The sequence below is a fragment of the Salvelinus alpinus genome, chromosome 24, assembly GCF_045679555.1.
Source record: "Salvelinus alpinus chromosome 24, SLU_Salpinus.1, whole genome shotgun sequence".
NCBI classification, from domain to species: Eukaryota; Metazoa; Chordata; class Actinopteri; order Salmoniformes; family Salmonidae; genus Salvelinus; species Salvelinus alpinus.
In genome coordinates this window covers 28,847,102-28,918,170 of record NC_092109.1, presented here as the reverse complement: position 1 = coordinate 28,918,170, position 71,069 = coordinate 28,847,102, and the positions used below count along the sequence as shown (strand labels likewise).

The 71,069-nt window shown below is 42.3% G+C and overlaps 4 protein-coding genes across 10 annotated transcripts; 1 reads left to right on the top strand and 3 right to left on the bottom strand.

The window, feature by feature from the left end:
- Window positions 1-2,454: 2,454 nt before the first annotated feature.
- On the bottom strand, window positions 2,455-9,270 carry LOC139552494 (U4/U6.U5 tri-snRNP-associated protein 1-like). The gene is made up of 20 exons (XM_071364288.1): window positions 8,658-9,270; window positions 8,166-8,220; window positions 8,027-8,082; window positions 7,772-7,898; window positions 7,563-7,665; window positions 7,353-7,430; window positions 7,017-7,116; window positions 6,742-6,887; window positions 6,366-6,572; window positions 6,051-6,160; window positions 5,827-5,963; window positions 5,590-5,714; window positions 5,228-5,395; window positions 4,905-5,015; window positions 4,640-4,727; window positions 4,416-4,506; window positions 4,073-4,208; window positions 3,845-3,934; window positions 3,465-3,586; window positions 2,455-2,674 (listed from the first exon to the last, which is right to left on the bottom strand). Exons 1-20 carry the CDS (start codon window positions 8,929-8,931, stop codon window positions 2,656-2,658), a joined length of 2,343 nt encoding a protein of 780 aa, XP_071220389.1. The 5' UTR covers window positions 8,932-9,270; the 3' UTR covers window positions 2,455-2,655.
- Window positions 9,271-9,658: 388 nt separating this feature from the next.
- LOC139552493 (N-acetyllactosaminide beta-1,3-N-acetylglucosaminyltransferase 2) lies at window positions 9,659-12,764 on the bottom strand. The gene is made up of 2 exons (XM_071364287.1): window positions 12,630-12,764; window positions 9,659-11,936 (listed from the first exon to the last, which is right to left on the bottom strand). The coding sequence occupies exon 2, from the start codon at window positions 11,928-11,930 to the stop codon at window positions 10,593-10,595; it is 1,338 nt and encodes a 445-aa protein (XP_071220388.1). The 5' UTR covers window positions 11,931-11,936; window positions 12,630-12,764; the 3' UTR covers window positions 9,659-10,592.
- A 2,937-nt stretch (window positions 12,765-15,701) lies between these two features.
- LOC139552492 (uncharacterized) lies at window positions 15,702-37,681 on the bottom strand. Its single transcript, XM_071364286.1, has 5 exons — window positions 37,399-37,681; window positions 36,453-36,504; window positions 24,015-26,209; window positions 21,538-21,843; window positions 15,702-21,216 (listed from the first exon to the last, which is right to left on the bottom strand). The coding sequence occupies exons 3-5, from the start codon at window positions 26,191-26,193 to the stop codon at window positions 20,951-20,953; spliced, it is 2,751 nt and encodes a 916-aa protein (XP_071220387.1). The 5' UTR covers window positions 26,194-26,209; window positions 36,453-36,504; window positions 37,399-37,681; the 3' UTR covers window positions 15,702-20,950.
- Window positions 37,682-42,018: 4,337 nt separating this feature from the next.
- On the top strand, window positions 42,019-69,865 carry LOC139552488 (serine/threonine-protein kinase MARK2-like). 7 transcript variants are annotated; one of them, XM_071364278.1, is made up of 19 exons: window positions 42,019-43,132; window positions 55,672-55,845; window positions 56,220-56,273; window positions 56,669-56,717; window positions 57,192-57,257; window positions 57,477-57,547; window positions 57,667-57,723; window positions 57,895-58,131; window positions 58,237-58,356; window positions 58,504-58,603; window positions 59,806-59,918; window positions 60,012-60,147; window positions 60,282-60,433; window positions 60,525-60,613; window positions 63,299-63,433; window positions 64,687-64,950; window positions 65,682-65,708; window positions 67,970-68,005; window positions 68,397-69,865. In XM_071364278.1, exons 1-19 carry the CDS (start codon window positions 43,073-43,075, stop codon window positions 68,830-68,832), a joined length of 2,376 nt encoding a protein of 791 aa, XP_071220379.1. In that variant the 5' UTR covers window positions 42,019-43,072; the 3' UTR covers window positions 68,833-69,865. The 7 variants fall into 7 exon arrangements, with proteins under 7 accessions (XP_071220379.1, XP_071220377.1, XP_071220383.1 ...); XM_071364276.1 differs by having other exon boundaries at window positions 58,504-58,639; XM_071364280.1 differs by lacking the exon at window positions 42,019-43,132 and adding an exon at window positions 53,966-54,008 and having other exon boundaries at window positions 58,504-58,639.
- Window positions 69,866-71,069: the final 1,204 nt, after the last annotated feature.

Here is a 71,069-nt window from a genome sequence, read left to right as displayed (position 1 = left end):
TATTTGTTTTATACATTTGCAAAATTTTCTAAAAACCTTTTCTCTATGGGGTATTGTGTGTAGATTGGGGATTTTATTTGGTTGGTTCATTTTAGAATAAAGCTGTAAGGTAACTAAATGTGGAAAAAGTGAAGGGGTCTGAATACATTCCGAATGCACTGTACATACAGAGAATACATAAGTGACAGCTACAATACTAAGCATTCTTAGCACCATGAGAGCAAATCTACAGCCAAGCCGCAAAATGAATGGTGACAGCTACTAGATTTAGTTATACACAGTTGAAGTCGGAAGTTTACATACACTTAGGTTGGAGTCATTAAAACTCGTTTTTCAACCACTCCACAAATTTCTTGTTAACAAACTATAGTTTTGGCAAGTCGGTTAGGACATCTACTTTGTGCATGACACAAGTAATTTTTCCAACAATTGTTTACAGATTATTTCACTTATAATTCACTGTATCACAATTCCAGTGGGTCAGAAGTTTACATACACTAAATTGACTGTGACTTTAAACAGCTTGGAAAATATCAGAAAATTATGTCATAGCTTTAGAAGCTTCTGATAGGCTAATTGACATAATTTGAGTCAATTGGAGGTGTACCTGTGGATGCATTTCAAGGCCTACCTTCAAACTCAGTGCCTCTTTGCTTGACATCATGGGAAAATCAAAAGAAATCAGCCAAGACCTCAGGAAAATAATTGTAGATCTCCACAAGTCTGGTTCATCCTTGGGAGCAATTTCCAAACAACTGAAGGTACTACGTTCATCTGTACAAACAATAGTACGCACGTATAGACACCATGGGACCACGCAGCTGTCATACCGCTCAGGAAGGAGAAGCGTTCTGTCTCAGAGATGAACGTACTTTGGTGCGAAAAGTGCAAATCAATCCCAGAACAACTGGGAAATGCATGTCAGATCTACATGGGCAAATAGTAAAATGCATTGTGTTAATATTTTTCATTATTGTAAAGTATTCATGCTTGCAGAATGTCAAGGGAATTTAATAGCATACCTAACATTGCAATACATTGCAGACCCATACGCATGCGTAGATTGAAATACAAGGCAAATATCACGATTTTCACAGCATTAAATATGTATTAGCTAATACATGAATGATACTGACATGTTGAATAAAACTGTTCCCTACACTGGAATCGAAAATAATGCTAACGTTACTGTACTGTAGCCTGCATCACGTGCACACGATTTCACAACTTCACGTCTTATCCCATACCAGAAAGCTCTAATCTAAGCAAAAGTATGCATTAAAATAGCTACGATTGTAAAAATATTGAAAATGCATTTAGTGCCTTCCGCTACTTGCCCCCAGTCTCTCATTGCTAGTTGAGACTGGCTAGACATCGGTTTGGCTGACAGTGTTTTCAGCGGTTTCACTTAGGTGAGACAATTGAGACAGGAGAATGCGCTCTGCTACTGCCTGACACCACCTGAGCAAAATTTGAGTTGACTTTAAGGAATTAATCATTATAAAGGGATGCGTTCGTAAATCCGCTCTGGCTATCTACGACTCCAGAGCGCAGAAATGTTGAATATGTTGAACACGTTGAATATGGCCGGTGTCAGTAAACGTCGGCAAAAATGTATAATTAAATTGTTGCCAGCAGCAGTTAGACACCAATGTTCTGGATAACATGGAAACAGCCTAACCATCTCTGCTAGGGCGAGTAAAATGGCGCCGCTTGGTTTGCTTAATATAAGGAATTTTAAGTGATTTATACTATTACTTTTGATACTCAGGTATATTTTTGCAATTACATGTACTCGTGATACTTAAGTATATTTAAAACAATACTTTCACTTCATGTAGTATTTTACTGGGTGACTTTCACTTGAGTAATTTTCTATTCAGGTATCTTTACTTTTACTCAAGTATGATAATTGGGTAATTTTTCCACCACTGGGTTTTCTCATGTGTCTGGAAGTAGCTAGCATGCTAGCCAATTAACTTGGGCGCTTGACTGCCGTTGTGAGGTCAGAACGCTATCAACCCTACTCGCCGGGCAGAGCGTCCAGTGTACGCTCCGAGAGCGCAACGCTCTGAATTTACGTAAACCCAGAGCACACTCCAGATTGAATGTACAAACACAACCAATGTCATTAAATAAAACTAAGTAATATACACAACTGAAATATTTTATTTCATAGTAATTTCCTATATGGACCTAACAGACAATGCAATACATTGGCAATTGAATGTTCACTATTTTGGGATTTTGAAGCTCAAAACATGTAATTTCATAATGCATGTGTACAAAAATAATCAACTGAAAACCGTGATTAAAAAAAAAAAGAATCTAACCAAATGCGAACTCAAAAAGCACTAATCGCTCAGCACTACTAATCAGGTATGTACCTTCTACATCAACTGCAAGCATTCACATGCTGCAAACAAATTAAGAAAATAAAGGAACCAGACGAAGTCATGTCAAATCTTTAATGTATGTAAATAACAAATTATAATCACTGTAGACAAATCCAGAGTCAAAAGCAACAACGACTTTCTTTACACACAGTAATAGGCAGCTACTTGATTTTATTCAATAAGGAAAATAAACTTAACATCAGTGTGTCTGTAATGGTGCACGGCCCGCATCCTCACTGGTCAGATCCCTCAACCACATCTATTTGGTGATGTTGTTTCTGGGGAAAGAGGAGGATTACAGACAAAGCATATTAAGAGGGAAACAGACAGTAGTGTGAAGAATAACTAGGTACATACTCAGTTCACATTCTCCTTAAAATTAAAAACATTGAAATGAAATACTCTGAGCTGTCACTTGCAACCCTGCTCTGTGTAATCCACGGATGGGAAACTGATGGGGTTGGGCCACAAAAAAAAGGGGGTAAAGGGGGATACATTTAACCCAATCAGAACTCACGAGGGACCGCAGTGGCTCGCGGGTCTACGTTCCCACACACGCAGTCAGCCAGCCTTTTGGGGAGCCCCAAGTGACATTTTGTTGTAAAAAGTTGTTTTAGAGTTCCTTTCCTGCACATTTACACATTTTGCCATGGGCGGAGAGAAAGGTTTGCAGTTGAATGTAACTGAGTGGGGGTGACTAACTGAATCAACAGGAGCCCGCCGGTTGGTCATTTTACCATGAGTACTACAATTCAGATAACTGGCCGCTAGACTAATTTACCTTTTTTTTTTTTTTTTGCAGACACGGGCAAATTGAGTATCAGTCAGTGACTGACATGAGAGAAACTGCTGATGCACAACCAAATTTCAAAATCGCACCTTGTGTATTCTACTATTCATATTCTCAACAGTAAGTTGAGACCCCGACTGAGTTCCTACAAAAAGGGGGGTGCCAGTTGCCCATCCCAGGTTTAATCAATCACAAAAAGTGTCACTGTAATTAGACTAGAAATACATACAAGACAGTGTGAAAGAAAGGAAAAATAAAGAGGTTGGTAAAATACTCACGCATTCATGCTCTTCCCACTCCCACTCAGAACAATGTAGGGGGTTTTCTGTGACTTCTGTTTCTCCTGAAGCAAAGCGACAGTTCCTAGAGGGGTATCACTACTGCTCATCTTCTTCAGCAGCTGATAAGAGACACGTGGGGGGAGAGGTATTTAAATACATACTCGGTCAAACCACTGACTAGACTGGAAGCTTGCTAGGTCATATCCTCAAGGACTCAAATTGGGCAAGCCCTGCAACATGAATTTTCTAGTAAGGCCTGAAAATAAAGTGTTATTCAATTGAAAGCCATATGCGATAAAGTATCAGAGAAAGAAAAAAAAAGTTCAGATTTCAGTTCAAATAAATAATAATCTTTGAGTGAGCTTAGTTAGACATACCGCTTCCTCTTCCAGCTTTTTCATCCTCCTCTCAGTCTTCATCTTGCCAGACCCCTTCCCATGGAACCGATGTGAGAGCTGCCGGAAAGCCTAGAGAAAGAATAGGGCTAGCGTGAAATATTCTCAATGAGCACCATTTACCTACATTAAAAACAGCAATTGACACATTTGACAAAATCATCATTCTGCATGTCAATGATTTTAAGGGAATTTTAAATAACAATGTACCTCTTTGGGAGTGAGCTTCCGTCCAGATTCATCCACATACTCAATCTTGACGTCTGGCTTGTAGGCGTCCTTCTCCTTGAAGTCCTGGGTGAAGCCTCTATATTCCTCCCTTCGACTGTACTTGTCATCTATAGTCCTAGAGTTGGAGAAACAAGGATAGAGTATTCCATGGAGGCTAACGTGTTTTCATACATTACACAAGAGCAAACCAGGCTTTGAGCCCCCCAAAAAAAGGTAAATTACTAAATACATGCCATTTTATTTATGTTGTAACTTTTGCAATGCCTGAGAAAGTGGTGATTATTTAACTAGCATATAAGCACAAAAAGTAGAGGTAGCTCACATCTTGTCCTCAATGCTGTAGTTATCATTGGGCAGGGCACCGGTAGGTGCACGGACACGGGATATCTTCTGCATTTGAGTGTCCAAGAGACCTAAGGGAGAGAAGAAGAGTATGAGAGCATGAACGAAACTATGGAGATAGGAGACAAGAGGAATAGATAAACAGGACAATCCTTTTCTAAACAAATACTGTCAAAGTGGGGCTGTCTACCCCCAATCTCTTACCCTTATTCTTGCAGAGTGCCAAGGCAGCAGCCAGCCCAGAGTTGACAATGGGTTCTTCATCCAGGATGGTGGTCGAGGCTGTGGCGAACTACGAGATAGCAGAGGCAAGTCAAGCACATCCAGCTGACACATTTTCACTTCAGTAGTTCAGGGGGAAAAAGCTTTGCGTATTCTTATGGGTCATGGTATGTTATTCTCTATATTACCTACTAGAGGACAAAATGAGCACTACTGGTAAATGCATGAGACTACAAGGATGACTCACATCAGGCTGCTTCTGCTCCTCATCCACATTGACGATGCTCCAGCCAACATTCTCATCCCCATCGGAGTCTGAACCGCCAGCGCCATCTCTCTCCGCCTCCTGCTCGAAATCCTACAACAGAAGAATACAAGAGACAAACCAGTGTTCAAGCGCAAACACACAGAGCTCATGGTTATTTCAATTCTCCCTACTGAGCACATTAGAATACAATTGGAATCGCTTCCTTGTTCATGAGGTGGTCATGTGGCAATTCTAATGATGTACATCTTTTTAAAATGTTTTTAAAACAGTTAGCTATAGCCTGTCTCTTGCACTGTACCCACCATGATGTCCTCCTGGTCCTCTCGGTTTCCCGACAGGCCGTAGGTGGGGATGTCACCCAGAGTTCTGCAGAACTCAGAGGTGGCGTTGAACACAATGTTCAGGTTGTTCTTGTCTTCTTCATCGTCACTGTCGTCCCCTCTTGCAAGCCCTCGGACCTGCTCTGCCACCTGAGGGCCAAGAGAGTGAGAACAATGTTTAAACATTTATTGGTGATTAAATATCACAACAGATTTGTTAGTAATCCACTCAATATTGCTGTTTTCCATTGTCAAAGGAGAGATCCTATCCAGTATACTGATCTTTGGACACAGTGATATTCTAGGATCGTAAAGAGGAACAGCTCTGAACAGAATGCTCACACCTTTTCCCCAGAGTTTTTGAGCAGCTGTTTCTGTTTCAGTTTTCGCTGTTTCTCCAGCTGCTTTTGCAGCTCCTGCTCTGCCTCGTCCTCCTCCAGCACAGCCGGATCAGGGGGGGTGAAGTTCTCTGAAGGAAAAATAAAGAGTAAGTGTTGTCATAATATTGAAGTAAACCAGGCATGAGTGAACCAGACATGCATTTAGCTCATCACTAAACCACTAACAGATGTCTCCCCCACCATCGTCACTGATGTCCATGTCCGCCATCCTGATGTCATCTGACTGTTGGGGTACATCTAGTCCCGGTATGATAACACGCTCCTTCACCCCTTCCTGGCCCTCCTCATCCAACTGCTTGCGACCCCGACCCCGAGCCCTGAAGAAGAGAGAAAGAGTCAGAAAAAATTATAAAATAAAGGCTACTCTGTCATTCAGATTGAAGCGAAGCTGATGGGAGCAGAACCTGGAGCCAAAGTCGGTGTTGCGTGTGTCGTCTAATTGGAGCTCATCAGGCAATGCCTTCTCCTTCTTCCTGATCTTCCTGACGCGCTGCTTGGTCTTCTTAAAGCCCACCTATAATAACAAAATAAGTAAGAACCTGCCTGTGAATAATGACAACAATTAATGATAACTCATAGTGTGTGAACAATTCTCAAACACACAGACTTAATATTCAAAAGAAAATGCATTCAAGCATTACATCTGAGACAAGAGCAAACATATCCAAAGGACAGCTTCCAAGGCCCTCTCCAGAGCACCCCCTCCCCACAGCCCTCACCATCTCCTGGGGTGTGTAGTACTCTGAGGCAATAGCGAGAGCAGGCATCTCCAGGGACTGGGCCTGGTTCCTCAGGGTCTCCCTGATGGCCAGGAGCTCCCGTTCCCGTTCCCCCTCAGCACAGCCCCCTTTGCTCAGCCGGAAACTCTTCTTCTTCTCTCCATCAATCTCCTCATCATACTTGCCCAGCACAGTGCGCGGCTTGAACTGCAGAGGTGGACATTGGACAGTGAGATTGAATTAAGCGGTGAGAGTGACATGCCAGTATTTCAGAAATAATGAAAAACTAAGTTGACACTGCATTTCTTACCCTAACCATGTCATCCACACACTCTCGTCCTTACCGTAACCATGTCATCCACACTCTCGTCCTTACCGTAACCATGTCATCCACACTCTCGTCCTCTTCATAGGCTTTGTAATCAGGCTTTTTCTTCTTCAACTCCACATTCTTCTCAGCATTTTCTTTGTCCACCAGACCCACATTTACAAGAACATCGCCCCCCTCTTCATCAAGCACACCTGAAAGACACACAAAAGGGCAATGAGTGGGTGGGCATGCACCCCTATTTTTATGATGTGGATCTGGCTTAAGCATGGTCTTCATTAATATATTTGTGTGTTATTGGTAACATTTCAACCTGCTCTCACCTTTGTCTTGCAGTGTAAGAATGACAGTCTCCCCTTCATTAAATGACTCCATCTTGTGCTGCACAGTGAGACCCTTTAGGTCCCGAGAGCTGTAAGCGGCCTATAACAAAGACAAGCATAAGAACATAAGACCTAGAGGCATTCTCTCACATCAGATCACTTGACTCAGTCTGCACAGAATCAAGACATAAAGTGCCCCCCTTAGGGGTAGTGACTTTACAGGGGGGGGGGGGGGAGACTGGCATATTGCCGGAATGCTGTTTATATCTAGCTTGCAATCACACACACAAACCAGTAAGTTAAGCAGTTGAGATATTCAACACGAGAAGATTTGACCTTGTTGGTCTGTCCAAACTCCTCCTCCACCAGATTGCTCACACCAAACTCCTCATCCATCTCCTGCAGAAGCTTGGCCTATAGGGAAAGAAAGGAAATAAAGGAACCAATTAAAAACTGAATACAAAATAACATCATGACTAATACACACAAACAGCTCCCTTCATCTCACAGCCCTCCTCCTTCCCCCATGGTTCCCACCCTACTCACTCTCTTCTCTGCCAGTTCTTTCTCTTTGGCCATCTTCCGGCTCCTCTCAACCCAGGCAACAGTGTCATCCAGCCAGTCTTCTTCTGCTAAGGTCTTCACTTTCCTGAAAACCACAGCAGGAGAGGAAGAGAAAAAATAAATGAATTGAATCACTAACTACTATAGTCCAAGTTGGTTTATGTACAGCCTTCCTGCCATTTAGACCTTACCCCAGTTTCTTATTGAGAAGCCTCTTTTCCTTCAGAGCTGCCAGTTTCTCCCGCATCTCTTTCTGCTGTTTAATGTACACTGGGTTGATCGTCTCTGCAACAATTGGCTGCTCCTTCGTGCCGAGCTCTGGGGCAGCAGACAGGGAGGGGTGAGTCAGTAAAATTACAAATCAGCAAGTCTCACATGACCTTACTACTACAAACATGGTCATCTAGTTCTAGTCAGAGAAGTAACATGGCTTAAGTTTGCCTCACCTTTAGTGGTGTCAGTCATTTCCAGAGGCTTCAGACCAAGCTTGGCCCTCAGCTTGCTGTTAGAAAGAAAACCAGGGAAGAGTTATTCAGAATTGACCACCATCAGTGCACCATCATTCAATGTCTGTCTTTCACTTACTTTGTCTCTTCAATGGTAAGCGAGGCATCTCCACTTGCAGACTGTGGTGCAATTTCTAGAGGAAAATAACAATTTAAGTCAACAACACAGGAGAAAACCTGGCATCTTCGATGTCATATATGCAATAGGTCAGACTATTTAAGCACTAAGGCCCCATATACTGTGGTATATGGCCAATATACCACAGTTAAAGGCTGTTCTTAAGCACAACATAATGTGGAGTGCCTGGATACAGCCCTTAGTCGTGGTATACTGGCCATATACCACAAACCCCCGAGGTGCCTTATTGCCATTATAAACTGGTTACCAACATAATTAGCAAAAATAAATATTTTGTCATACCCATGGTATACATTCTGATATACCACGGCTGTCAGCCAATCATCATTCAGGACTCGAACCACCTAGTTTATAATTTAGTGTATTGCGCACTGATAAGATGTAGTTATGAATGTTTGTGTATGTGGAAATCTGCATGACTGATGTATTTACCTGTGCCCTCACATCCGGGCTCCACTTTTTCTTTCTTTACGCGAGGCTCCCCAGTACTCCTCTCCCCTTTACTGCGACCGTCTCTCTCGGAACCCCGTCCACTCCTTTCCTTCGATCTGGACCGTTTCCTTTTCTCCCGCTCTCGGTTGCTATCTCGTTCCTTGTCCCTCTCCCGGTCCTTATGACGGTGTTTTTTGTGTTCGCGGTGACCACGTTCTTCGGCATCCTTATCTTTATCACGGCCCTTTTCCTTGTGTTTTTTCGACGAACCCATCTTCCTTGTTATGTTATGTAAAAGTGCTTGCTAGCTAGTTAAAAAAAAAAAAAATACTACTAACTTTACCTGACCGTATGCAACAGTTAACGTTTATATTCGCTAGCTAAGGTAACGTGCCAGCGATTGTTGACAGTCAGTAGACGATTAAGATATTTTATTAAGTTATATGGCTAGAGAAAAAACGTAAAACTATAGTCAAAAACATTGCTCGTAAAACCCCATCTCAGGGCAAGCTGCAACAAATTGTTTAAGCAAGTCTTTACTTACGTGTGAACAAAAACACAAATCGCACTGGAAACGAGTGGACGACTTGAGAATGACCTTTTTAAATTTATTTCCGGGGTCAAATGAAACGTCACTTCAGAACAAATACTTTTTGTTGTTGAATGAACTATGTGAGAAAACCGACTCCTGATACTTCCATCTGAAGTACACGAAGTGATTTCGTTTTCCCTGGATTGTGTTGAATAAGTCTATTTGCAGGTAATATTTTTGAGTTATATTTGTGGTTTTGATGATAGCCTACTGTTGTGAAAATACCAACTTCACACTGTGACATTTTGTTTGACACAGTGAAGTAGAGTGAACTAGGCCAATGTTTTGTTGAAAATAAAAATAGAAGAGATAAGGTGAAAAATAATATTTTTAAATAAATAAAAAATGTATTTGCAAGTCTCATGATATATGATATTGTGTCATACAAAATCTATGACTATGTTATTAAAAGTTTGTATTTTCATATACATAACATGCCACTTGAGAATAGCCAGCACAAATACCGTATGGTTAAATTGTAAAAAGCCTATAACAACTATTTCTCAATTTCACATAAATAAATGTGTTTCTATCTACATGTGAAATACAATTATTTATTTATTTGAACATCAAGCAAAAAATTCAACTGACAGTTGAATTGATTTTATTGGAATTGGAATGAAACAGACTTAAAATCTCTTGATGACATGTTCTGAGACAAGTAAATTAAGTAACTTAAGCACAGAGGATTGAAGCTATGGTCACCATTGCCCTAATGGCAGTGGTGGAAAAAGAGCCCTATTGTCATACTTGAGTAAAAATAAAGATACCTTAATAGAAAATTACTCAAATAAAAGTGCAAGTCACCCAGTAAAATACTACTTGAATAAGTCTAAAAGTATTTGGTTTTAAATATACTTAAGTATCAAAAGTACATGTAATTGCTCAAATATACTTAATTATCAAAAGTATAAATCTTCTCAAATTCCTTATATTAGGCAAACCAGGCGGCATGATTTTTGCTTTTTTAATTTTACGGATAGCCAGGGGCTTACTCCAACACTCAGACAATATTTACAAACGAAGCATTTGTATTTAGTGAGTCCGCCAGATCAGAAACAGTAGGGATGATCAGGGATGTTCTTTTGATAAGTGCATGAATTGAACCATTTTCCTGTCCTGCTAAGAATTCAAAATGTAACGAGTACTTTTGGGTGTCAGGGAAAACGTATGGAATAAAAAGTACATTATTTTCTTTCGGTATGTAGTGGAGTAAAAGTTGTCAAAACATAAATAGTAAAGTACAGATACCCCAAAAAACGACTTAAGTAGTACTTTAAAGTATTTGTACTTAAGTACTTTACACCACAGCCTAATGACTGTGGTCTGGTGGTCTAGTTTCTTCAGCATGGTAAGGGTGGACTCTGCAGCCGCCTCCATAGTGTGAGCATCTCTTTAGGGTTTCGCTTATGAACCAGTAGCACAGAGCTGTAAGAACAAGGCTTCTCCCTCTCTGTTTCTGGGAGATCAAAGGTATAAAATCCAGGGTGATGGATGGGGGCCACCCCAAGTCTGTGGAGGCACATGCCCAGATACACATCATCGATGGGGAACAGATGCACCCTCTCTGACACTTGTCTCAGACGCATAGCAAGTGCACCAGAGTACACCACCCCTCCTCCACCAGCATATGGTGGGTATGCACCTTTGTAAAAACTCTCTGAGATATAGTATTTGGTGGTTGGCTGTCGGTTTGGCATTGCATTCTGAATTACATCCCCCACAAATAAATCCTTTATCTTCTCAGTTTTGTTCCTATCTGCGCTCCACATGCCGTTCTCCTCCCTCTGTTTATGCAGGTAGTCCAGGAGAGAACTTGTCCTAACAAAAACATCATCATCACCCTTGAAGACAAACTGTGCCCCTGGACAGTGGTTCTGAAGCCAATGCCAGAAAAGCAGATCTTTCAGGGTCAGGTTAAAGAAAGTGTCCCTGAAGTCCCACTGCAGGATGTCCCCATACTGCTGGCTCTCCAGCATCAGGAGGCCCCCAAGGTCTGGGTGAGGGCCCGTTGTCGAGTCCTGTCTACCCAGCAGAAAGACTGTGCGCACCAGCCCACCTCTCCCCCCGAGCTCCCCCTTCACCCAGCCACTTCTCCCCCATGTTTCCCGGATAGCCTGCCTGTTCTCAAAGTTACCCACCTGGGATTTGATGGTCATTAGCAGCATAGGTAGCTCCGGCCCAGTGCTTTCATTGCCAGCACACACTCTGGGCTGGTTCATGAGGAAGGGGTACACCCTGCAATGCATGGACTGGACGAATGCCCTCATCTGCTCTGGCAGGGTATTGAAGTCAGGTAGGTGAGGCAGCCAGCACTTGTCTGGGCCACAGTCTGAGGAGACCTCCATCTCTGGTGGCTGAGTGCTAATCCTTGTGATCATACCTGCAGTTGAGTTGCCCCTCAAAATGGGGTTATGGCGCCGGTCCCAGAGATGCTGAAGCTGGTTCCACAAAGCACTGTCCTCCAGGCGAAGGTTCCAGAAGGGGCCCAGGGGATGGGAGGCCAGTGCCCCAGAGTTGGCAGAGACCCCTGGGGCAACAAAGTGGACAGGTAGGTGGGGAGGGGAGTAGGATATGGATACAAATATGGACACCATGATATAAACCAGGAGATGTCCCATCATCACACAGGGCATGAGGCAGAGGCACAAGATCGTTCCATTGCATCGGCATCGGGCCATTGGCTGCTGCATGCAATAGGACATGAATAGAAAGAATGAAGAGAGAGAGAGAGCGAGAAATAGAGGAGGGGGGGTTAGCAACTCACTGGCAAAAAAAACATGAGCATATAAACGGGTTAAATGAAGAGCATAAGTAGTTATCAAAATGAGGTACTTTGTTTTATTAATGTGAGACCAATAAGGGGATACAGCCAGTCAGAACTAGAGGCAACTGCAGGTCTCTGAGGGTCAGTGTCCTAGGTGATGCTCCAGAGAGGCTTGTTATCTGTGCTTGGCCAAGGACTCAGAGCATCACACAGCCCAAGATATTTACATCATGTACCTTTCAACACAACATTGATTAGGAAAGCTGAAGGTATACCATGTTTCCTATTCCTCTCAAAGTTGGTGAAAATAAACTAACAAACATCCAGTTACCAGAGATATAACAACTTCCATGTAATACTCATTTCAAGGTTATTAACCCACATAGTTTTGTCTACATTTTGCTATTGTGAATGTATGTTTGCCATCATGAACCCCCCCAAAAGATCAACAATCACATACAACTTAGAGGTTATAATGAATACATTTGGAATAATATCCTAAAGACAAAATGTAGACCTACATTATTAGCTAAAATAAGGTTTCCATTACAACCGATTACATTAGCATACTGTTGTTCATTTTATAACAAGACTAAGGTCAGGAGTAACTTACAAAATGTACTGTAGGCTCAGGCGTGGAGAAGACGTGAGCGTCAGTAGAGGAAAGAAAATGTTATAGAAGATCCATCATTTTGACTATTCGATCCTCTTATGCTTTTCTGCTCCTTTAGTGATGGCTGTAGACTAGGTTTACAGTAGCGTCTTCTAAGAAGTCGAATACATAATAAACTAATATTAAACATCGAATTAGAAAATTAACACCAGCAAAGTACAATAATCGAGCAAGCTGCATAAGTTGTTCATAGGCTAGTCAACATCCCAAGATTTAAGAAAATCATGACGCCTCATTTATCCATTGGTAGGAAAAGGAAAAACAAAATTGCCCATATTCTTTCCTACCGTCCCATTGAGTTGAATCAAAATAATTATATGAATTCTTAGCTTTGGTTAGCATTGTGTTCAATAGGTATCATTCATAGAGCTTGAAGAATGCAGAAGAGGCTCCGCAGGTGAATTCACCACAAGTCAGCATTTGCACGTACGTTATGGATGGATGGCAACAAGGTAGAAGGTAAACCACACCCATAGGCCTACGACATCTGTCACGAGGGTTTGAAATATGAGTCCACCCACCCACCACAAACACAAACAGTCAAATTCCTCCAAGAAGTAGGCTTATTGTAAAAATCATGGTATTTACAATTCACAGACAACCTAGTTTCGTTCAGCATAGTTGTTTAACATATACATTCAGATTTGCATTGTTCTGATTGCAGAATTGTATTTGACTATATGGTTTGATTGATGGATATAGACATAATAAGGGCAGCTTCATAATAATATATCATACTTTTTAGAGGACAACAGCCTATAGAGGACAACATGTCTGCAGCTATAAGGTCATAGGCTAAGTTGAGTTTGAATGTCAAAGATTACTTCAAAATTGACACTTCTTTTCTCATGATATGGATTGTGAACATATAGCCTACTGCCTCAAGCTTCACCACTATCTCTCTTTAGTGTTAACACACACGGAAAACACACATTGTACAAACCTGAATAAAACTCCATTCCTCTAAGGCCATTTTAGTTTTAGCACTTTCGTGTTAACTGCATTGAGGGACACCCGTATCAGTATAATTTCTCTACCCCTTGATTCCTTGCCGGTCTATGGCTCTCCCTCCTCTCGCCCTGTCCCTTTTGCTCACTGAAACCTGCCATGGCCCATTCCCTCTCTTCTCTGACATCATCAGTTTGTATGCAACGATGGAACCAAAAATTGACCAAGGACTGAGGTCCTTGGCAAGGCAACATCAAGTGTTTCCCAGTTTCACTATGCCTGTACCTGTCTACTATTGTTGGCTGGAGATGCTGTTGTCACACAGATCACATGCAGTGGATGTGAGTCCCAGAGTGGGGCTGCTGATTGATCTGCCCCCAGGGTACCTAATCACACCACCCTGCCTCCCAACCAACACTTATGTAATGGTGAACAGGGTGTATCCGGGTTCAGTGAAAATCTGAATCATCAATGGCAATCTGACAGTCCCACTGACTGTATAATGTAACTGTTCGATAATTTCCAAACTGGCACTCATGGCTTGAATGTCCAACAGTCACTGGGGAGAGAGCAGCAGCCTCTGTGCTTCTTCAGAGTATCACTCACTAATGTGCCGTTATATTAATAAAGTATTTTTTTGTGTTGATTTCACCTTCACATGTGCACATTTCCAGTCAACAAAGTCCACAATATATACACTGAGTGTACAAAATATTAGGAACACCTTCCTAATATTGAGTTGCACCCCTTTTGCCCTAAGAACAGCCTTAATTCACCGGGGCATGAAGTACCATGTGTCAAAAGCGTTCCACAGGGATGCTGGCTCATGTTGACTCCAATGCTTCCCACAGTTGTGCCAAGTTGGCTGGATGTCCTTGGTGGTGGACCATTCATGATACACATGGGAAACTGTTGAGCGTGAAAAAGAAGCATTGCAGTTCTTGACACAAACTGGTGCGCCTGGCACCTACTACCATACCTCGTTCAAAGGCACTTACATATTTTGTCTTGCTCATTCACCCTCTGAATGGCACACATACACAATCCATGTATCAATTGTCTCAAGGCTTAAGACATCCTTCTTTAACCTGTCTCCTCCCTGTCATCTACACTGATTGAAGTGGATTTAACAGGTGACATAAACTAATTACTAATGTTTTGTATGCTCAGTGTATATATACTGAACAAAAATATAAATGCAACATGTAAAGTTTTGGTCCCATGTTTCATGAGCTGAAATAAAAGATCCCAGAAATTTTCCATCTGCACAAAAAGCTTATTTCTCAAAAATGTTGTACACAAATTTGATTACATTATTGAGCATTTCTCCTTTTCCAAGATAATCCATCCACCTGGCAGGTGTAGCATATCAAGAAGTTGATTAAACAGCATCATGATTACACAGCTGCACCTTGTGCTGGGGACAATAAAAGGCCACTCTTAAATGTGCAGTTTTGTCACACAACACAATGCCACAGATGTCTCAAGTTTTGAAGGAGCGTGCAATTGGCATGCTGACTGCAGGAATGTCCACCTGAGCTGTTGCCAGAGGAATGAATGTTCCTTTCTCTACCAAAAGCCGCCTCCAATATCGTTTTAAAGAATTTGGCAGTACGTCCAACCGGCCTCACAACCACAGACAACTTATAACCACGCCAGCCCAGGACCTCCACATCTGGCTTCTTTACCTGCGGGATCGTCTGAGACCAGCCACCCGGACAGCTGATGAAACTGAGGAGTATTTCTGTCTGTAATAAATCTCTTTTGTGAGGAAAAACTCATTCTGATTGGCTGGGCTTGGCTCCCAAGTGGGTGGGCCTATGCCCTCCCAGGCCCACCCATGGCTGCGCCCCTGCCTAGTCATGTGAAATCCATAGATTAGGGCCTAATTAATTAATTTAAATTGACTGATTGCCTTATATGAACTGTAACTCAGTAAAATAGTTGAAATTGTTGCATGTTGCGTTTATATTTTTGTTCAGTATAGATATGGATTTTTCATGTGTGTGCCATTCATACATAAAAAGTCATACTAGAAAGTATTGTTACAACAGATTCACATGGTTTGATGTAAAAAAAAATGTATTCCAATAAACGGTTCTGGTTTTTCATATTTTCCAGAAATGATACACAGTGGATGATTTTATATTCCAGCTATCTGTTTTTGTCCTGCACATGTTTTGGAGTGCAATCATGGCTGCAGAATCATTATCCTCTCCCTTTTACTTGTCCTTCATATACAATGGGTAGATGGTTCTCATAACATTCAGCATTGTAATCCTGTAATCAACCATTAATATTGTTGGTATTAACATCACTGATTATTATTGTCGCTGAACAGCAATATCACAGTTTCTTTATCACAGTAAGTTGTAGGACAGACGAATGTTCTCAAACATAAAGATTCTCCCCCTGAGCCATCAATTACGAACAGGATGAAAACCATACAGTTTGTATGCGTGTGCACACGGTAATACTGATATAGATCAACACATTTACATTTTAGTCATTTAGTGGATGCTCTTATGTAGAGCAACTTACAGGAGAAATTAGAGTTAAGTTCCTTGCTCAAGGGCACACACATAGATTTTTCATCTTGTTTTTTCATCTAGCGACCTTTCGGTTACTGGCCCAATGCTTTTAACCGCTAGGCTACCTCATGCTACATCCTTTCTCATGCACCGTGGCATTGAGCAGGTACACTGCAGTCTGGATTGATCAGAGGAAATATAAGCAGGGTTGAGAACATGCATGTCCAGATCGTATCAGTCGTTCTTAGTAAAATTCACCACTTTCCATCAGCTGAATGTGATGCTCTGATCACGCCTGCCTAACAAAGCAGCATCATATTAATCACATTGCACTCCATACAAAGATCACTGATCAAAGTTCCAGGAAGATAAAACTGTACACACAGGGAAGGGGACCCATTACTACAATATGAAAATAGTATTATCTGTTCATGAGAATCAATTGTTCAACGGGTTGGACAAAGTGAGAGTGTTACAGCAGAGTCATCAGAGGCTGTCGGAACTGACCTTTTGATCTCCCAAGGAAGCAGAGCAACAGGGTGAGAACACTACAGAACAGTTCTGATAGTTTCCCCACATCTTATGGACAGTTCTTACCCTCCTCATTAATAAAGGAGGATGTCTCTAATTTGTCATCTGTCCATCAGACGGTTATCAGCATCATCCTTGATGTCAATATTTGGAACAGGAAATAAGAGAACAGTAGAAAACAAGCCTTCAATACATACATGAATAGATGTAAAATCACACAAATCATAAATTCACAGATTTACAACAAGTTCCAAGGAAATCATACAACAGATCTTTGTTTAAATTGTTTGCTTCTTTTCATGTGCAAACTACAAATGGAACAGTCTTTACTCATCACATGACAAATTCGGTATTAAGTCCTTTGCGTTGCGTGAACAACAGGGAAAATGTTCAAGAAGCAATCAGAGATTAAAGTGACGTCTATACAGCTTTTCTTTCCTTTATCTAATGTATGACTAATCATTTTACCTCAGGGGAGCTTCTAAATTGTGTGAATGCCTGCTTTGCGTAAGCCCTGCATCTCTTTGACAAGGCTCATTCACAATAGATCCCATTAGAAAGATGTAATTCAGATTAACTTAAAAGAACTGCAGGAAGAGAAACTCATTGTGGAGGTCACAGTGGAGTATGGCGTGTTGACACACAGCACACCTTTAGTGAGGTCTGGTGAGTGATTGAATAATACAGAGCAAGACTAAGCGCAGCTGGAGGTCATTGTTTCGGAAATACCTGGTAAAGGTAAGATGACTGGAAGAAGCACTGATGAACCATTTACAGAGATCCACAGTCAAGAACTCACTCAGATGCACGTACACACAAATGTGTGTACACCATGAACAAAAAGAAATGTAGAAAAAATATAGATCAACACATCATTACGAAGTTGGCAGGGAAAACAATCCCAGAATCAATTACGTATTTAGAGACCAAACTATTTAACTGCAAAATGAATATGAATGGATGTTACATTGCTTTGGAAGACCAAACTATACACAGCTTAACCAAAGGCATTCTTGGTTTTAAGATTTCAGATTTCTTGCATTTCTTACCTAAATGTGTTTATAAATTTGGAAAAAGGGCTACTGGCAGTTTTTCGACCAAAATGTGTTGAGGGAAATTATGGTTTTATAGCAAAACACTTATGGCATAAACTGATTCAGGTTGAACCTCTTTATCCTATAGAACACTTATATGAAAGCCATAATCCCAAGTACAAAAGTTCAAGTTTTAAATACACATATTGTTGTTCTGGTGTGTCTTACAGCAGCAACACCTACCCATGAGCTAGGTTTTGTCTAGCCAATCACAGAGCACCCTCATCAAACTGAACCCTTTGTTATGTCTTGAGGTTGGGGACGAACTAGGTCTTTCTGCACCTAAATCAAATTAAACAACCATCTACAGTATAGGGGTCAAATAATCAGACAAGTGTGTGTGAACACCAAGAGATCGTTAATATAATCTATGTCCACATGTCATACATAACAGCACCTTAATAGATCATAATTTGCAATAATGATCAGTAAATGTAAAATTTGTGAAAAGGAACCAAGGCATAGTCAGATAGACAGGAACTCATGGGCAACTTAACAACCCTCCATATTAAATACAAGGATGGGTCTAACCTTAAGGACCAAGGCTGAGAACTATAACCAATATGCAGGAAGAGTGGGATTCACAGTGTACTCAATGATAAAGCTTTGTTATCGTTTTCACGGATTAAATCAATATTTCTAAAAGAACAATGCATAGTATTGTAGTAAAAGAGATTCAAACCTATAGAGGCAGATAGGAGTACAGAGCAGACACTGTAGGGCTAAAGAAGGGATAAGGCGTCACGTCAGAAGATAAGAGTAAAAGGGGCATCATTTTAAGTCTGCTACAAAGGATTGCCCCTTTCTGTTATCCTGAGCACTGTATAACATGGTATACAGCTGGGCTCTCCAACCCTGTTCCTAGAGAGCTACCATCCGGTAGGTTTTCGCTACAACCCGAATCTAGCGCACCTGATTCCAATAATTAGCTGGTTGATAAGCTGAATCCGGTTAGTTACAACTGGGGTTGGAGCGAAAACCTACAGGAGGGTATCTCTCTAGGAACAGTGTTGGAGAGCCCTGGTATACAGAAACATGGTATAGCTGAAAACAGCTTGAGGAAATAAACGAATCAGGAAGAACTAATGAACTGAAGACCAGGATGGATGCATGAATGGATAGATAAAGATAGATGAGCAGATAAACAGGAAGACAGACAAGGCAGATAAAGGCATGGATACTATCAAAAGATTAGGATTGTTGAACTTTGAAACATGGATACTATCTAAACAATAGGATAGTTCAACTTTGTATTACATTTTCATACACAACCAAATAGTTTGGCTGTGGACCTCAAAAGTCCTCAGTTTGGCAATCACTGGATTTAATTAATTCAATATAAATCAATAAACTGGTCTAAAAATACAACTTAAAAAATAAATAAAAATATTTAGGCCATGGATGAAATGGAAACGTTGACAAGGATTGTCTCTCTGCTGCCTTTCTGTCTCATCTTTCAAGTCTGATTTTCATTACTAGTGTATGTTTCACAATTGCGAGAAATGATCAAGAGTATTTTCTATATTCCCTCTGTTGTCTTGACTTCCTTCTCAGTAATTCATGTTACATTTTAACACATATGTATAGAATGTATATTTTTTAAGTTGAATTTAAGCAGTGACAAACAATGCAAAATAAATGACAAAACATATAAATAAAAAATAAATACTCTGTAATGGTAAACATGTACAGGCAAAATATTCCAGAAACGAGGAGGACACTCAAAGAACATCTTGGTGCAGTTTTGTCTTAATTTAAGCACACACCTATGTACGCTCTTAGAAATAAACCTGCTATCTGGAACCTTAAAGGGTTCTTCGGCTGTCCCCATAGGATAATCCTTTGAAAACCCCTTTTTGGTTGCAGGTAGAACCCTTTTGGTTCCGGGTAGAACCCTTTTGGGTTCTACATGGAACCCAAAAGGGTTCTACCTAGAAGCAAAAAGGGTTTTACCTGGAACCAAAAAGGGTGGAGGGGGGGACAGCTAAAGAACCCTTTTGGAACCCTTCTTTCTAAGAGTGGGTTCATCTTCTTCTATCTTTCCAACCATTGTCTGTTGGAAAGACAACATGGATAGATCCATGACTAAGTCCAGTTCAATAACAGTCTGCCGAATCTGTTCAACGTTGCCTGTGTATCGTTGCTGCGGCTCTTGACCATCCTTCTATTGACACCAGCTCTGGTTTCATCCACAGTGTTGTAGGTTTCTGATTTCACCCCATTTCTCTAAGAATTGGCACAATTAAATCCGCTCACTCCTCCACCAGTCACACAATGCTATATTGAACAATTCTCACAAGAGTAATAAAAAAAATGACATTGACATTTACAATCCAGTTAGGAAAGACAGAACTAAACCAACAATATGGCAAGATCAGCTGTCCTCTGGGACTGTGTCACTTCAGTTGAGAGGCAATATTTTAAAGGACCAAACATTTTGATGGGTAAAATGCATTGGAATGACCTTTCTGGAGCTATGTATAGGGGCGTTATCATAGTTTAATGGTGGGGTGTCACTATAATTGTTTCTATTCTGGTTCTGCATGCATTATTGATTTTGTAAATGGTCTTGTGTCAGACCAGGACTCATTGCACTTCATTAGCTTCTGTAATGCTATAAACCACAAGCATCAAATGAGTCATCTGATTACAGTGGATCATGGGAGATAATATTTACATGTTTAAGTCATATAGCAGATGCTCTTATCCAGTGTGACTTACAGGAGAAATTAGGGTTAAGCTCCTTGCTCAAGAGCACATCAGCATATTTTTCACTGAGTCGGCTCTGGGATTCTAAACGGCGACCTTTCGGTTACTGGCCCAACGCTCTTAACCGCTAGGCTACCTGCCCCCCTATCTGCCAAATATCTAAGCATTATATAAAAATGGTTAAAATTACAAATGGTATTGGATGAGGATCAGGTTGGCCAGAAATTAGACTATTTATAAAATAACCAATCAAATTATTTCTCCCATAATCTATAGAAGTGCACTATTTCAATCATCAATTCATCATCTATGCCAATAGGGACAATCTGTTAATCAGCGTTCCCTTCTTCATCATTCTACCTTTCATTTCTCCTTCACAAAACTATGGCTCGCCCAATGCGGGTTTTCTCCATCCCTCCATTCTGTCCCTCTAATCAGTCTCCCACTCTCAGACCTGGGTCTCCAGGCCGCTGAGTTTGGGGGTCAGGATGCGAGGAGTGACCCCGGAATTGAGGTCCCTCTCAAACTCCAGTAGCTGACCCATGAAGTTGAGGTTAGGAGACACCACAGGACGACGGCCCCGCACGTACTTGTAGGCATCCGTCATGGTCATCAGGGTGTGCTTCATCAGGTAGGCGATGACGATGGTTGCCGAGCGGGACACGCCTGCTTGACAGTGAACCAACACTCCACGCCCACTCTGGTGAGCCTCCTCTGTGAATAAATGGAGGTGGCTATCAGATCGCTGAAATTCATCAACTACACAGCTTTTTCTGGATCTAACTCTCCAGTTCTCCCATCTTCCCGTTTGATCCATTTATAGCTCCCTAACTGTCTCCCCAGTCAAAAACGTTGAAATAGGAGATTGAGATCAAAGGAAAAACTTAACATATGAATCATCATGATCCTTACCTTATCTCACTGTTAAAATACTTAAAGTGTCAAAGATTCTAAGCTCAGAGAGAAAAAGACTGAAAGACAAGAATGGGGATAGAGAGTGCCGTAGAACATGAAAGTAAATATTGTTCAACTCACCAATGAACTCAAACACCTCTTCAAAGTACTGACGCAGGTTCTGCTTGCTGTTGTCGGTAGCCGGCAGCCGTTTGTAGTGTATCAGGCTGGAGCCGAGGTGGTAGAGGGGCAGGTGTGTGGTGACGTTGACCACGTAGCCGATGTTGAGACGCAGCAGTAGGTCCAGGTCTTGGGCGTCCCTCTCGTTGCCCAGGAAAAGGAACGGCAGGATGGGGCTGACCACCGCATTCTCCACGTCAGGGGTCATCCCACTCTCATCTGACAGGGAAGCCGGGAGCGAGGAGGAGAGCGGCAGAGTGAGGTGCACTGGGATAGGAGAGGACAACACAACACAGTGAGAGATTGCTGTTAGAAAGGACAATTTTATTTTATTTGGATCACTGGCTGACATGCATTCACCCTGAAGCATACCAACATAGATCAAGCATTGGAGCCAGAAAGAGTTATGAAGAGATGTGTGAATGAAGGAGAGACAATGAAAGTGTACAATTGATCTAATTTATAGTTCTTGTTTGAGCATGAGTATCATTGGCGTTCACTTTACACACGCAGAGCAAAGAAGTATGCAGCTCTGAGGAATTGCTCAAATGCTTACATCATTTCATACATATTCTCCTAACAGGAAGAGGGAAAGGTACAGACATGAAAAGATGTCTGAAACTACTCTCTTCATTCTATACTGTATGTCATCAACACCTCCTGCACTCACTTAATGGAGTCGGAGGAGGCTGGAGTTAACTATTAAGAATAGAGAATACATTATAGCTTTTTGGGTCTTCATCATTTAAATGAGAACAGCTCAATCTCCCACTGACAGGGTTCAGCGTCAGTGACACCATTTCCCTTAGGAAAAAATAACATTAATTCAGCTATTCTAATCTCCCCCTCTTATCAGCGCTCTTCTCCATTTCTCTCTTCTCTGTCTCTTTTTTCTCCAGAGCCTAGGCTATAATTAACAGTCATTATCCCCGGGTTCCTCTTAAATCACCAACATGTTAGAACACGGTAACATATAAATAGAGATAGGCAGGGAAAGGCAGGGGATTTAAAAGAAAGGGAAGCAGGGAAAAGGTAGAAGAAAGAGACAGTAATGAGAATAGGAGGAAAGAGATTTACTGAAACAAATGGTAATTTCTGCAGTCAGACATGAAAGCTGGTTTATCCATTGGGGATTTTTTTTACTGAAACTATCTAAGTGTCCATAACTTTCAACAGTCCAAAACCATCAGAAGTACACAATATGTACAAAAGTGTGTGGACACCCCTTCAAATGAGTGTATTCAGCTATTTCAGCCAGACCCATTGCTGACAGGTGTATTCAATTGAGCACACAGCCATGCAATCTCCATAGACAAACATTGGCAGTAGAATGGCCTTACTGAATAGCTCAGTGACTTTCAACGTGGCACTGTCATAGGATGCCACCTTTCCAACAAGTCAGTTCGTCAGATTTCTGCCTTGCTAGAGCTGCCCTGGTCAACTGTAAGTGCTGTTATTGTGAAGTGGAAACGTCTAGGAGCAACAACAACTGAGCTGCGAAGTGGTAGGCCACACAAGCTCACAGAATGGGACCGCCGAGTGCTAAAGCACGCAGTGCGTAAAAATCGTCTGTCCTCGGTTGCAACACTCACTACCGAGTTCCAAACTGCCTTTGGAAGCAACGTCAGTACAATAACTGTACACCGGGGGCTTCATAAAATGGGTTTCCATGGCCGAGCAGCCGCATACAAGCCGAAGATCACCATACGCAATGCCAACCGTCCGCTGGAGTGGTGTAAAGCTCGCCACCATTGGACTCTGGAGCAGTGGAAATGCGTTCGCTGGAGTGATGAATCATGCTTCACCATCTGGCAGTCTGACAGACAAATCTGGGTTTGGTGGATGCCAGGAGAACGCTACCTGCCCCAATGCATAGGACCAACTAGAAGGAATAATGGTCTGGGGATGTTTTTCATGGTTCGGGCTCGGCCCCTTAGGGAAATATTAACTCAACAGCATACAATCACATTCTAGACGATTCTGTGCTTCCAACTTTATGGCAACAGTTTGGAGAAGGTCCTTTCCTGTTTCAGCATGACAATCCCCCCATGCACAAAGTGAGGTCCATACAGAAATGATTTGTCGAGATCGATATGGAAGAACTTGACTGGCCTGCACAGAGCCCTGACCTCAACCCCATCGAACACCTTTGAGATTAATTGGAACGCCGAATGCAAGTCAGGCCTAATTGCCCAACATCAGTGCCCGATCTCACAAATGCTCTTGTCGCTGAATGGAAGCAAGTCCCCGCAGCAATGTTCCAACATCTAGTGGAAAGTCTTCCCAGAAGAGTGGAGGCTATTATACCAACAAAGGGGGGGACCAAATCATTCCATGATTTTGGAATGAGATGTTTGACGAGCAGGTGTCCACATACTTTTGGTCATGTAGTATAAACTAAAAGACTGAAACAAAAAAAGTGTGTATGACATCCTTACCTCTGCCGTTCTCCTCGTCCTGCTCTCTGTTGACTGACTTTAGGACCAGGTGGAGGGACGGGGCGGAGGGGAGGGAATGTCGTCCCTCTGCATCTCTATGTCTTGGTTTGGGTTTGAGGAGAGTGCTGGGAACTGACGGTGCTGTTGAGAAGGAAGAAGGGGATTGGGGAGAGGGGGAGCGGGAGGAGGGGGTGCGAGGGTATGCCATATCGTCTTCCTGCCCCATGCCATCCACCATCCCTGTCTCCCCACCTTTCTTCCAGAGCCTCTTCAGCGAGTCCCGGCCTGGATCTCGCCCAGGCCCAGACCCAGACCCAATGAAATCCAGAACGGCCATCTTGCCCTGCTGAAGCCGGCGGCGGCCAGCGTGGTCTGTTATCTGATTCCGGGTGAACTCCAAAAGGTTCTTACAGTCCAGGATAACAGGGCTGGTTCCGTTGCTGCTGTTCTGATTCTGACCGGCACATGTCTTCCCCATTCCCATCCCCATCCCGGCACAGCTCTGGTGGTTCTGTTGAGTTTTAGACCTGGTCATCTTCTTCGCCAGCTCCTCGGGCCAGATTGTGCGCACACTGTAATCATCGTCATCGGCGGGGAATAACCCCATGGGGTGCCCTGACACTATACCCCTCCCCATCCCGGGGGGCTTTCTGCCCCGGTGGGGGTTGAAGGTCACCACTATGGGGTCGCTGCTACAATAACTGCAGGTAGAGCTGCCGCCCTGACCGGCTTTGGGGTTGCAGCCACTCACACAACTCTGTAAGGCTCGCAGCGGGGCTGAGGAGGATAGTGGGGTACAGGGCAGGCATCCCCCCACCAGTTTTTTGCGGAATGCAGCAGGACTCTCAAAGGCGCCAGCCTCCCCGGAGCAGGAGGCACATCGCAGGGGTCTGAGCAAGCCCGTCCGGCAGTCCGACACAGTGCTGTTGGAGGATGAGGTGTTGGTGGTGGAGGCTGTGGACAAACATCCCCCCAGAGTTCTTAAACCCATTGCTGAGCACCCTCTGTGGTTCACCCCTCCAACCCCGTGGCCGTGGGCGCAGGAAAAAGAAGAAGACGGACTCCCCCCACCCCCCTGACAGCCAGCAGAACGTCCCCTGGCCCCCCTGCAGCGGACCAGCTTCCAGCAGCCACAGCTGAAGGGATGGGAGAAGTCGATGGTACAGGTGTGGTCTGGGCTGGGGAAAACTCCACGGGAGGAACAGGGGGAGAGGGGTAGGCCGTGGAGGATCTGAGGGCGATGGTCCCTGCCACGGGATGGATGGGGCTGGTTGAGGGGTTGCTGGAACGAGGTAGAAGCACAGGGCTGGTGGGAGGGAGGGGAAGCAGGGTAATGGGAGTTTAGGACGGAGGCATGGGGAACAGGAACAGAGTTGTGGTGGCGGGGCACGCTGTGGGCGTTGGGGTTTTCATGGACAGGTCCCAGTTTGGAATTCTCTTTGTTACCCACGCAGGGCACCTCCCGGGCACCTCTGGGGGGGAAGCTGGCAGAGCAGGCTTTGGAAGCTGCGTCCTGCGCCTTCTCTCTTCTGGACTTGGACTGCTGTCTCTGGGCTGGGACAAATTCTAGAACCCCTCCTGGGGACACAGCCAGATGATTCTGATGGTGACTGCCTAGTGAGGCCTTGATCTGGTTCTGTGGGTGGTTTTGGAGTTGCTGCACTGTTCCTCCAGGCTTCCCTGATGTTCCCCCAGCCTTTCTCTCCCCGTATCCGGGATCCAAGCACAACGAGACCCTTTTTTTGCCCACCTTCACACTCCCACTGCGACCTAAAGTGTTGCTGTGCCCTTGTCCTTTTGTTCCTTTGTTCACGGATAACTTGATGTCGATGGTGTGTGTGTGTTGGTGGGGTCTAGGGCTAAGAGTCACGGTCCCGTTGCTGTGACAGTGGCTAGCGGTGTGTCTGACACCCTCTGACACGATGGCCTTGTTGCCCTTGGTTTTCTGCAGATGGGATGATGATCTGCTCTTGCATTCCAAAGACAGTGAATTCGGGGAGGGAGGATTAGGGTGGGACTGAGGAGGGTGGGGATGAGAAGGGCGGGAGAGAGGTTTGTTGCTGAGGGCTGTTATATGGGAGTGAGGCTGTGGTGTGGTCTGTGGGGAGGGCCCACGTAGGGCCAAGTTTTTAGGGCGCTGAATAACCACTATGCGCTCGCCAATAGGGAGTGGAGGCATCTGGGTCTACACAAAGCTGCGTGTGTGAGAGAGAGGGAGAAAGAAACAGAGAAACAATGTTAAGATTGTACTATCAAATTAAGGTCACAGATTTTTTAAATGACTTTTGGTATCACAGTGTTGGGGAGTAGTAAACTACATGTAATTCAACTAGTAATTTAACTACATTTTACAGTAGCTTGGTGGTATTAAACTAAATTGAAATCTTGGTAGTGTTTTCAGTAGTTCGTTACTTTTTTTTGCCATGTAGCGATGTAACAAATTAGTGGAACTACACTACTTTTTTTTGCCATGTAGCGATGTAACAAATTAGTGGAACTACACTACTTTTTTTGCAAAAAGAAAAGAAAATATGGGTGAAGTAGGCAAGAATTTACTTTCTTTTTCAGCATCAAACCAGCCTAATTCTCACCTGAAACATAGTTTTTGTTTTTAATAGGCTAAATTGCACATTCTGTTAACATTTTAGTAATCTGTTCTGCAATTTGTAGTCTATGACATTTCAGAATTAGATATGATCATTTATCACAAAGTAGTTTCGATATAGTGAACTACTTTTTCAAAGTAACCTTAGTTCAGTAAACTATACATAGGTTTCTTAAGGGTAGCTGTAGTGTAGCTGAACTTCTTCCAGTGTGAAGGAATTGGTATCTTTAAATTATATCTTGAAACTATATTTTCAGAGTAGCTTCCACAACACTGTGGTTTCATCATCAACATCATCAGATTTTTTGAATTCGGAGACATATTTACATCACATCGGTCCTACACCAGAGTAATGACCAGTGAAATAACCATGTAACTACCTCACAACAGACTAGGTATGGAGTTATGGACACTTTTGCTTGAAAAAAACAACACTTTGGGAAATACTATTAAACAGTCTGTGTATACATACCTAGTACACAAGATATTTACATGTGTTATTTACGCAATAAGGCCAGAGGGGGTGTGGTATATGGCCAATATACCAAGACACAACGTGGAGTGCCTGGATACAGCCCTTAGCCGTGGTATATTGGCCATATATAACAAACCTCTGAGGTACCTTATTGCTATTATAAACTGGTTACCAACATAATTAGAGCAGTAAAAATAACTGTTTTGTCATACCCGTGGTATACGCTCTGATATACCACGGCTGTCAGCCAAGCAGCATTCAGGGCTGGAACCACCCAGTTTATAACCCTGTATAGATAATGCATAATAAAGCCTATTAATTTTAATTGTTGCAGAGTTCGAATTCAAGAAGAACACACACATGACTGTTACTTGACTTCTGCTGCCGACCACCGTGATGAACACCCAGAAGAATATGTGAAGCATATTTCTGTTAGTCACCGTTAGATTGGAAAAAATATACAGCAAAAACACACAGGAAGGAAATCAAAACAAAAAGACCAAAATACAGCCTTTATGATTTTGCCAAAACATGGCAGACACAACTGTTTCATTATTTTTTATTATTATTTTTTTCCCCCTTCAGTTTATTTTAGTTAATACTTTCTTAACACTTATTTTTCTTAAAACTGCATTGTTGGTTAAGGGCTTGTATGTAAGCATTTCACTGTAAGGTCTACACCTGTTGTATTTGTATTTGTATGTATTATGCATCCCCATTAGCTGCTACCAAAGCAGAAGCTACTCTTCCTGGGGTACAGCAAAATTAAGGCAGTTTACACAATTTTAAAACATTACATTACATTCACAGATTTCACAACACACTGTGTGCCCTCAGGCCCCTACTCCACCACTACCACATATCTACAGTACTAAATCCATGTGTATGTATAGTGCGTATGTTATCGTGTGTGTGTGTGTGTGTGTGTGTGTGTGTGTGTGTGTGTGTGTGTGTGTGTGTGTGTGTGTGTGTGTGTGTGTGTGTGTGTGTGTGTGTGTGTGTGTGTGTGTGTGTGTGTGTGTGTGTGTGTGTGTGTGTGTCTGTGCCAATGTTTGTGTTGCTTCACAATCCCCGCTGTTCCATAACGTATTTTTTGAATCTGTTTTTTAAATGTAATTTTACTGCTTGCGTCAGTATTCGGTGCATGTGACAAATAACATTTGATTTGATTTGATTTATTTGATTTGTTTTAAGAACATTTTGGTGAAATGTTTTGGTGAAATTTAAGTTAGGTCAAGAGAATGGTGGGAGACATGGAGTAGAACCAAATGTCTCCCTGTTAGAAAAGGCCCTTTGCCATAGCACAGCAAACTAGAGAGCCAGCTGTAACTGCCTGAGGCACTGACTGACCATCGATGTACGTAACCTATAAATAAGCACTTCGTCATGAAATACTTGAATAAAGACTGGAGCAGAGAGGGAATTCTGGGCAAAGCTTTAGATATTGTATTATTTTCATTGTCATTTTTTTCTACCCTTTAAATAAAAACATGGGGTCAATTGATGCCTAATTCTCATTTGTAGTAACGACTTTGCTTTTGTCATCTACTAACCCCTATTTACTATGAAAAAATAGAGAGAGAGAGAGAGAGAGAGAGAGAGAGAGAGAGAGAGAGAGAGAGAGAGAGAGAGAGAGAGAGAGAGAGAGAGAGAGAGAGAGAGAGAAAGAGGAGAAAAGAATACAGAGGGAGAGCTTGGGAGAGAAATAGAGAGATGGGAGGACAGAGATATAAAGAGACAGAATATGATGTGACAGGGTAGACTACAGACTAGAGGGGAGGAAGAAACATGTCAAAAAGGCACTGAGGACGTATTCACACCCACGCAACACGCACACCAACCCATAGACAAAGCACACCATGCTTGCATTTCCACATGCATACATCAACGCACAGAGCTTGGTGATGGTATCCTCATCTTTTTTCCTTTTTCAGCCTTGGCTTTGTAGCCTGTGGTGGAGGGGGTGGGGGTTACATTGACCCAGTTTTGTCATGGTGGAAGTCAACATCACTCTGATCACACATTGTAAACACCTCATCAGCACATACAGTGTGTTCCGAAATTATATTCATCCTTGATAAAGATGAGCAGACTGTTTAAAATAAATAATTCAAATATACTAATACAATTGCTCAGAGAAACAGATTTTGTTTAACATGTAATACTTTTTTTCTCAAAAAAGTTGGGGTCAAAATTACTGACACCCCTGTTTTCAATAGCTCACCCTGCAAGCATAATGGCACTGAGACTTTTTCTAAAATGTTTGATGAGTTGGAGAACACATTTGGAAGGATCGTAGACCATTCCTCAATACAGAATACTTCCAGATCCTTGATATCCTTCATCTGCCCTCTTCAATTTAAAACCACAGGTTTTCATGTCCGGAGACGGTCGTTGCAAAATTTGGATTTTGTGACCAATCATGATGCTGTCGTATTTTCACGTCATCCAACAAATGTAAATGCCCTCCCACAGGGCAAACACTAGTTGAATCAAAGTTGTTTTTATGTAATTTCAATTAAATTACGTTCAACCAATGTGGAATAGATGTTGAATTGACGTCTGTGCCCAGTGGGTGGGGCCTCATTTATCAACCGTTTCTTACTAAATTCTGCTGTACGTGGAGATTCTAGGATTTGCGTGCGCCACAAATTATTGGGATTTATCAAACTGTGGATGGAACATATACGCATGTTTTCATTGATAAATCAGGGCAATATTATATTTGTGCAGTCGTGAATGAGTGCTAAAACCCCGCCTGGAAAACGCCCTCCATTAATATTTTATGGTAACAAAAACACCCTCATTTGCTGTATGGTTTGGAGATGTTGGAACTGGGCCATGACAGCTCCTAAAAGAAAGCGCAATGGAACATTTTATAACATTTCTGTAGATGTGTGGGCAGAACTCTGCAGTGACTTTTCTAAACTAAAAATGCATGCTGCCTAATGAGTGACAAACACTGGTCGTGCATTGTGAAAGATTGCTTGTCCTTTCGAACAAATTAAAAGTAAATGCTACAGCCCACACTTCTATGCAAAAGACAAACTGATGTTCAATATTTTGTTTATCAATACATGATTTTGCTTCTATCTCCTTCCTTGGTATAGGCTCTGAAATGAAATAGGCTAGCCTATGATGTTGCGCTCTATCGCACAGCAATACTGTAGCCTATCCATACTGTCACACACTGTCAAAGCTACTTAATTTCGAGCATGCTTGGCAATTGAATGAGCGATTGATAAATGGTAGCCTACAATTTGTTGTGTAGCATGAATAATTTAAACCAGTTCTGTCAGAAAAGGAGAGACATGTCCCACTGGGCAAAAAAATGGTTTAATCTATGTTGTTTCCACGTCATTTCAATGTCAATTCAATGTGATGACATTGACTCAATGTGGAAAACTGATTGGGTTTCCAAAAAGTCATCAACGTAAGGGAATTTTGTATTTTTTTCACCAAACTTTTAACTTAAATCCATTGATATGGTAAAATGTTTAGTTGATTTCACGTTGAATTCACGTTAGTTGATAACTCAACCAAATGAGTTGAACTGACATCTGTGCCCAGTGGGGTCCTGTAATATGATTATGATTTAGGCTTATAATAAAAGCATCCAACACCTCCCATTTCCCCAAACAAACAATAAGCATATTTGCTTGCAATACAGTGGATCAACCTTCTAGAAGTTGTGCGCATGCATAGTTTGACATTTGTGAAAATACGCACACTTTCCCGTCAAGTTCGAAATGGATAAATACCAACCTTTGCGAGAAAACTGGTGCATGCAAGGTTTAGAGTATTTTTGTTGTGCGCACGCACCTTTGATGAATGAGGCCCCTGGAGTTTGCCAAACAGCATTGGCACTGATGCTTTGATCAGATCACATTAAAATATAGCGCTTTGGCCATGCACACACCAGTGGTGGGTTTGGCATTGAAATGGGAATGGATGAGTAGAAAATAACCCCATACATACTGTAAAATATAGTGGTGGATCTTTGATGTTATGGGGCTATTTTGCTTTCACTGGTCCTGGGGCCCTTGTTAAGGTCAAATTAACTTTACCCAATACCAGAATATTTTAGCCTAAAACCTGGTTGCCTCTGCCAGGAGGCTGAAACTTGGCTGCAAGTGGATCTTCCAGAAAGACAATAACCCCAAGCACACATCAAAATCCACAAAGAAATTGTTAATTGACCACAAAATCAACATTTTGCATTAGCCATTTCAGACTCCGGACTTGAAAACCATTGAAAACCTGTGGTTAGAATGAGAAGACAGTCCATAAGCGCAGATGAAGAAGGATATCAAATATCTGGATGGATTCTGGATGGAGGAATGGTCTAAAATCCCTTCAAATGTGTTCTGCAACACATTTTCTAAAAGGTATCAGTGTCGTATCCTTGCAAGGTGAAGTATTGAAAGGCATTGAGACCGTGTCTGTGCCTCGACCTAGGTTGGGCAAAACTAAACATGGCGGTGTTCGCCTTAGCAATCTCACTAGGATAAAGACCTCCTCTATTCCTGCCATTATTGAAAGAGATCGTGATACCTCACATCTCAAAATAGGGCTACTTAATGTTAGATCCCTCACTTCAAAGGCAGTTATAGTCAATGAACTAATCACTGATCATAATCTTGATGTGATTGGCCTGACTGAAACATGGCTTAAGCCTGATGAATTTACTGTGTTAAATGAGGCCTCACCTCCTGGTTACACTAGTGACCATATCCCCCGTGCATCCCGCAAAGGCGGAGGTGTTGCTAACATTTACGATAGCAAATTTCAATTTCCCCCCCAAAAAGACGTTTTCGTCTTTTGAGCTTCTAGTCATGAAATCTATGCAGCCTACTCAATCACTTTTTATAGCTACTTTTTACAGGCCTCCTGGGCCATATACAGCGTTCCTCACTGAGTTCCCTGAATTCCTATCGGACCTTGTAGTCATAGCAGATAATATTCACATTTTTGGTGATTTTAATATTGACATGGAAAGGTCCACAGACCAAAGGGCTTTCGGAGCCATCATCGACTCAGTGTCTCTGGACCTACTCACTGTCACAGTCATACTCTGGACCTAGTTTTGTCCCATGGAATAAATGTTGTAGATCTTAATGTTTTTCCTCATAATCCTGGACTATCGGACCACCATTTTATTACGTTTGCAATCGCAACAAATAATCTGCTCAGACCCCAACCAAGGAGCATCAAACGTCGTGCTATAAACACAAAGATTCCTTGATGTCCTTCCAGACTCCCTCTGCCTACCCAAGGACGTCAGAGGACAAAAATTAGTTAACCACCTAACTGAGGAACTCAATTTAACCTTGCGCAATACCCTAGATGCAGTTGCACCCCTAAAAACTAAAAACATTTGTCATAAGAAACTAGCTCCCTGGTATACAGAAAATACCCGAGCTCTGAAGCAAGCTTCCAGAAAATTGGAACGGAAATGGCGCCACACCAAACTGGAAGTCTTCCGACTAGCTTGGAAAGACAGTACCGTGCAGTATCGAAGAGCCCTCACTGCTGCTCGATCATCCTATTTTTCCAACTTAATTGAGGAAAATAAGAACAATCCGAAATGTATTTTTGATACTGTCGCAAAGCTAACTAAAATGCAGCATTCCCCAAGTGAGGATGGCTTTCACTTCAGCAGTGATACATTCATGAACTTCTTTGAGGAAAAGATCATGATCATTAGAAAGCAAATTACGGACTCCTCTTTAAATCTGCGTATTCCTCCAAAGCTCAGCTGTCCTGAGTCTGCACAACTCTGCCAGGACCTAGGATCAAGAGAGACACTCAAGTGTTTTAGTACTATATCTCTTGACACAATGATGAAAATAATCATGGCCTCTAAACCTTCAAGCTGCATACTGGACCATATTCCAACTAAACTACTGAAAGAGCTGCTTCCTGTGCTTGGCCCTCCTATGTTGAACATAATAAACGGCTCCTTATCCACCGTATGTGTACCAAACTCACTAAAAGTGGCAGTAATAAAGCCTCTCTTGAAAAAGCCAAACCTTGACCCAGAAAATATAAAAAACTATCGGCCTATATCGAATGACCATTCCTCTCAAATTTTTTTGAAAAAGCTGTTGCCTTCCTGAAGACAAACAATGTATGCGAAATGCTTCAGTCTGGTTTTAGACCCCATCATAGCACTGAGACTGCACTTGTGAAGGTGGTAAATTACCTTTTAATGGCGTCAGACCGAGGCTCTGCATCTGTCCTCGTGCTCCTAGACCTTCGTGTGGCTTTTGATACCATCGATCACCACATTCTTTTGGAGAGATTGGAAACCCAAATTGGTCTACACGGACAAGTTCTGGCCTGGTTTAGATCTTATCTGTCGGACAGATATCAGTTTGTCTCTGTGAATGGTTTGTCCTCTGACAAATCAACTGTACATTTCGGTGTTCCTCAAGGTTCCGTTTTAGGACCACTATTGTTTTCACTATATATTTTACCTCTTGGGGATGTCATTCGAAAACATAATGTTAACTTTCACTGCTATGCGGATGACACACAGCTGTACATTTCAATGAAACAATGGTGAAGCCCCAAAATTGCCCTCGCTAGAAGCCTGTGTTTCAGACATAAGGAAGTGGATGGCTGCAAACGTTCTACTTTTAAACTCGGACAAAACAGAGATGCTTGTTCTAGGTCCCAAGAAACAAAGAGATCTTCTGTTGAATCTGACAATTAATCTTGATGGTTGTAAAGTCGTCTCAAATAAAACTGTGAAGGACCTCGGCGTTACTCTGGACCCTGATCTCTCTTTTGACGAACATATCAAGACTGTTTCAAGGACAGCTTTTTTCCATCTACGTAACATTGCAAAAATCAGAAACTTTCTGTCCAAAAATGATGCAGAAAAATGAATCCATGCTTTTGTTACTTCTAGGTTAGACTACTGCAATGCTCTACTTTCCGGCTACCCGGATAAAGCACTAAATAAACTTCAGTTAGTGCTAAATACGGCTGCTAGAATCCTGACTAGAACCCCAAAAAATTGATCATATTACTCCAGTGCTAGCCTCCCTACACTGGCTTCCTGTTAAGGCAAGGGCTGATTTCAAGGTGTTACTGCTAACCTACAAAGCATTACATGGGCTTGCTCCTACCTATCTTTCTGATTTGGTCCTGCCGTACATACCTACACGTACGCTACGGTCACAAGACGCAGGCCTCCTAATTGTCCCTAGAATTTCTAAGCAAACAGCTGGAGGCAGGGCTTTCTCCTATAGAGCTCCCTTTTTATGGAATGGTCTGCCTACCCATGTGAGAGACGCAGACTCGGTCTCAACTTTTAAGTCTTTACTGAAGACTCATCTCTTCAGTGGGTCATATGATTGAGTGTAGTCTGGCCCAGGAGTGTGAAGGTGAACGGAAAGGCTCTGGAGCAACGAACCGCCCTTGCTGTCTCTGCCTGGCCGGTTCCCCTCTCTCCACTGGGATTCTCTGCCTCTAACCCTATTACAGGGGCTGAGTCACTGGTTTACTGGTGCTCTTTCATGCCGTCCCTAGGAGGGGTTGAGTCAACCCACTTGAGTGGGTTGAGTCACTGACGTGATCTTCCTGTCTGGGTTGGCGCCCCCCCTTGGGCTGTGCCGTGGCGGAGATCTTTGTGGGCTATACTCGGCCTTGTCTCAGGATGGTAAGTTGGTGGTTGAAGATATCCCTCTAGTGGTGTGGGGGCTGTGCTTTGGCAAAGTGGGTGGGGTTATATCCTTCCTGTTTGGCCCTGTCCGGGGGTATCATCGGATGGGGCCACAGTGTCTCCTGACCCCTCCTGTCCCAGCCTCCAATATTTATGCTGCAGTAGTTTATGTGTCGGGGGCTAGGGTCAGTTTGTTATATCTGGAGTACTTCTCCTGTTTTATCCGGTGTCCTGTGTGAATTTAAGTATGCTCTCTCTAATTCTCTCTTTCTCTCTTTCTTTCTCTCTCTCGGAGGACCTGAGCCCTAGGACCATGCCTCAGGACTACCTGGCATGATGACTCCTTGCTGTCCCCAGTCCACCTGGCCGTGCTGCTGCTCCAGTTTCAACTGTTCTGCCTGCGGCTATGGAACTCTGACCTGTTCACCGGACGTGCTACCTGTCCCAGACCTGCTGTTTTCAACTCTCTAGAGACAGCAGGAGCGGTAGAGGTACTCTTAATGATCGGCTATGAAAAGCCAACTGACATTTACTCCTGAGGTGCTGACTTGCTGCACCCTCGGACAACTACTGTGATTATTATTATTTGACCATGCGGGTCATTTATGAACATTTGAATATCTTGGCCATGTTCTGTTATAATCTCCACCCGGCACAGCCAGAAGAGGACTGGCCACCCCCCATAGCCTGGTTTCTCTCTAGGTTTCTTCCTAGGTTTTGGCCTTTCTAGGGAGTTTTTCCTAGCCACCGTGCTTCTACACCTTCATTGCTTGCTGTTTGGGGTTTTAAGCTGGGTTTCTGTACAGCACTTTGAGATATCAGCTGATGTAAGAAGGGCTATATAAATAAATTTGATTTGAATTTATAACATACAGGGGTGTCAATCATTTAGACCCCCACCGTTTTTAGATTTTTTTTTATTACTTGTAAAACTAAATCTCTTTCTCTGAGCAACTGTATTAGTAGAAAATAATATAATTTACCCATTTCTTTAGCATACAATATAGCTCAGTATTTAAATTGTTTATTGTATACAGTCATTTCTGGTCATCTTTATCAAGGGTGTCAATAATTTCAGACCCCACTGTACATGAAAACAGTGTAGCAGTGTATTAATCATACTATCTAAGCACAGTCAGACCAAAAACACATATTGCAAACCTAAAAAACATACTTAAGAAAATGCTTGAAGCTATGCCTCGAGATCATTATCATCATTGTTCATCTGCCCCATTCTGACCATTATTGTCACCATATCTAAAATTGCTGCCAGTAGGTCTTCATACATTTTGGAAAAGAGGTTCTGAATTTGGAGGCTTGATAAAGGGCAAAAAAATATTGTTTTGCTACAGAATTAGAATTTAGGCTTAAATAAAAATATTATGATGTGCAAAAGAAGTCCATCCTTTATACATTATGTGATTATTGTTATAATGATAGAAAGAGTGGCTAGAAATTTTTTGAAACTGTTGAAATTCTGTCCCCTCATGTCACAAAGGTGAAAGAGGTGGCCTGATGATTACTCTGACTCTGAAGTAGAGGACCATGTGAGATTCACAAGGCACTGTATGTATCTTTGGGGTCTTATTATCAATCTACTGCTGAAATTATCTGAAATTGTAAGGTTCTATTAGAAGCCTTCAGTGACCTTTCTTCATGTCTCTACACATTCACAAACAGACCTACCTGTAATACTATTTATCCCGGTTTTCTGTGGACAAATAAAGGCCTGCTGCGCCTGCAAAATAAGAGGATAATAATAATAACAACAACAGGCATGGTTGAAAGAACACTAATAAATTGACCGCTGATAACAGATGAATCCCATAAATAAGGTGGAATCATACGAGAGTGAAATTATTTCGCGCATCGTCAGACATCATTATGCTCAGGGTCCCGTCTCGGTCTCTGTGTGTCACTGGCAGGAAATAAGAAGCAGTCTCTTCTCATCTCCATGAGTGGCGTTTTACGGTTGCACTTTGATCGCATATAGGCTATGCTAGAATTATTAGGCCTGGGCTATATAAAAAAAACCAAGATAAGAATAAATTATAATATATAAAACGCATATCATGTAAATAATTCATAAGAAAACCATGCAACAACAAAGAAATAGGTAAATAATAATGTGCAATAAATAATGGCTATGGCCTTATAGCTTAGTCTGCATGTCCTACAACTCCAGCATCATAGCCCGGTTTGGTAGTCCAAATTAGGCCATGGAAAAGGAATCGTCATCGTCTCGTATCACTTTCACTCTCATGTTTGGTCCTGATCAATAATAGAAAGTATTTTCGCAAAGACTGCAGAGATTTAGCCAAAGACTGCCAGGCGGTTAATAAGTAATGAAGGTGAATTTAATCCCTCTTGATTCGTAGTGTCGCGTAAAAATTGTAAGTTTCCGATGTATCAGTGAAGGGGATTCTAGTTCGAGGACGTCACTGTTCTAATTTGGATGGCATTTAAACGCACTGGCGTTTCTTATATGCATATAAATGTGTAACATATAGCCATAGTGCTGGATCATCATGTGGCAACAATAGCCTATAATAATCAGAGTGATTTAATATCAGACATGACATCTTGTTCGTCAAGCTATGCTGGCTAAAGTGTTTAAAATAAACTTACTTACGTTAGGAGTGACAATTCCGTATTATCTTCATGCTCTCCGTGTAATACAATTCCTTACGTTTTCATTGTTGTTGTCCAGACATTTGTTTGCACTGCAGGACCTATCATATTTTGCGGATCCGTGTGCGGTGCAGGTATAAGCTTACATAGAAAAATATAGGACCATCGACACTAACCATCTATTATTAATAATTTTAAAAAACATAGAAAAAGTGCTTACACCATACCAGTGTCAGTGCTTGTGCGTGTGTAAATGTGCGCTCGGATTTATGCGTGAGAGGAAGACAGAGGTTGCTGGAGGAAATGGGGGGGGGGGGGGGGGGGTAAGGAGGTGGGGTCTGTGGTCTGTACAGTGGATGACATCATTCCACACCAATGGCAAGTAAAATGTGATAAGGCAGCCAGCAAATTAAGCCTCGTCTTGAGCAGTGTGAAGTATAAAATGGTAGGCTCCTATGTCTTTCGACAGGGTGGGAGCTGGTGATAAAAGTGATAGGTATTCTATAAACCAGTGTTGTACTGGATGTGAAATTATGGAACAGTGAAAGCTTGAATACAAATCGATTGTTTCATTGTAGTTGTACAACTACAGAATGTTGTTTCAGCCATTGTTCAACCTCTTCACATATCCTATTGCTTACATAACCTACACATTAGGACTGTATCTATAAGGCTGCATTTACACAGGTAGCCCAATTCTGATATTTCTTTCCACTAATTGATCTTTTCATGTTAGATCTTTTTCAAAGGTGATCTGATTTGTCAAAAGACCAATTAGTGGGGGAAAAGGGTCAGAAATTGGGCTGCCTTTTTAAACGCAACCTTGCCACACATTCACAACAGAATGTTTATTGAATTTTTACATTTACATTTAAGTCATTTAGCTGACGCTCTTATCCAGAGCGACTTACAATTTGGAAAGTTCATACATATTCATCATGGTCCCCCCGTGGGGAATGAACCCACAACCCTGGCGTTGCAAGCGCCATGCTCTACCAACTGAGCCACATGGGACCTTAGTCTGCATGTCCTACAACTCCAGCATCATAGCCCGGTTTGGTAGTCCAAATTAGACCATGGAAAAGGAATCGTCATCGTCTCGTATCACTTTCACTCTCATGTTTGGTCCTGATCAATAATAGAAAGTATTTTCGCAAAGACTGCAGAGATTTAGCCAAAGACTGCCAATGTGATTTAATATCATTACACTGTCTCGGGAAGATATATATGTGAATAATGAAGGCTTGTAGAAGAGTGCCTTGCTTTTTTTTGGCCTGGACCCTTTCATCCAAAGAGCACAATCCCTACCACTCTCTAACATAATTTTCCCAGCCCAGAGCTTCAGAATGGCATAGGCCTAGGATAAAAACTTGAAATGCTGTTATTTTAAACAACAACCAACAGGTGGCAGCAAAAACTAGTAAATGCTTGTGTTGGGGTTTCAAGTTGATTGGGGCCCTACCACAGAGTTTCTAAAAAAGCATATTTGGCCCTACACTTGTGTAGTTTCCGAAATGTGATTTGTTCGATTTACACATTGATTACTGGGGAGCCCAATGTCTCTTGGAGGCTAGTCTGTGTATAAATGTTAGACTTTTTTGGTGGGGCTCATATTGAGGAGGAGCCTTGATTTGATATTGGGATGCCCAAGTCCCCTCTAGCTCCACTGTTATTTAAACAATGAGCTAGGATAAACATTTGCCATAAGTGGGTTAGGGGCTGTTCTGGAGGGCTTTAATGGGACAGAAGATTCAAGGTGTTGCAGATAGAAAATGAACTGTCAGTCCCAATAGATTTTTCAGCCATGATTCCTTAGCCTGGTCCCAGATCTGATGTACGATATTTCCACTCCTTGTCATAGCTCTTGTTCACCCAAGAGGGGGGCATCTTGGGTTCTCAATTGAAGCATGGACGACAGCACGCCCAATGTATACAACAGTACCGACGCTCTGTCTACCCCTTTACAAGATCATAAGTGCTGACGTAATCTTGACTTTAAGCATCAGCTATCAGAGCAGCTTACAGATCATTGCACCTGTACATAGCCCATCTGTAAATAGCCCATCCAACTACCTCATCCCCATATAGTTATTTATTTAATTTATATTTTTGTTTTGCTCCTTTGCACCCAGTATCTCTACTTGCACATTTATCTTCTGCACATCTATCACTCCAGTGTTTATTTGATAAATTGTAATTATTTCGCCATTACAGTCTATTAATTGTCTTACCTCCCTAATCTTACTTCATTTGCACACACTGTATATAGACTTCTCTATTGTGTTATTGACTGTACATTTGTTTATTCCATGTGTAACTCTGTGTTGTTGTTTGTGTCACACTGCTTTGCTTTATCTCAGCCAGGTCGCAGTTGTAAATGAGAACTTGTTCTCAACTGGCTTACCTGGTTAAATAAAGGTGAAATAAATAAAAAATGTCATCCCTCATTATGAATAACACTATTTATGCCTCTCCCTCTCTACCTCTCTGTGTATGAGAGAGAAATGTGTGAAAATAATTTAGAATCAAGTTTGACGACTTGTGCTGTGGGGGCTGTGCTTTGACAAAGTGGGTGGGGTTATATTCTTCCTGTTTGGCCCTGTCCGGTGGTATCATCGGATGGGGCCACAGTGTCTCCTGACCCCTCCTGTCTCAGCCTCCAGTATTTATGCTGCAGTAGTTTATGTGTCGGGGGGCTAGGGTCAGTTTGTTATATCTGGAGTACTTCTCCTGTCTTATCCGGTGTACTGTGTGAATTTAGTATGCTCTCTCTAATTCTCTCATTCTTTCTCTCTCTCGGAGGACCTGAGCCCTAGGACCATGCCTCAGGACTACCTGGCATGATGACTCCTTGCTGTCCCCAGTCCACCTGGCCGTGCTGCTGCTCCAGTTTCAACTGTTCTGCCTGCGGCTATGGAACCCTGACCTGTTCACCGGACGTGCTACCTGTCCCAGACCTGCTGTTTTCAACTCTCTAGAGACAGCAGGAGCGGTAGAGATACTGTTAATGATCGGCTATGAAAAGCCAACTGACATTTACTCCTGAGGTGCTGACTTGCTGCACCCTCTTTCAACTCTCTAGAGACAGCAGGAGCGGTAGAGATACTCTTAGAGATACTCTTAATGATCGGCTATGAAAAGCCAACTGACATTTACTCCTGAGGTGCTGACTTGCTGCACCCTCTTTCAACTCTCTAGAGACAGCAGGAGCGGTAGAGATACTCTTAATGATCGGCTATGAAAAGCCAACTGACATTTACTCCTGAGGTGCTGACTTGCTGCACCCTCGACAACTACTGTGATTATTATTATTTGACCATGCTGGTCATTTATGAACATTTGAACATCTTGGCCATGTTCTGTTATAATCTCCACCCGGCACAGCCAGAAGAGGACTGGCCACCCCTCATAGCCTGGTTCCTCTCTAGGTTTCTTCCTAGGTTTTGGCCTTTCTAGGGAGTTTTTCCTAGCCACTGTGCTTCTACACCTGCATTGCTTGCTGTTTGGGGTTTTAGGCTGGGTTTCTGTACAGCACTTTGAGATATCAGCTGATGTACGAAGGGATATATAAATACATTTGATTTGATTTTGACGACTTGCAATATGGTTTGGAAATCTTGGGAACTTTACGTTCTTATAATCGAGAAATAATTTTCAAAAACAAAATGTACAATTACGATACACCTTTTTAACACAATTTCCACACGGCCATACTTCCTTGTTGCGGCTTGTTTACGGAAGAGAGAGGCACCCACCTGTTCTAATTAGGATCTCCAAACAGCTGTATGTGAGGGAGGGACGCCCGAAAAGTGTTGTAACGGAAAAATACTTATGGCCACAACTGTTAAAACAGTTAGTGTATATTTTGCATTTGTAAAATTAATTTAATGTGATATGAAAGTAGAGGGCCTTTTGTTTCTTGGACCATATCATATTTGAGAATTGATTCACGTTTAGATTGACTGTTTTGGCTTCCAGAGCCAGTTTACCTCTGAACATAACATATTGTAATGAAAAAGGCCTTGGACATTAAAGGAGTAGGTTAGCCTACCCCTACACAGTACATATTGGACTAGTTTGGCATATAACACATGGAGGAAGGGGTGGAATGTTAGCATAAACAGACTGGTTCCCAGGCTAATGTTTTCTTGTTAGTTTATTTTACTCCTCTCATTTACTTCATCCGCACTGATGTGAAAAAATTGGTAAGACAATGCCTTTTTTTATACAAGTAGTGAAGGAAGTGACCGAAGAAATGACTGAGGAAACGAGGAAAGGGTTTCACTTAAGACTATTGAGATGAACCCACTACTTCTAGTGTAGAAATAGATGAACATAAAACTTGTGGCTAGTCCAACATGAAGTCAAACCAGGCATCTCTAACGTTACATCCACACATTATAGTAGATCTGAAAGAATCATCGGATGAGTGTAAAAAATAAACTCCACCTAGCCATCTGGTAGGCACCACCATATTGCTTACACCTATCTGATCTTGCGGAAAATGTTTAGGCTAGCTATAGTATTTCATTTATTAACGCAAGATTGTTTGTTTTTAGGTGGCCGGCTGTAAAATAATCAGCGCAGACGCCGTCGAAACCTGGGCTAAGCTCCAATTCTTGTCCGCCCGAGATTCGGCGACCCAGCAGCAATCATACTCAACTTGAGCGGGGGGAACAAACTGAATCAACTTGATTACTTGTCGCTGTATCTAGCTATTTTCATCTTGAAACATGCTCGTGTAGATGGCTAGCTTCAACCTATTTCACACTTTATTAGCAATGCTAAAGACGGACGGACGGAAGAGCTAGAAAGCTAACATTAGTTGCTAGCTGGTCAGGAAAAACACAGGACGTTGCGCTGGTTGTTATGCTCGTTAAACTCGCGGATTCTTACCTGTGCAGTGAAGAGTAACTAGCCTACGCTAGCTAACATCAGCAAGCTGCATTGTCAACTATTATGATGTTTTCATTCTCATTACAGCTGAGGTTTGACTGTTTATTATAGTTCATGCTATGTAACTAGCGTTTGACTTTCCTTGATCCAAAGAGGACGTTCGGGCTGTTGCTATATATCGTTGTAGCCGAAGAAGTTTGCTAATCACCGGACTAGATTTTTACCGTATAACGTACTTGTAGGAACAAACCTCGCTTTGGGTAACGCTTTAACGTTAACTAACAGAGCTCTATAACTTGACAGCTCATCGTACCCACTGCACAGCTCAGTGTTATTGGCGAAGCACTTTTGTACATCCAGAGAGTGGAATAGGCGCACCAATGTAACGTTAACTTAGCTAGGTACTGTAGCTAGCTTGTGAATGCAGGGATAACGTTACTTTATTCAGATACGTGTGAATCGGGAACTTTGCTTTTTAACTCTACTTACATATTATTGATAGGTAGCTATTTTTTTTACTGACGATTAACTACTTCAGCTAGTAGGTTAGCTAGCTAGTTAGCTAGCTAGAACTTTAGCTTGCTAACTAGCTAGCTAGTTTACGCCTTCGACACGTAGCTAGCTAGCCGCTAGACAAGGGTACGTATGAGAAACGTTTTGATAAGCTAGCTAGCTAACGTTAGCTAAAGAAACAAGATAGCTCCCAAAAACAAACAGAGGACAGATGAACATCGAGTTTTGAGATTCTGTAAAGTTGTTACCCCCCCCGGAAATTTAAGATGTCAACCCGGACAGTAACCAGGACGGCATTATTAACAATTGAACATTCTTCAAACCAGGTAAGCCAACTGCAGAAGCTAGATGGCAGCTAATGTAATGGCGGTAGGCCAGTTCAGAGATCCAGCTAGCCAATTTATCCAACCTTAGCCAGAAATACTATAGCCAACTTATTCTTCTTCGATGGGGTTTAACGGCGGTTGGCATCCAAACTATAGCCAACCTAAACCACAAAAAAAACATTTATTTTTCCTAGGCCCCAGCTATCTAACGTTATAGTTATAGGTAGCTAATTACACATTGTAGTTATGTGGATAGGAGGCCATGCAGTAGAATCTAAGGCTTTTTATAACTAGATAGCTAACTATGATCAGAACCCTCTAACTTTTAGGCATGTAACTTGGAGGGCTAGGACAGATTGTAACCATAGACACATTTTAGTTGCTGTAAGTTTTATGGAATTGGATAACACAGCTCAGTAGGAAATGCCAATGCTTTTCAAACTCACTTTTCCTTGTCTTCAAATCGTGTCATTTTGTCAACAGGAGCTAAGCTGATGTAATCTCTAACATTTAATAGATGTTATCTCGAATCTTAATGCTCTATTGCCCACATTGTTTGACTGACTGTCTTCAACAGATCATCCACTGTCAGTACACAGTTGTAGGCCCAACTAGCTATTGCCACTTGTATGATGGGCATTCCATCATACAAATTGTCTGACGGCATTCTAAATATACTTTAGTAGGAATAGCTCACATCAGGTGTAAGTAGAGGACACCGGACTTCAGCGCATTTGAGGAGCCACTCAGTCCGGAACACATTTGCTTGCAGTGATGACTGGTTCTCTAGTGAGATTAGTGTTTTAGTCATTAATGAAATTCTCACAATTGTCTGTACAAATCACAAATTGCTGATACTTATACATGGGTAGCAGAGATGCTGACGCATCCCATAATGGTCATTGTGGTGAAAATTCCCTAACTTGCACAGGCTACTAATTCCAAGGTTTTGTTAGCCACTGAATTTGTCTGAAGCAAGGAGTTGGCGAGGTTTAGCCATGCCCTGCCCGGCTTGTTTGAATACAGACTGCTGTTGATCTGGGCCCAGCTGGCGAATCTATGTTCTTCCTACCCCAGTTTCTCGGTTAGTTCAAACCAGCATTTCCAGTTGAGCTGGGTGTGTAGGAGTTGTGTGGAGGCCGAGGGGAGTGCTCCTTTTCTTCATTTTGTCCGTATTAGCATTATTTGTATGCACACGTTTCCCTGTGTGTTTCTCATTCTGGATATGTCATTATCATGTTCATGATTGATCATCAATGAAAGATGAAGAGAATAGTTCTCCATTTGGTTGTAGGTTCTATTCAATAGGCCTATCTGGTTTATGTAACAGTGTCTTTGTTTTTACCAGCCATTCCCCTAGTGATCTTGGTTTCTCTCTGGTCTTTGTCATGTCCTAACCACACTCTCATATACTTGTAGGTATTAATAGCTCACATAGGAGGGGGTGGGATGGTGTTGGATGAGGGTGGTGGGCTGATTTTTAAAAGCTTGTCAACACTGTTCCAGCTTTGTTTGAAATGTAGATTCGGTTTCTTGTCTGAAAGGATTCATCAGTATTTCTTTTATTTCTCAGCTTTGTAGCTTGTGCTGTTTTCTGAGGAAAAAGTTGACAGGTTTTTAGTTAAGTAGCTAAGTATATTTACATTTAGTATTCCTTGTTAAAGGGATACTTTTTGGGATTTTGGCAATGAAGCCCTTTATCTACTTCCCCACAGTCAGATGAACTTATGGATACAATTTTTATGTCTCTGCATCCAGTATAAAGGAAGTCAGAGGTAGTTTTGTGAGCCAATGCTAACTAGCATTAGCGCAATGACTGGAAGTCTATGTTATCTACTAGCATGCTAGCAGTTACCATACATTTTCAGTAATTGCACTAACGCTAGTTAGCATCATTCTTTAAAACTGCACGCAGAGACATACAAATGGTATCCACAAGTTCATTTGACTCTTGGGATGTAGATTAAAGGGCTTCATTGCCAAACTCCTGAAGTATCCCTTTTAATGTATTGTCCTAGAATTTACAAAACCAGAGCCCCAGTGGGTAGAAAATGAACATTTCTCTCCCCCATAGTTCCACTATGCCATGTGTTTTGATTTCAGGATGTTTTTACTGTCATGTTTTTGAGTTAAATGCTTCTGACAGAAGTGTACAGTAGTAGAGTATGGAGAGGAAGAGGTGACTGGAGGGAGAGCTCAGTTGGTGTCTATTTGTGGTTCTTGCTGCCTCTACCCTGACTGGAAATAGCCATGGTGTGATATTAATACCCAGATAAATGACAAGCTGGCTCACACACCTCCTTTATTTACCAGTTCTTCTCCCTCTCCCTGCCAGTCTTACTTTGTTTACCCTCTCTTCTTCTTTCTTGGAGCAGGCAAGAAATAGTTTTCCTTTTGAAGGGTAGCATAACATTTGCTAAAACAATTCAGAATTTAAACCAGGATACAGCGTGGACACCCACTTTATAATTATCTAGTAGGCTTATTTAAAAAAAAAAAAGAAGAAATGAAATGTTCACTTGTTTAGGCCTCTATTTGTATTGTCGCATACATCGGATAGTTGCTGTGAAATGTGTTAAAGAACTAGGGTTCCTGATGCTCTAAAAGTGTGTTTGTGTGCTTGTTTCACTGTGCATTGCTCAGTCTGAATTGAATGCTTTGCTCTGAGTATTTTGATGAGAGTGAGAGACGTGAGGGGACAGCCAGGCTGAAGTGAGTGTGTTTCTGTGTATATGAGAAGGTTGGGGAGGCAGAGTAAGGGATAGGTTTTAAGTAACTGTCCGGTGTTTACAGATTTTTTTGTGTGGAAATATGACCTATAATTAATTACAATATGAGCTAAATAGTTTTCATTCCAAAAAATGGTAAGTGGGCCAAGCATGTTAAACAGCTTTTCTGTGTTTGAATGGTATGGGTGTACACCAAAAACAGGATGGTGTGGGCATATACTGGTCATAAAAAATATTAATGCGAGTATACTGTTGATTGGCCAGCTCATCCTCCTCAGGAGGATTACATCATCCGCTGAGGAAAGCAAGTATTTTTGAAACAGTCTGTTTGAGGTTTGGTTCTTGAAGTGTTTTTTTTTCTTTCCAATTTTATGATTTGGACACATACAAGTATAGGATGAGTCAACATTATTTGGGTACTTTAGGCAGTAGGTTGCCATGGAAACACGACCACAGCACAACTACTTTGTCAGAGAAGCGCTATTCCATCTGATCTTAGCAACACTAAAGCATTTTTTCAACCTCTCATAGCAAACTTGCGAATTTCTCCAACAAATTTTATGTTCTCAATTGTTGAATGTAATGAAGTGTAAAAGAACATGAGTGCAGTTGTGGCAACAGGCCACGTTTTAGAGGATCAAATTTTATTTGTCATTTGCCGAATACAACAGGTATTCACCTTACCGTGAAGTGCTTACTTACAAGCTCTTAGGCAACAATACATAATATTTTTAAGTAAGAAAATATTTGCTAATAAACCAAAGTAATAAGAAAAGTAACACAATAAAATAATAACGGGGCTATATACAGGTGGTACCGGTACCAAGTCAATGTGCAGGTGTACAGGTTAGTCAAGGTAGGTAGGGTTAAAGGTGACTGCATAGACATAGATAATAAACAGTGAGTAGCAGGGCGTAAAAAGTTTAATTCTGTATTGACGCTTTGCCTGTTTGATGGTTCGTCGGAGGGCATGGTGGGATTTCTTATAAGTGTCCGGATTACTGTCCCACTCCTTGAAAACAGCAGCTCTAGCCTTTAGCTCTGTGCGGATGTTGCCTGTAATCCATGGATTCTGGTTGGGATATGTACACACCGTCACTGTGGGGATGACGTCTTCGACGCACTTATTGATGAAGCCAAATGGAGGGAGAGCTTTGTAATTGTCTCAATGTGTGGAGTAAAGGTGGTAGAGTTGATTATAAAAATTAAAAAAAATGTATCTCCCCCCCCCCCGTCCCCTCTGGTTGCACATGTGGCATGCTGGTAGAATTAGTTAAAACGGATTTAAGTTTTCCTGCATTAAAGTCCCCGGGAAATAGGAGCACCGCTTCTGAGCGAGCATTCTCTTGTTTGCTTATGACCTTATACAGCTTGTTGAGTGCGGTCTTAGTGATTGAATCGTACAGTCAACTCTATATGTAAAGTGACTGCAAGGCTAAGGCAATACATGGGTTAATGATGGGTTAAGCTGGGCTATGGAGATTGGTTGACAAGGGAGATGGGTAGAGCCAGTTCATGGGTCTATGATTTCACACAGATTGCATTTGAATTACTGATAGTGTTGGATTAATTCTGACGTACTTGTTTCGAGTTTGATTCTTTATTATTTGTGTACTTGTTTGACATTTTACTGCACTGTTACGAGCTAGTAACACGCACGCTGTAACATATGTGTACACGGCCAACAAACTTTGATTTGATGTGTGGAGTGACCAGAGCAGACACTTGTGTCCATCCTGTCAAGGTTTTCAGGTTAAATTCTGGTCGGAGTTACTACAGTACTAGTTACTGAGCACATTCATCTTGTTTCACTGTGTGTGAGTAAGAGGGAGAAGGAAGTGCATTAGGTCATTTGACACAAGGTAAAGGTTTTGGGTGGTTTTATAAAGGGTGTGGTACAGAGAGACTACTACACTGATTTGCTCATTTGTTGCACAACTACAACCAACCTCTCCTTAAAACTCAACACCAAGTTATACTTCCTGTTGTTTTTTCTTTAGTCATGGGGAATTAAAAAAAAATATTTTTCCCCCTCATTCATCCCCTTTTTTCTTTCGATTCTCTGGCACAGCTGTCTGAGCATGTCAGCTCTTGTCCATCGGGCTGCTCCCTCCCCTGCCTTTTCTCACCAGGGCTACTGCTCCCTCCGTCAGACAAACCCAGACATGTCTCATCTGCACTAGGAGCCTGACCTTGTCTTTGTCGGCCATTTCAGACTTTTTTTTTTTTTTTTGGCGGGGGGTGTAATTGCAATACTTCCTCAAATTAACCAAACATACTTTGTCTTCAGCATTGGGACGAACAGGTCTGTCTGGCTCTCTGGAGAGCCTGGCTGTGCGTGCTGCATGTGTCTGTGTCCTATTTTAGCATGAGACATCATGTTCTTGGTCATCTATCCAAGCCATCAACTCAACACCCCTTTATGCTTTGAAATCTGTAACGAGGGGGACACAGACCTGTATTGTTGTGAATCGTTTTTAGATACTACTGCACTGTTGGAGCTAGGAACACAAGCATTTCACTACATCTGCTAAATATGTGTATGTGACCAATAAAATTAGATTTGACATTTTGAACTCTGAACTCTGTCTACACCGTCTTCATAGAGCATGGCTGAAGTCGTTCTTTATAGAGGAAGTGACAATGTTCCGGAACCTACTGAGTGGTAGCAGGCTGGTCAGTGCTAATGCTACTGTCAACCATTGAGTACACAAGTCCCACTGCAAGCATTAATGGAGAGTAGAAGGTCAACTTTTTTGCATATGTGGATGTTTTTTTCGATGTGTGGATGATTCTTTTGACAGAATTTGTAGCCTGACTGATCAGGGTGAATCTGAACTTTTGTCCACACCAGTGTCATAGAGCATGGCTGAAGTGTCTCTTCATAGAGGAACTGACAAGGTTCCTTAAGGTGAATGGTAGCTGGGTCATTCATTTCAGCAAGCCATGACACCCACCATCTCAGATTGTTCTGAAATTGTTTCTGTAGTTAGAAACATAAGATAAGCATTCCGAAAGCATTATTTTGTTGAAATATAATTTGATCTGAGAAATTAAGCTATTGGTTGCACCCAAATTGGCCATTTTTAATTTATAGGATTAATATAATATCCAATAATTATAGTAGCCTACCTAACATTCCATTTGGAACAAACTTTTTTTCAAACAATGAGTAAGACATGAGGAATCCAAATAAGTGGTGAAAAGCCATCCACGGACCCCTCACACCCCATGCCAATCCCACCCCAACAATGAGTATATAGTAACAGTTATCTATGTTTGGCAAGTATTGTTTCTTCATCTTATCTAATAGTTTTTTTTTCATTGAAGTTGGGTTTATGTCCCATCCTGATATTACCAGGTTCTGTCCACTAGATGGTGGTGTTCCTGCTATAAGGTGATTCTTTTTAAGAACCCTGCCCATTGTTAAAGGGATATTTCACCCAAATTACAGCATTTACATATTGGTTTCTTACCCTGTAAGCAGTCTATGGACCAGGTATGACAGCAGCCCATGTTTTGGTTTTGTTTACCTAGCCACTGTTTGGATGTTTTGGGCGTGAAAATGCAAATATCGGTACCATTGACTTGCATTGGATATTTAACACGCATTTTTTTTTAAAGTTAGCATTTGAAACGGTAGCCAAGTAAACAACCAAAGCATTGGTTGCTGTCATTCCAGAGGGCAGGGTTTCCATTAGCCGGTAGTAGCCGGCTTTTGTCTGGAACAAGTAGTCGATGTAGCGCCAGAACTGCTGTTACAGCTCATCACACAGCGCGTTCGTTGCAGCTGGAGTGAAACGTGCTTTTATAAGCCCAATCATTGTGCAACATTTTAAATGCAACTGCGTGTTAAACAGTTTTGATGGCCAAGATTTAAGATTAGGTATTATTATTTTTTCCCTCAACCTTTAAAGTACGCTTCCTATTTGCAATTCAAGTGCATAGGTAAGTAGGCAGGCTTCAGTGTGTCTCACACCACTTTGCGATGAGCTGGAGTCAGTATGCATTTTGAAACGTGTACTTAATTGTTTGAAACTTGAACGTTTTACTTCATAATTGAGGCATGTCTTGACTTGCTTCAAAGTAGCTTAGCCAAAATCCAACCAAACGTGCAGACAATTATTTTTTAAAGTCTTCCTTATGCCATTGAAACCAGTAGCCTATTTATTTAATTCTATTGGTTTTCAAATCAACTTTTTTTCATTGTCCAGTAGCCAAAAGCACAATCCTAATCATATTAGCAACCAATGTTAATTGTTGCATCTTTAGATCTCCTCTCTTTCTCAATTTCTAATGGATATTTTCTCATGAAACCACTCGCACGTGCGGTGTGCTTTTGACAAGTGTTTTCCCATGAATTGCATTATGGAATGAACATTTGTGCGTAGCTTACTGCCTTGTGTTCCATGCGGTGTTTTTAATGTGAAGAAATGTTAACTTTTTAAGCTAAACATGGTGGTTTGTTTTTTGGATGTAGCCTAGGCCAACTGGTTGAATGAATTTGGGACCTATCGTTCCACAGCTGTCCCAGAGTCTGTTTGGAATGGGTGATTTTATATCTCGCTCAGAACGACAAGCTGACCAATAGAATAGGTAAACTTTTCTACTATGAGGGATAGTACACTGCTCAAAAAAAAAAGGGAACACTAAAATAACACATCCTAGATCTGAATGAATGAAATATTCTTATTAAATACTTTTCTTTACATAGTTGAATGTGCTGACAACAAAAACTCCTGGACAGTCTGTGGTGCAACGTGGCGTTGGTGGATGGAGCGAGACATGATGTCCCGTGTGGCTCAGTTGGTAGAGCATGGCGCTTGCAACGCCAGGGTTGTGGGTTCATTCCCCACTGGGGGATCAGGATGAATATGTATGAACTTTCCAATTTGTAAGTCGCTCTGGATAAGAGCGTCTGCTAAATGACTTAAATGTAAATGTAAATGTCCCAGATGTGCTCAATTGGATTCAGGTCTGGGGAACGGGCGGGCCAGTCCATAGCATCAATGCCTTCCTCTTGCAGGAACTGCTGACACACTCCAGCCACATGAGGTCTAGCATTGTCTTGCATTAGGAGGAACCCAGGGCCAACCGCACCAGCAAGGGGTCTGAGGATCTCATCTCGGTACCTAATGGCAGTCAGGCTACCTCTGGCGAGCACATGGAGGGCTGTGCGGCCCCCCAAAGAAATGCCACCCCACACCATGACTGACCCACCGCCAAACCGGTCATGCTGGAGGATGTTGCAGGCAGCAGAACGTTCTCCACGGCGTCTCCAGACTCTGTCACGTCTGTCACATGTGCTCAGTGTGAACCTGCTTTCATCTGTGAAGAGCACAGGGCGCCAGTGGCGAATTTGCCAATCTTGGTGTTCTCTGGCAAATGCCAAACGTCCTGCACGGTGTTGGGCTGTAAGCACAACCCCCACCTGTGGACGTCGGGCCCTCATACCCCCCTCATGGAGTCTGTTTCTGACCGTTTGAGCAGACACATGCACATTTGTGGCCTGCTGGAGGTCATTTTGCAGGGCTCTGGCAGTGCACCTCCTTGCACAAAGGCGGAGGTAGCGGTCCTGCTGCTGGGTTGTTGCCCTCCTACGGCCTCCACGTCTCCTGATGTACTGGCCTGTCTCCTGGTAGCGCCTCCATGCTCTGGACACTACGCTGACAGACACAGCAAACCTTCTTGCCACAGCTCGCATTGATGTGCCATCCTGGATGAGCTGCACTACCTGAGCCACTTGTGTGGGTTGTAGACTCCGTCTCATGCTGCCACTAGAGTGAAAGCAGCGCCAGCATTCAAAAGTGACCAAAACATCACCCAGGAAGCATAGGAACTGAGAAGTGGTCTGTGGTCACCACCTGCAGAACCACTCCTTTATTGGGGGTGTCTTGCTAATTGCCTATAATTTCCACCTGTTGTCTATTCCATTTGCACAACAGCATGTGAAATTTATTGAAAATCAGTGTTGCTTCCTAAGTGGACAGTTTGATTTCACAGAAGTGTGATTGACTTGGAGTTACATTGTGTTGTTTAAGTGTTCCCTTTTATTTTTTTGAGCAGTGTAGATTAACTTAGGCTAGTTATTTTGCTGTTTGGTACTTGTCCTGTTGGCTGAGAAACTAAATGTGGACAGTTATAATAACATCTTTAAATTACCCTTTGGAATTCGGTAAGGACACACGCCATTGCATGTTTTGTTAAGATGAATGACCATAATCTAAATGTGATTTCTGTCATTCTGAGCACTGTGGGTGGAATCCCTGATCAGGTTACGCACCCAATGCATATGGGTCCAGTAAATATAAAAGGCCTGCTGATCAAAAGTCCGGCACCGCATTTTTGTAACGGAATCCCTGCCAGAGGGGTATCCTACGAATCAAGCAAGATCTTCTCTGGGTTTTCTAAAGCTAACCAGCTTTAGTTAGCTTCACATTCCAGCTCATGCTTCATCTGTACTACGACTGGATATTGCTCGTCCGCCTGCTGCCAACTCTAGCAGGCTTGTAACTGCATGTCCCACATGGCTAGTCATTGAGACAATGCTGAAACATTCATCCACGGGCGAGCCAATGCCATGTTTTCATTTGTGCCGAAATCAAAAATGAAAGGAAAGTTGCTAATTCAGCAGGCTATGGTGTGAAATAGGCTTTTAAAAGTTCGGTGTTTATTTTATTACTTGTCGTTAATGCTGACATTGGTGTGCTTATCAATGCACAATCACCTTTTTCCCAACTCCTATTGATAAAATAATTTAAGTCATACAAAAGTGTTATTGTGCGTAAATTTTAATGCATTCTGTCATTAGTAAATGTGTAATGTAATTTTTCAACACACAACAAAATTAATCAATAAAATATTTAATCAGTCTTCCTCAAATGAAGAGGATGATGATGCAGTATTTGCAAGGGGGGGGGTGGTCTGATTTTAATTGGTCCTCAACTTGTGGCTCTCATTTAATTTAGGGTAAGTGGAGTTAACTGTGAGTTAGCCTTCCCTGGAGCAGGTTAGTTCTGAAGGATTCGTTGCCATAGAAATTTACCTGGATAAAAGGTGAGCAACTTTCGAATGACCGGATATCCCAAGTGGAACTCAGTTGACCAAAGTTATCTAGTTAACTCCTCAACTGCTTCGTAGCATACCCCTCTGGTCCATAGACAGCTTACAGGATAAAAAAAAAAGTCATTTGGGTGAACTATCCCTTTAACAATGAAGGTGGGAGATTCTTAAGATTATGAACTAATAGCAGGAACAGCACCATATAGTGGTCAGAACTTGGTAATATCAGGATGTACAATGGGACGTAAATCCAACAACTTCAATGACTTTCTCTGAACAGAAAAAAATCACAGAGAACACATTACATAGGATGAAGAAACAAAGCTCTATACTACTTGTCAGAGAACTGATACTATAAACTCATTGTTGGGGTGGGATTGGCATGGGGGTCCGTGGGTGGCTTTTAGATATTTATTTGGAATCCTCATGTCTAACTCATTGTTAGAAAAAAAAGTTTGGTCCAAATCGGATGTTGGGTACTATATTTATTCAATATTATAAAAATCCTAGAAATTAAAATAGCTGATTGTGGTATATTCAATTACGTTAATTAATTAGATAAAATTATATTTCAACAAAATAATGTTGCAGGAATGCTAATCTTATCTGTTTCTAATAGAAACAATTTGAGAACACAGATGGTGTGTGTCAATACTCTTGTGCTTTTTGAGGTGGAACGACCCAGCTGTCTGGTCAGTACATCAGCTACTGTTAGCACTTGATGGAGTCCACAAGTCCCAATTCAAGCATAAAAATAACAGCTCAACTACATTTGCATGTGTAGATGTTTTGTGCATATCGATGAATGAGTCTTTTGACAGAATGGTAGCCCACTGATCAGTGAGGTTTTGCTCTAATGCTACCGGCTCTGTAGAGACATGAATTTCAAATGTGTCATCTTCAAGTGTTTGTGGTTCTTGTCATGCCCCTCTCTCCACCTGAGGCTGATCATGATCTGAACAGAGAGACATGTATATGTGATGAGACCCTCCAGTCTCTCAGGCTCCTCCTGGCTGCTCTCTCCTCAGCCTGTCTCTGTCTCTCGCTGTCAGTCAGCCCTGGAGCTGAGCTTCCCATGACTGACGGTATGTCTGCATTGCTCTCTGTTCGGTCTTGTCTGTAGGATATGTTGTATTTCTGAACACGTCTTTTTATTTATGCATGTTTGTTTGATCTTTGTCAATGTGCTTCTATCTGTGTCCCAGTGTGTGCCAACCTCGGCGAGTGTGATTGAAGTGCTGGCTACTGTGCTGAAGGTCAAAGCTGTGTTTGTGAGGACTGCAGACTGCATTGCTGACACGCTCTCAGTAACTGCAGAGCTCCTTCGCAGATCAGCTGGGTGCAAGACACCTCTTTGACATTGTACAGTAGACACTTGGTGCCTGTCCCTCACACAACAAGCCCACTGTAGAGGGATGGCTAAACCATGTCTGCCAGTGCCAAGACAAATACAAAATGAAAACGAGGTCACCACACTGCCAGTTGTTGTATGGTAGTCTGGTTTACCCTGTTCTGCTCTGTATGTAGCCATTGAGGTGATGAGGCACTTCCTCATGTGTTTATGCCAGAGTCTGCTTTTGTGTGTGTGTGTGTGTGGGAGGGAGCGTTTAGGTGACGTTAGGCTCTGCTGGTTCTACCGGCAGACTTTCAACAAGCTTCTGCTTTATCCCTCTATGAAAACTGGCTGGGGAGGGCCACGACACACAGACATAAAGGCGTTACATAATATAACATTTACAAAGCCGGCACATCTTTTAATTGCGGATATTGGTGCATTTGTTTTCCATATTTTTATTTTTATGTGGAGTGCTGTTTTCTTTCTTACAGGGAGGTAAGAGCATGGCTTGTTGGGAAATGTGACGTACTGTATTTGTCTCATAGCCCCTGCTTTTTGTTTTCTCTTGGAATATGACCACTAGAGAGGAGCAGAACTGGACTTCTATTTCACAACAATGCTGTTTGTCAACTGTCAATTTATTAATAATCCTGTGGTCTTAAGAAGAATCTGTCCTATTTTCTAATTGTAAAATTGCAGAATAGTAGGGACGCCTCGGGCCCAGAACATGGAAACTAAGGTCCATGTGGCACAAACCACACACAACATAGAACTGTGCCATGTCAACAATAGCTTTTCTGTCCTCTTACATATGCTCACAAAGTAACAACCTTATCACACACGTCAGTCATACAGAGGGGGAGGGAGTGCGCAAATGGGGTACAATTCAGTGTTTGTGAATGCAGAGACATGTAAACCCCCCCCCCCCCCCATCACTTTCTCTTCCTTGTTTTCCGGGGCTCCCACACTCTTAACTACCTCTTTTGCCCACATGCATATGGTACCCTTCACCTTTTTCCCCCTGCTCTCCTTTACTCCCTCAATCAGCCCCCACCCCCTTCCTTCTGTTCCGTCTGCTCTTTCATCTTCTTGTGAGTCACTCTTCATTCCCCCCCCTCACACTTTCTCTCCCTCTGTCCTGTTTGCTTGTCAGTGTGGATTTGAGCTGCTAGCAGAGACAAATACCCTCAGTCAGTGTCAGGAAAAGCCTCATTAGCTAAGAGCTGGGGTGACTATGTAGATTGACAGATCAACATTATTGGCCAGTATCAAGTTATGCTCACAGTTGTGTTTCTGAGGTATCCTTGAGACCAAGGCTCTTTCGCCTTTAATGGGATTCTGAAAAACATTGTCTGGATTTGTGAGTGAAGTGTTGCGTATGCCTAAGAGAATGCTTTGTTCCCCTCTTTCAGTCTCCCTCTGAGTCCAAGGCAGGCGGGCGTCCCAATATGCCGCGGTGCCGGAATTCTGTCCCCACGACGGCAGACGAGCAGCCACACATTGGCAACTACCGGCTGCTAAAGACCATTGGCAAGGGCAACTTTGCCAAGGTCAAACTGGCCCGGCATGTCCTCACAGGGAAAGAGGTGAGGACAAACCATGAGATCTAAACAAGTTCAAGCATTTTGGATTTACTGACTGTGATGTTTTGATCCTCTGTTGGATGTGGTTTGATCATTGTGAAGGATCCTACTTCACCCATATCCCTGACCCATATCCCTAACATTCTGATCTCTTGAGGATGGATCAGTGGATTGTGAACATGTAACTGCCAGTTCTTTAATATGCTAACAACGTGCCATGTGATGTGGTTGCTGGGAGTGGGGCAGCACATGGATAAATGAAACAGAGTGCAGTAGAGTGGGGGAAAGTCTTCATCCAGCTCTTTCCACTGATGGGTGGTTTATACTAAGTCTGCGGTTCTACTCATGTCTAACATCATAGTTTTTTTCTCCTAAAGGTGGCTGTGAAAATCATTGACAAAACGCAACTTAACTCTTCCAGTCTCCAAAAGGTGAGTGCAAGTAGATGCTATGTGTAATGCCATGTGGTTGTTTTGATTTGTGTTCGGATAGTGTGTTTTTATTTCTGAAATATAAAAAATTACGCTGAAATCAATGTAAATGGCAGTTCCTTCCAAAGGGCTTAGGGCAGGATATGGCGGTAATTACAGGAAATTAGACCCAAGTACTTCCTGTGGTGAGGGTTTGGGTGTGGTGCCAGTACTGTCCTCAGTATATACAGTATATGCATGAAGACTCCCACACAGTGATTTGCGCATAGATATAGTTTTGGAGAATACGAGTAAAAATTATATAGAATAAACTGATTTTGTTTGATATAAACTGGTTTGATATAAACTGATTGATCCTCTGTTAATGTCTTGTCTATTTGTTCTCCTGTCCATAGCTGTTTCGTGAAGTGAGGATCATGAAGTTGCTGAATCATCCAAATATCGGTGAGCTTTGGGCTGCCCTCCCCTTTTAAGATTCTCATCAATCCCCAACCAAATGACAGAAACATGTTTGTGTTCTGCCTGCTTATTCTTGAGCAGATGCTTTTCTGAGAATATTGAGCATATACTAAGAAATTGACAGCTATGTTGTGATTGGTGTTGTCCAGGGCTGGGCGGTGTACAGTATTTTAACAGTATTGATGCACGGACCGGTTTGGGTTTTTACTTTACCTTCTATAACGTTATTTGAATGTTTGTTAAATGTGATATGTTGTGTGTAACTTCCATTTTTATAGTTTACTTCGCTACTTGAGTCATCACTCTCCCCCTCTCTCTCTATAAAACATAAAATACTGTCCATTTTTTAACAAATACCATGATATATTTTGGCCATATCGCCCAGCCTTAGTGTTGTCTTGATTGGATTGAACTTTCCGCTCTTTTCCTTCTCGTCTTTTTAATTTTTTCCCCCTGTAGTTAAGTTATTTGAAGTTATTGAGACTGAGAAGACACTGTACTTGATCATGGAGTATGCCAGTGGAGGTGAGTAAAGACACAAGACAATTCTTTCAACACACCACTCAACCTGAAATTCTGTTCTCAGCCTCTGTAATAACATCAATGCTAAGTCCCAGTTCTGTCTCACTCTATTCACATGCACTCTGTTCCACACTTGTCCTTTCATCCTCTTTTGTGTCTCCACTGCTTTTTTGTTCCTTCAACACTCCCCTACGTTCTATCTCACCCCTCTATCCCCCTCAGGTGAGGTGTTTGATTACCTTGTTGCTCACGGGAGAATGAAGGAGAAAGAGGCCAGAGCCAAATTTAGACAGGTGAGACCCTTTTGTCTGCTGGTTTCTTTTCTGTTTTTGACACTGTTTTGACAATGTTATTGACAATACTGTTTAAAAGGGAATTGTCATCTTAGCTGTTGCTCCTTCTCTTGCTACAGATAGTTTCAGCGGTACAGTACTGCCACCAGAAGTGCATTGTACACAGAGACCTAAAGGTGAGGATAGACAAGAAATGTGGCAGGTGTTTTTTGTGTGCAGATGGAGAGATTTATGGATCCAATTCAAAGTGACAGATCAAGATCATTACATTATGAGGTATGATGTTGGAAATGTTTTTAAAAGAATGTTACAGAAACTTGTATCAATAATTAACACTCTTTTTCCAGGCAGAGAACCTACTCCTAGATGCTGACATGAACATCAAGATCGCAGACTTTGGTTTCAGCAATGAGTTCACCATGGGGAACAAGCTGGACACTTTTTGTGGCTCCCCGCCCTACGCTGCTCCGGAACTGTTCCAAGGGAAGAAGTATGACGGGCCCGAGGTGGACGTCTGGAGCCTGGGGGTCATCCTCTACACACTGGTCAGCGGCTCTCTGCCCTTTGACGGGCAGAACCTCAAGGTGAGCAGGGAACTGTGAAAGAGGAAGGGATACATGGAAAACGAGTAATGGTCTTGAATACCTAGCTACCCTTATCCTTGTCTTTTGTGCTTGTCTTCCCTTTAGGAGCTGCGTGAACGGGTTTTGCGGGGGAAGTATAGGATTCCGTTCTACATGTCCACAGACTGCGAGAACCTGCTCAAGAAGTTCCTCATTCTCAACCCAACCAAGAGGGGCAGCCTGGAGGTTAATAGTACCTCATCTAGCCACTGCTATTTCCTCCATTGGATACACTGTGTAGACGACTATAACGCTACTGTTAGTGCTTTGTTTCCCGTCTTCCATCAACCCTACATCTCTGTCCTCCCTCTTCTCTCTGCTTGTGTCCAGCAGCAGATCATGAAGGACCGCTGGATGAATGTAGGCCATGAGGAGGAGGAGCTGAAGCCCTTCATCGAGCCCCAGCCAGACTATAAGGACCCCAAGAGGACAGGTCAGAACCCCGACCGAGCGGGGGGGTGGAAGAGAGGTGGGGCAGGTGTCTGGTGGATGAGTTGGTTGCAGCAGATGGGTTACTGGGGCGGGGTTTAGAGGTCACACTAATTGGGGGAGGGCTCCTCTATCTGAAGGTGCAGAATCTTTTCAGTCTTATTTTACGTGCTGTCTTAAGCTGAAATTACACAGAGAGACAGCGTGCGAGAGTAGTGAATGGTCGATTCACATATACTGCGTAGCGTATGCTGACACAATTGTCATGAAAATCTGTAAAAAAAGGTGTCTGTGTGTATGTATGTATGTATGTATGTATATATATTTTCGCTTTGTAGCCCCTAGAAATTATTGTTGCAAGTTCCTTTTGACTCACCTTATGTCCTACAGGAGTCACCATACCTGGGCTTAACAGTTGTTGTCTTGCTAGCTTCACCAGGATGTTGTAGCTAATAAACCTGAGCCGTTTATAAACAATTAAGTCTCGTTCTTTCTACATAAACAGTTCTCTCTTGAAATCGGAGTCCTTGAGTTTTCCAGCTGTAGTTTGCTTAGGCTAAATGCCTATGATTGAAATCAATACATGTAGGCTGCAATTGTTTTCAAATATTGTAGCCTATTTGACTGGCAAACCTTAGCTTACATCCCAGTACATTTTAAACTACATCTTTAGTCTACTTAGCATATGGAAGATCATAACAATTCCTCTAATTCCTTTTCTACAAACGACCCACTCATTTGACCAGCATTGCTCCGCGTAGACATTAGAAAAAAAGACTTGCTTTCTAATTTGACGCTTGCGGCCCGTCTGTTTTCTCTCATTCACTCATATGCACTCTATTTCCAGCGTGATCATGCACTTAAAAATGGAATTGAGCGTTAGTCTCTGTTACGTAACGTGCCCCTTGCTGTGTTGGCATGTGCCTACATGTTTAGTCAAACTAAATGCTAGAGTTTTTGTTAATGTCTGTCCTTGTTGGCTGCCTTCCGTTTTATTAAATGATATGCCTGTACGATAGAACTGTTTTGTCCATATAACGATGCGCCTGTCTATGTTTGTTAGAGAACTATTGACCTGTTGCTTTCTAGTATGTTAGACTTGTGTTAAGTAGTCTCTGATATGCCTTTGTCTACAATGCATGTGTGTGTAATGTACTTCTGTCCTTGATGTGGTTGTAAGGCTGACATTTGATCCATTCTGTCCAGATATCATGTTGCAGATGGGCTACTCTGCAGAGGAGATCCAGGACTCCCTCGTCAACCAAACATATAATGAAGTCATGGCCACATATCTATTACTGGATTACAGGAACACAGAGGTACAAAGTGTATACACTCACATCTGTAGGAGCGAACTGTGTCCTACTCCTGCCATGGTAATATTGATGACCATCCCTCCTCTTCCCTCTCAGATGGACGAATGTATCAGTCTGTCAATGAAATCCCGCCCAGGAAGTGACCTCACAAACAGCAATGCTCAATCTCCTTCTCACAAGGTACAGCGCAGTACCTCATCCAATCTGAAGCCCCGGAGAGCAACAGATGCAGGTAGGAAGCTGTTTGGGTTGACGAGGGTACTGCAAATGGTGAACTGTTTTTGATATGTAGTCTTATTTGATTCTCATTCTTTGCGTCTCTGTCCCACCCTTTCTTTCTTTTCTCGCTCTTGTTCTTCCTCCCAGGTTCTTCTGCTTCCAAGCGTTCCCAGGGCGACAACAAGCACACAGCAGAGGATTATGGGAGGAAAGGTTCTGGCACTGGCAGCTCCACTAAAGTCCCTCCCAGTCCTTTAGCTACAGCAGATCGTAAGAGGAGCACCCCAACCCCCTCCACCGTGAGTAGACTTATTGTTCTGCATGCCTGCCACTCTAGGATTGATGACATGTACACTACTGTACCTAACATCTCCTCAATGGGTCATACAGAACAGCATCCTGTCCACTGGTACGAGTCGCAGTCGAAACTCGCCGGTCCCTGAGAGGGCCACACTTGGGGTCCAGAATGGAAAGGACAGGTACACACAAGCACCCTTGCAGCCACAGACATACACAGACACGCTCACATGGCTGTGGAGCTCTCTTTTTGGAGCTAGTCGCGTGTCTAGATGGCAGTATTTACAAGCAGTGGTCAGCCAACAATTAATTGAACACAGCAGCTAGCAGCTTCCCCGCCAGCATGAGATGGAGTCCCAGTGTACGTAGTCACACATTCACACGAGAGCAGAGATTTGACAATTTTCTAGAATGTATTAGTGACACTTGCAAAATTTTATGAAGGACTTAGAATGTACTCAAAGCCAGCTTACTCACTCACACAGTAATACACGGCATCCGTAATCAACTCAAACAATAATAATATCTTTCAACTCTAGCTCACACAATCATGGCAAGATTAGTTTGCTAACAATTATTTAATATTTTACCATTTTATTACCATATCCTTCACTGTGAAATGTTTAGAATACAGCAGAGTAGAAAGCCAGGTTTAGGTGCAGAATCAGGGGCCTCAGACACTCTGACACTTAACAGTATTAAACACATTGACCCTGATAATCAGATCCCACTCCTTAATCTGGGATTTGTGACGCTGGCTGCTCTTGTATGCAGGTTACTTCCAGGCACAAAAAGGGAAAAATGCAGAGGGGAAGTGTTTAAAGAACACGTTCTGTGGGGGAGAGAGAGGGAGCAGCAGTGACTCAGACATGTTTGCTATAAAGAGATGATTGGAGGGCAAACAGACAGTGGTCAGCTGTAGCACTACTGGTAGAACAAGTCACTAGCACACATTCTCCTGACACAACAGCCATTTGACAATGTTTGTTGCATTTTTAAGCAGTTTTTCCTTTCCTCAAACGTGTGTTCTGTCCTGACAGTTTCTCCCTCCATTTCCAGCACTTCCTTTGCAGCAAGATTTTTTTGGGTGCGATGCTTCCCAGAAATAATGCAGTCTGTCATTAAACTCCCCTAATGAAAGCTCAGTGTTTCCCCTATATTAATTTAGCAGCTGCGGGTCGCAGCTTCTAAATCGTTGCCGCCTCGCAAAAAAAGGGGGGGTGGTAAAACGTTTTCAGTCTAAACATAAAAAGACTAAAACCAGATATATAAAGTACTGAACAAAAATATAAACACAACATATAAAGTATTGGTTGTATGTTTCATGAGCTGAAATAAAAGATGGCAGAAATTTTTCATACGCCCAAAAGCTTATTTTTCTCATTCGGTGCACAAATGTTTACATCCCTGTTAGTGAGCATTTCTCCTTTGCCAAGATAATCCATCCACCTGACAGGTGTGGCATATCAAGAAGCTGGTTAAACGGCATGATCATTACACAGGTGCACCTTGTGCTGGGGACAATAAGGCTACTCTAAAATGTGCAATTTTGTCTAACAACAGATGTCTCATGTTTTGAGGGAGCATGCAATTGGCATGCTGATGGCAGGAATGTCCACCAGAGCTGCTGCCAGAGAATTGAATGTTCTCTAACATAAGCCGCCTCAAAGTCATTTTAGAGAATTTGGCAGTATGCCCAACCAGCCTCGTAACCGCAGACCACGTGTATGGCATCGTGTGGGCGAGCGGTTTATCAACGTTGTGAACAGATTTCCCCATGGTGGGTTATGGTATGAGCAGGCATAAGCTACGGACAATGAACACAATTTGATTTTATCGATGGCAATTTTAATGCACAGAGATACCGTTACGCAATCCCGAGGCCCAGTGTCGTGCCATTCATCCGCCGCCATCACGTTTCCGAATGATAATGCACTCCCCCATGTCGCAAGGATCTGTACACAATTCCTGGAAGCTGACAATGTCCCAGTTGGTCTGCATACTCACCAGACATGTCACCCATTGCCCATGTTTGGGTTGCTCTGGATTAATGTGTACAGCATGTTCCAGGTCCCGCCAATAGCCAGCAACTTTGCACAGCCATTGAAGAGGAGTGGGACAACATTCCACAGGCCACAATCAACAGCCTGATCAACTCTATGTGAAGGAGATGTCGCGCTGCGTGAGTTGGTCACCAGATACTGACTGGTTTTCGGATCCCCGCCCCTACCTATTAATATATATATTTAAAAAAAAGTATCTGACCAATGCATATCTGTATTCCCAGTCATGTGAAATCCATAGATTAGTGCCTAATGAATTTATTTCAATTGACTGATTTCCCTATATGAACTATAACTCAGTCAAATCTTTAAAACTGTGGCATGTTGAGTTTATTTTTGTTCAGTATAGAAAAGATAATGCAGCTATATATTTTTTAAATAAGATCATGTTTGAGAAGTAACACCCACCAAAATGAAAACTAGACAGTTGGGGATAATTCTAGAAATGTCATGGCATGGGGGCCCCCATTGATTTTATGTTTGAGTCACTCCGATAGCATTAGAATGCGGCATAAGCCATTGCAAAATGTGTTGAATTACAGGAAAATGGCTTTAAAACTACATCTACAACCGCGGCTGAAAAACAAATCTTAGGGGAAACACTGAGGCTATTATGTTTAGTCATCCAATACAAATCTGCATTATTTGAGATGCTGTGTTGTCTGTGATAATGTGCATCAGTGTGGTTTCATCCCCCCTCAGTGTCCCTGCTTCCTCCCCAGTTCTAACCTTGTTACCCCATGGCTCTCTTTAACCCCTCACGGGGGACGGTCGGCACTGGGTTTATTAATTTCTCTCCCTCAGCCTGACCACCCCAGGGTCCCGTGCCTCCACAGCCTCGGCAGCTGCCGTACTCTCCTCCTCCCACCCCCGACATCACAAGTCCTTGTCCACCTCTGCTCACCCCAGCCCCCCAGACATCCATGCACACCGGCCCAGGCAAGTGGCACCAGGGAGGGGAACACAAGGGCAGCCACTCTGCAGGAGGGAGAGTAGAGTGGATATGAAAGGTTTTGGGTTAGATGGTTCCTGGTTGCAGTTCTCAGCATTGTGTGTCCAACATCGGGAACAAATTGGTATTAAAAGATCAGCTGTAGGGATTAAAAGGGTAGCAATATTGCTGTTGAAAAGGCAACCCACTTTCTCTGTCACTTTCCACCACCCCCTGAAACACAAGCACCCTGCCTCTTCTCCCCACCACCACCACTGTCCTTGTCGAACCAGTTCTATCACTGATCTTCCACTAGAAAGCCAGATCCTGCCAACCCGTGGCTCCTGTGTACCTGCAAAACCCTCAGTTACACATCACAATTTTATCTTGGCCCATCCGGTGCCATTAGGTTTTTGGCTGCAGTGAGCCTGAACCCTTTCAGCTCCTGGCTGCTGTGTGCATGTCATGTAATCCCTTTTAATACGTTCTGCAACTCCCTGTCCCCAAACACAACTTGACATCTTGTGGGCCATGCACATTGTTCAATTTTTATTTTTTACCGTTTCCTCATGAACTAGCTATAATGCTGGGATGTCCTTCACATGTCAATTGGTTTACGTGTAATCCATTATCACTGAATAGTCACAGCTCATACTGTGGAAGCTATTTTCTCAATTGAAAGGGTGTTATAACCTCTGCCAATATGATCATGTGTGTGGTCCATGACATAAATCAACGGTATCACAGCTCCATGACCCTTCTCCATACTTTCCTCTTTGTTGTGATGCTGCAGCCATCGTTGTTCTGTTGGCTGATCCTAATGTGCCATGCTAATTGTGTGATTCATGCTGTGTGCCTATGATTTAACACTCAACAAGGCTTCACTGGCCTCACATTCTAAGTATAGTTTATACCTGCTGCCCGTGGTGGGTCACAAGGCTGTAAGATGTTATTTTACTGACTTCAGTCATGGTGAATTTTGCTGAGTGGATGGCACCACAGTTGGGGTGCATGTTGTAGACCAATAGAAATATGCCTTTTACACATTGCTTTTGCAAACTGCTTAATCAGGCTTCCTTACAACTGTGGCATTTGTATAGAAATGGTATGCATTTCATTCACTAAACTTTAGTTTACTCTGAAGCGCAGTTAGGTTATCATAAATACTTTGTGGTAAATTGCTAAAGCAGTTGAAACTTGATGTTCATAATGAAATATATAATTGTTTCTCCTCTTCCTACTCACAAAACTATCAAAACAGCACCGCCCCTCAGAGAGTACCGGTGGCGTCTCCTTCTGCCCACAACATCGGCAGTTCCACTGCGACAGACCGTACCAACTTCCCCAGAAATGTGACCAGCCGGAGCACTTTCAGTGCCGGCCAGCAGAGGGCGGCACGGGACCAACATACCTCCACTTATAATGGTCCCCCATCATCCCCTTCCCTCTCCTACGGGAACAGCCAAGCCCGAAGAGCCGGGGGCACTGGTATCTTCAGAAAGTTCACTTCTAAATTTGTGCGCAGGTGAGCGAATGGGGGAATGGGGATCTGAGATGTGTGATGGGGAAGATGATTAGTGTTGAATCCAATGATATGCTGATCACATCCTGGTGTTGAACGGCTTTTCATTAGTGAATTACAGTTAGGTGTTCATGTTTGTGCAGCGTGACCTTTGGACTGTTTGTTATTAGCATTTGTGTGTCCCTGTGATGGGTTTTTTGTCTGGCCACAAGTTATTGTGCACGCAATGCGCTTGACTACAAGTACTCCCCTCTTTCAGGTTAAGTTGGTTTGAAGCAGGTCGTATTTCTGTGGCTATGGTCAGTTAGCACATAGTTGAAGCAGATGGGGAAGTTACTGTGTGAGTGTACCTTGAAATACAATTTGGAATATCCTGCTATTGTTTAATGATAAATTGTACAACACCAGGAATTAAAACGGATAAATATAACGTCATAATTGGCATGCATGTTTCCCATCCAGTGCTAACGTTAATCCTAATCTGAGTCCATTGTTCATGTAACTGCTCTGCCCCGAACATCCTGAATACTATGGTAATGTCAGGCTACAATAACAGCCATTTTGTGACAACCTGTTTGGCCCAAGCAGCTCACCTCCTGAGGGACACCGGGGGAGTATTCATGTATTTTAGTTGACTGACATGCACATGAAATGTGTAACAGATTGGCTATGGTTTGTTTTGCGCACGTTTGTGTACATACCGTTTTTTTTCTTCCCCCTCCCCTTTGTTGTAGAAATCTCACATTCAGATTCCCCAGAAGGTAGGCAAAAATAACCACACACTTGATTCTGTCAACTATTACCTTGTGTCCTATCTATCCTCTGTAAGGCTATCATTTTATGTGTCATGACCCTTTTCATGAATTTTTTTTTTATACGTATTTTTTAACCATTTGCCATTTATACTAACACTCCCTGCTCTTGCCATCGCCTGATTCACCCTCGTCTGCTGCTCGGCTCTCTTCATCCCTCATTGAATGATACTCCTCCCTTCTTTCTCTCATCCCTGTTTCCTTTTTGACTCTGTTAGTGTTATCAAATGTCGTCCTGTGGGTCCTTGGCCAAGTCAATAGAAAACCCTCTGTGCTGCCCAGTCTGTGGCCGTGCTGCCCAGTGTAAAGAAAACTTAGAGCACAGATAAATGGTACCAGTCTGTTTCGCAAACATTCCACTCCTTGTACTCCGTGTCATATGCCAAAGCATGACAAGGAGTGGAGTCATAGCAGGGTTTCTTTCTGGATGAAAAAGGGGCTTAGGGGGTGACTGGGCGCGGCAGAATTTTTAATGGCCCCCCATCTTGGCATTGTAGAGCTATTTTATTTTATAAGAACATAATCCTCCAATTCTACATTTTCTCCCATGGAGCTGAGAAAAAGTAGCAGTTTTAAAGCTATTTTCCTGCAATTCTATGCATTTTGCCATGGCTAATGCTGTTATTTTGCACAAACATAATAATCTATATTACTAAATTCAATGTTTTGGGAATTTTCAATTCTCCCCAACTGTCTAGCTTTTATTTTGTGGATCGTTAGTTCTCAAAGATTATATTATTAAAAAAATATTTAAGCCATTTATCTTTTCAAAAATGTTATCTGATTTTAGTTTACGTTTATACTTAAAGCGTTTTTCCATCCCGAAGATACATTTTGGTAACCTGAAAAAAAATGTTACGGTAGCCCGCCCAGCATTTCATTTAGATAATTTACTTATGAAGCTTGCATTTGGAATTTTTTGTTAATATATTATTACATAATCAAAATGTGTTGTAGCCTTAATAGACAAGTTATTGCCTGTGTGTATATATAAAACAAAAAAAACTTGACTTAACTTGCTCTTAGAACTCATGACTTGGACTTGACTCAAGACTCAACCCGTTCTACCTGGGACTCGACTTGAGACTTGGACCTTGAGACTTGGACCTTGAGACTTGGACCTTGAGACTTGCTTGTGACTCTAATAATAGTGACTTGGTCTCAGTCCTGAACTATTTGCAGGATAGACATTTTATTTAATTATATATATATTTTTAATAGTTTCAATGGTATTGAAAAACCATCCTGTGGCTATTTCCAAACACCCCGGTCTGTGGTATACTGCCCAAGCCTTGTGGAAGAGGGGGGGAGTGGGGGCAGTGAAGTGTTTGTTGGCAATGTAGCATCGCTGTCATATTTTTGGGGGGATATCTCCTGCCTTTCTTTCTCTGGTCTGATACCAGACCACGTTCCAGGCTGCACTGCAGCTTAACAACCTTATTTTCAGCAACGTTCTGCAGTTTCTTTTTCATCTTCTTTTAACCATGGCTTATCCGCTAATACTTTGTCTTTTTAGATTTCCTTTTTCTATTTTGAGTCGTTAGAGACGTGTATTTCTTGGCTCTAATATGATATTCTCAGCGACCAAGATGTCCATTCAATCAGAAAATAAGTGAAGATTGAACCAATTTGTAAGTCGCTCTGGATAAGAGCGTCTGCTAAATGACTTAAATGTAAATGTAAATTGAAAGTTTTGACGTTTACAAAAATGTGCATCAAGGGGTGCATGTATTTTTAAGTCTTATTGTTGTGGGTGCAGACTTAAGGATGTTGGGCACCTTGAGAAACTGAGAACAGGTCTGCAGAATGCTTGCAAATGCATCTGACAGATGCTGTTCCTTTGTTGTTTTTGATGCCTTGCTGTGGGAGTTTGAGGAGAGGGTTATTATATGGTGGTGATGGGACTCATTAACATAACAAAGATGTGATCTCTGACCTTTCATTCCAGTTGTATGCTAAACAAAAAACAGTTTCCATGGTGTGAGTCCACTTTGCGGTGGGGGGTGACCAAAAAGACATTTGAATTCGTAGAGGTACCTAGTTATTCTCTCATAGCCCCCCCAAAATGTAGTGGCGCTCACATGAAGTAAATCTATGGATATGTGGAAGGTGCAGGGGGTGCTATGGGAGTTGGTAGTGTTTGTTCTAACCTGGTAATAGTCTAATTGGAATTTTGGGAGACTAAACTTGTGCCAATTTCTTTTGCGGAGCCCGTATGAGGGAGAGGGTCGAGATGAGGCCAGCAGGTGAGGAATACAATAGTGAAAATGTGATCAATCTGTTGATTCAGTGATTTTTATTATTATATATATTATTATTTTTAAATTTTATTTTTTATTATCAAATAATCATTACATTCGTTGATTATGGTGGTGTAAAGAATAGCATGATTGTGATCAAATAGCTCATTCAATTTTGACAATGCAAGCATAGATATTTTAATAACAGGAGACATGTATTCTGCAGCTTAGTGAAGCTTTTCATGTTCATGCTCATGCTGTATCTTTGGCTCCCCCTGTGATTGAATGCATTGTTAACCAGCCTGTAAGATTCCTGTTTTGTCTGTCTCCCCATTCTGTTTCTCTCCTTGCCTTTTTATTATATTACTGTCCTTTCCTACTTTCTTTGCAAACTCAGACCCATGCTGACCACCGCTGAGAAGCTGGAAAAGGTCACTCTGGGCTCTGCAGGAGACGAGAACAAGGACTTCCTGTCTTCCACCTCTACGGTTCCCAGCACCCCGACTTCAAGCCTGACCTCCAAGGACCACAAGCCCCGCTCGCTGCGCTTCACCTGGAGCATGAAGACCACCTCCTCCATGGAGCCCAATGAGATGATGAAGGAGATCCGGAAGGTTTTGGACTCGAACAGCTGCGAGTATGAGCTACGGGAGCGCTACATGCTGCTGTGCGTGTCTGGGAATCCCGCCTGTGACGACTTTGTCCAGTGGGAGATGGAGGTTTGCAAGCTGCCCCGCCTCTCCCTCAACGGGGTTCGCTTTAAGCGCATTTCTGGCACGTCCATCGCCTTCAAGAACATCGCTTCCAAGGTTGCCAATGAGCTCAAACTTTGAGCTTGTGGAAGAGTAGTGATGATGATGATTATAAGGAGTCGGCTGGTGGAAGGAGACAGACTGGAGCACGCAGGCAGAGGCTAAACTTTGACACAGAACTGAGTTGAGAGGGTGACAAAGGAGCATGGAGAGACTTTTTTTTGGGGGGGGGGGGGGCAAAGAGGCTAGGGGAGGTTGCGTGTATAGACCTTTTTAGGGGATTGTTAATTTTCTTAAAGGGGGGGTTCTTTTCGTTTGGGTTTTCTATCCTCTCTCCCTCTGACTTTTCTGTTGTCTTCTAAGACAGTTTTGTTTCTCTTAAACCTCGCGATCCTCTTTTTCCAAAAGGAATTCATTGATGGAAAATATGAAAGGAAATTTGTTATAAAGCAATGAACTGATTGTGGGTTTAATTATATATTTTTGTTGTTACCCAAAATAGCACTGGACTCAGCAAGCTGTAACCCTCATGGCCCTTCTCTCTCCATTATCCTGCACCAAGGACAAACGGTCGAAACACCATGTTACTGCATCTTGCCCCTATTTTCAGCTGTCCGTTTTGAACAGATGAAGAGACCTGCAGTTTGACACTCTGAATGTACAACATGATTAGACGGATGTATCTTAGGTACAACGCATATTCACTACAATGTAAATTGGTTTTCACATCATGTTCTGATTCTGATCAGCTAATGAAGGCTGCACAAGGTTCCTGCTTCAGTGTGGTGGTTCAGAAAGCCATTTTTACATCACAGCACAATGTCTTACTTGATGGTAAAGTGGAAGTGCAGACTGGATTTACCTCTTTGCTCTGATTGCGAGCCTTCACCACCCTTTACCCCAAGCCCCTTCAATTAGTTTTTGTTTTTCTACAGCAGGAGTAATTTATCTGAACTAATTAAGGGCCAATTGATAATTATTGGTGGGTTGTAATGTAATTAAGAGTTGCTGGTTGGTTTCAATGTGCTGCACTGGAATGTCTGAGTTCCCTTGCCTTTCTCTGGAGAAAATAATTATTAATATTGTTATTAAGAATAAACAAAGTTAGATGATTTATTTGCTTGTGCTCTTCAGTTGTTTAATCTGTTTTATATACAGTTGAAGTCGGAAGTTTACATACACTTAGGTTGGCGTCATTAAAACTCGTTTTTCAACCACTCCACACATTTCTTGTGTACAAACTATAGCTTTGGGAAGTTGGTTAGGACATCTACTTTGTGCATGACACAAGTAATTTTTCCAACAATTGTTTACAGACAGATTATTTCACTTATAATTCACTGTATCACAATTTCAGTGGGTCACAAGTTTACATACACTAAGTTGACTGTGCCTTTAAACAGCTTGGGAAATTCCAGAAAATGATGTTATGGCTTTAGAAGCTTCTGATAGGCTAATTGACATAATTTGAGTCAATTGGAGGTGTTCCTGTGGACGTATTTCAAGGCCTACCTTCAACCTCAGTGCCTCTTTGCTTGTCATCATGGGAAAATCAAAAGAAATCAGACAAGACCTCAGAAAAAAAAAATGGTAGACCTCCACAAGTCTGGTTCATCCTTGGGATCAATTTCCAAACGCCTGAAGGTACCACGTTCATTTGTTCAAACAATAGTACGCAAGTATAAACACCATGGGACCACAGCCATCATACCGCTCAGGAAGGAGATGCGTTTTGTCTCCTAGAGACGAACGTACGTTGGTGAGAAAAGTGTAAATCAATCCCATAACAACAGCGAAGGACCTTGTGAAGATGCTGGAGGAAACGGGTACAAAAGTATATCCACAGTAAAACGAGTCCTATATCAACATAACCTGAAAGGCCGCTTAGCAAGGAAGAAGCCACTGCTCCAAAACCACTATTAAAAAAGCCAGACTACAGTTTGCAACTGCACATGGGGACAAAGATATTTTTGGGATTAATGTCCTCTGGTCTGATGAAACAAGAATAGAACTGTTTGGCCATAATGACCATTATGTTTGGAGGAAAAAGGGGGAGGCTTGCAAGCCGAAGAACACCATCCCAACTGTGAAGCACGGGGGTGGCAGCATCATGTTGTGGGGGTGCTTTGCTGCAGGAGGGAGTGGTGCACTTCACAAAATAGATGGCTTCATGAGGAAGGAACATTTTGTGGATATATTGAAGCAACATCTCAAGACATCAGTCAGGAAGTTAAAGCTTGGTTGCAAATGAGTCTTCCAAATGGACAATGACCCCAAGCATACTTTCACAGTTGTGGCAAAATGGCTTAAGGACAACA

What these genes read in the sequence shown, in the direction of transcription:
- LOC139552493 (XM_071364287.1), bottom strand. Translation starts at nt 11,930, where the DNA reads ATGGCCCGATGCCGATGCAATGGAACGATCTTGTGCCTCTGCCTCATG.
- LOC139552492 (XM_071364286.1), bottom strand. Translation starts at nt 26,193, where the DNA reads ATGCCTCCACTCCCTATTGGCGAGCGCATAGTGGTTATTCAGCGCCCT. An exon ending in GGACGAGGAGAACGGCAGAG is followed by an intron (nt 21,844 to 24,014) that starts GTAAGGATGTCA and finishes CTCCTATCCCAG; the next exon opens with TGCACCTCACTCTGCCGCTC. An exon ending in AGAGGTGTTTGAGTTCATTG is followed by an intron (nt 21,217 to 21,537) that starts GTGAGTTGAACA and finishes ATTTATTCACAG; the next exon opens with AGGAGGCTCACCAGAGTGGG.
- LOC139552494 (XM_071364288.1), bottom strand. Translation starts at nt 8,931, where the DNA reads ATGGGTTCGTCGAAAAAACACAAGGAAAAGGGCCGTGATAAAGATAAG. An exon ending in GGCACTCTGCAAGAATAAGG is followed by an intron (nt 4,507 to 4,639) that starts GTAAGAGATTGG and finishes TCTCTCCCTTAG; the next exon opens with GTCTCTTGGACACTCAAATG. An exon ending in AAAAGCTGGAAGAGGAAGCG is followed by an intron (nt 3,587 to 3,844) that starts GTATGTCTAACT and finishes GTCTCTTATCAG; the next exon opens with CTGCTGAAGAAGATGAGCAG.
- LOC139552488 (XM_071364276.1), top strand. Translation starts at nt 43,073, where the DNA reads ATGTCAACCCGGACAGTAACCAGGACGGCATTATTAACAATTGAACAT. An exon ending in CCAGAGCCAAATTTAGACAG is followed by an intron (nt 57,548 to 57,666) that starts GTGAGACCCTTT and finishes CTCTTGCTACAG; the next exon opens with ATAGTTTCAGCGGTACAGTA. An exon ending in CCGGAGAGCAACAGATGCAG is followed by an intron (nt 60,148 to 60,281) that starts GTAGGAAGCTGT and finishes TCTTCCTCCCAG; the next exon opens with GTTCTTCTGCTTCCAAGCGT.